Source organism: Lolium perenne, chromosome 7 (assembly GCF_019359855.2).
Source record: "Lolium perenne isolate Kyuss_39 chromosome 7, Kyuss_2.0, whole genome shotgun sequence".
NCBI classification, from domain to species: domain Eukaryota; kingdom Viridiplantae; phylum Streptophyta; class Magnoliopsida; order Poales; family Poaceae; genus Lolium; species Lolium perenne.
Genome location: NC_067250.2, coordinates 32,668,713 through 32,740,801, shown reverse-complemented (window position 1 = coordinate 32,740,801; position 72,089 = coordinate 32,668,713). Strand labels below are relative to the sequence as shown.

The window sequence follows — 72,089 nt, the reverse complement described above, 5'->3', positions numbered from 1 at the left end:
CATCGATGATTGTTTCTAGGGTATATTTCCAACAGTTATATCTTTAGATTATGTTGTAACCATTATGCCACTAATAGTATCCATGTTTCAATGTTGTGAGTAGCCCCCATATTTCTGATGACATAGATGACTTAGCCATGATTTTCTATACAATATGTTCTGGGTATTTGGTGATGTTTTCTACTTTGCTATGATGATGGTATTATGTGAACATCGACTGTCGTTCACATATACAACATCATATGGGTGCACATTAGGGTGAGGGAAAGATAATGAATATATAGTTGGAGATGACACAAATTGTATCCCAATTCTTAGACTTGCAATAGGTTTTTTCTGATCTAGGATCGTAAAATATAAAGCGGTGATTGGACTTTTGTCTTAATAAATCCTATGATTTCTCACAATTTTTACCGTAGAATCAATCACTAGTGGTGTGTTTACTCAAATAGTTGCACCTACTTCAGGTCCCATCCATTAGGAATAAAACTTCACAATGTATTCACAATGTTCCCTCTAGACATATATGTGCTTCAAATCCATGACGGTCGTTTGACTCACATAAGTGCACGCCAACCTTATATATTCTCCTAATGCATAAAGGATTGGATTTTCTCTAAAAATATTTATTTACTTCATTATTTGCATTTTACCTTTCACGTGTTTTACCTTTCAGTAACTTATACACCAAAACTCCAAAACATATGCATTTTTTTAGTGTTTACTATTGTCAAACTAATGAACTAGTTCCTCAGCTCATTTTGGGTTCAACACTCATTACTTATCGAGACTCGAGAGTTACTACGCTAATCCTTACACTTGTGAATTATCAAAACATTTTTCTAATTCTGTTGCTGGAGAGCAGTGCGCTTTTGCTAAGGTTATGCTTTCAGTTTTATTTTATTCGTTTACGTTGATATGCTTCTAGCTCAAACGGAAAAGTAGTCTTCAGAACACAACTTTGATAGTTACGGACTAACACTAGCACTAGTGGAGACAGGGCCTTCGGTCCCGGCCCGTGATAGGCTCTAGTCTCGGTTGACCAACTAGGACTATACATGCGGGACTGCCTGCCCGGATAAATGGCACTGCACGTAGCCGCGATACAGAGTTTGGGCTAGAAAATTCTTATCAAATAATACTAGTACAAATGCCCGTGCGTTGCCACGGGTCCTCAAATTATATTTCTCAATACACATATATAATTCAAATATCATATATAAAATTTTGAAAATAGATTTCTAGGTGGGTACATAGAGTAGCAAAGTATAGACAATAAAAAAGAGGACCGAATGTTGGTTGAACTGTATCATAGAAGAACTTAATACATAGTCACAAAGAGACATGAGCGCAATAACAAAACAAGATTGTTTTGCATCTGCGTCGTTCCAAGTTGTAGGCACTGGTAGAAAAAAGGGCTTCGGTCGCGGTCCGCAACTGCCATTGGTCGCGGTTGCGCAACCGCGACCAATTAAGCGCGACTAAAGGCCCCCCCTTTAGTCGCGGTTCCTTACGAACCGCGACTAAAGGCACGTCCACGTGGCCGCCAGCAGTCCGTCGGGGCGGAGGACCTTTAGTCGCGGTTCTCCTGGCCAACCGCGACTAAAGGCCGCCGCAGGTTTAGGGTTTTACCCCCCCCCCCCCCCCCCTAAACCTGGTTTCTTTTTAATTTGTATTGTTTTATTTCTTTTGGGTTTTAATTTTGAAGGAGTTTCACATATTCTACGGTACTACATACATGCATATGAATGTACAATATATTTCAAACAAATTTGAAATTAGAACAAAAAAGAATTCAAGAGGAATATACAATATATATTCAATATCGGATGACCATATACAATTTTGAACAAGTTTCCATACATAATTTATGGCATATGAAGTTCTACGTCCTCTACATAGTGTTCTCCTCTAGGATCGATGACTTCCCTCGCGAACCATCCAGCTAGTTCCTCTTGAAGTGGTCGGAAGCGAGCTTCTGGACTAAGCGTCTTCCGGAGGTTATTCCTCTTGATGTTGTTCTCAGACGGCTGCCGCTCAGTGGTGTATCTCCGGATCCTCTCACAAACATAGTATCCACATAGATTGGTCCCCAGTAGCTGAATATCCCCAGTCCCAGACACTGCCTTTTTAAATTGTAGCTCTTTTTTGAATTCACCGACCTTTTGATCTACGAACCGTCTCCAAACCCTACGAGGCAAAGAAAATTAAATGAACAAGAGAGTTATTAATTAGTTACTTGATATTAGGAAATGATGAACGAAATAGGCCGATCGATATAGAGCGCAAATGAATGAAAATAATTACTTTTGCATCATTTTTCTCATGTCGGCCCAAAGCGCCGGATCCATATTCATAGAGTCGTGGACGAGAACTGTGGAGGTGTGAAATTGAATTACTAGCAGAATCCAGTGGAACCTGCGGACACGATACATGCACAGTCATGCATAACTCATCGATTAGCCACATACCATGCATGGAGTAAACAAAAGAGAATGTGCTCAAGACAGAAACACTCACCCAAAATGGTAAGGAAATAGAATATCACTTTTGAGTTCCTGTTTTCTAAGAAACCGCCACAGGTCTTCCTCCACGTCGGCGGGGTGGTGTTCTAACACATATGAATTAACGATGTGTGGGTCAATGAACCCAACATCATGGATGCTCCTTATTCGCATTTCCCGCTTCTTCATTCTGCATAATAGCGTACACAGCAAGATAGTTAGGACAATATATATATATAGTGCAGGCAATGAACGAGATGGGGTAGAAATTAATAAATCACTTACAGAACGTAGCAACTGATGATAGATTTGTCGAGCTCGCGCAGATTGAACAGCTGGAACAATTCACTCCGAAGAATTGTTATATAGTAATGTTTGAAGTGATGCTCATGTCTAACTTCCGCATAAACATAGTCTTTGGCGTTTTTAAGTTTTATGTAACCCTTGTACCAATTTAGCAGACCTTTAATTTGTCGAGGTAGATCCTCTTCCTGCGCAGGCTCGACAAGAGGCACATTCTCCACATATGTAAATACTATGTCCTTCATTGGCGCCTCATCAAGGCCTAACAGTGCACGAAGAGTGATACCTAAGTTGGCCGCTTGTTCTCTGGCACTCGTTACAGTCAATCCCTGTGCTGCCGCAGCTGCTATGATATCGGGGGCATCCGGACCGGCGGCTTTCACTATGAGCGGGGCGATCGATTGTTTACTTTGTTCCCCGACATGGGCAACTTGTTTCCCCCCTTTTTTACTTTCTAATTCTTTCTCGGCCTCCTCCTGCTTCTCCGCCAACTCTTGGTTCCTCTTGAACGCGAGTGCTTGCCTACGAAGTTCACGTGCATAGTCGTCAGGCAGATTCTTCGCGGCTTGGGACGGTGTGTTCAAAAATGACTTAGCCCAGCTCTTTTCCTTCTCAGAAAATACTTGCTTGGGCTCGGGCTCTCTTTTCTTCTTGCAGTCCGCCTTCCATTTCTCATGCTGAGCAGCCACGGCCGCTGCATTTTCCTCGACACTAAGTTCCCAAGGCCTCGGGATGAGAGGCTTCAGTGATGGCTCTGGTATCTTTGTGGTTCTAGGTACATAAGGCTCCGGGTTAATAACCCAGGACTGCTTCTGCTTCTTCGCCGGAGGTGGATTGGGGGGCGGCGTCTGATCACCCGCCGGACGAGGACTGGGGGGGCGGCGTCTGCTTACCCGCCGGAGGTGAATTGGGGGGCGGCGTCGGCTGACGTGAAGGAGGTGTAGGTGAACCACCACCACCACCGCCGCCGCCACCACCACCGGAGGGGGGTGGACTTGTTTGCCTTGGCGCCTCGTGTGGAAACTTGATAAACTTCTTTTTCCATAGAATGAACTGGCGCTTGACACCTCCAAGTCTTCTCTCCCCTTCGGGTGTAGCAATGTCAATCTCCAGTTCCTCAAACCCTGGGACTATTTCCTCCACCGTGACACGAGCATAGCCATCTGGAATGGGGTTGTTGTGGTGGAGTGCTCCAGGCTCACATGGTAAAGCACTGCCGATGGCTACCTTCGTGGACATGTTCCCAATTGGATAATGCAGATGACATTCTTTCATCTCCTTTACATCGTCCACGGGGTAGCGAGGAGGCTCCGGTGCAGTAATTTCGACCGCCGTTGCATTATCAGTAGCCGGCGGGTTCTCCGTGGAAGCCACGTTGCTTCTCATCCGCGGCTGGCTTCCGAGATCCGCTGGATGATCTTCATTCGCCCCAGCTGCCGATCTTTCTTGTACTAGTATACTCACGGTTTTCTTCATCGTATCGAATTCCGATACCAACCGCGCCATAACATCTGCATCCCGATCCATCTTTCTCTTACGGCTTCTGTAACCGTACGGGTCATCGTTCTGGGAGAACCCTATTTTCCACGGAATGTTCCCCATGCCTCGTACACGTCCTCCGTGTTCAGGTTTCCTGAGGGCTTTTGTCAGCGCGTCGTTCTCTCTGTTGAACTTGATCTTCCCCAGTTGAGCATCCCTCATTGCGTCAATAAGGGCTTGGGTGGGTTTAAACGTTTTGTCACGGTGAACACACTCCCCTGTCTCCGGGTCTAGCGTTCCCCCATGCCCGTACCACCAGCTTTTGGCCCTTGGGTCCCATCCCTCCGTACCTGGACGGATTCCTCGCGTCCTCAGCTCGTTCTCCATCTTCTCCCACCTAGGCTCCCAAAGGCGATACCCTCTTGGCCCCATAATATGATTGTACTCCTTCTTAGCCGCATTTTCCTTATTATTTTTCGATATTTCAATGAACTTCTTCGATTTCTTCTGCTTCACAAAGTCTGGCCAATCATGTTTCAGTTTCTCATATTGTCCTTTGAAATCCGGAGTCTTGTTCTGGTTGACATAGTCACGGGCTAGATTTTGCTTGAATTTCCGGAATGTTTCGGCCATCTTATGAAGAGCGAACTCTTTGACTAGCCTCCTCCTCTTCTTGTTTTCCTCAATCTTGTTACCCTCCTCATCGAACTTGTGGTATTCCGGAGGTAGGATGAAATGTTCCAGAAGCTTTTTCAAGCAATCTTTTTTTGTTCACTTGTCGACAAAAGTGAAACCAAGACGTGCCTTCTTTGGCTCATTCCACTCCTGGAGGGTGATCGAGACGTTCTCTCTAACAACGGCTCCGCATTGGTTGATAAACTTGGTGGCGTGCTTGCGGGGCTCCAGCGGCCTGCCGGTTGTACCGTCGACAACCTCGATGGTATATGTTTCTCCTTGTTTCAGCGTCTTGGTTGCGCCACGCTTTGACGACGTACTCGATTGTTTCGACGATCCGGCCGAGGGCTAAAATAAGAAAGAGAGTCGCGCGCGTTAGTACACACATATTTATTCAAATCAGTAAGTTTGTATCACCAGAGGCTCAATGTATATATATACCTCGGCGCCGGAGCTGGTTGCTACTTGCAACTGAAGATCGTCGTTTATCGACGTTTCTTCCCCATCATCTTGCTGACGGCCTTCATCTTGACCGTCAAGATTCAGATAAGAAGAAATATCCTCGAGGTCTTCTTCATCTTGTTCGGTCGGCACATAAATAATATCGCCTTTTATGATGCCAAATAAATGTTCTTCAGCTTCTTGATCATAGTTGTCCATAATCGGGTCAGCTCTATCGTCCGCCATATGTCAGTCCTGAAAACATGTAGTAAAAACTAATTAATTGTGTATATGCCAGCATTATCACATCTCTTCTACATATAAAGAGAGAGGGCGACGAGGGAGGTGAGAGGGGGGACGCGTGTATTAGATGTGTATATGCGGACGATCGACCTCGCCTCGCAGTGACAGCGTGACCGAGAGACCGGTGGTGGCGGTGGCGAAAGGGCGGCGGTGGCGAAAGGGCGGTGGTGGCGGTGGCGAAAGGGCGGCGGTGGCGAAAGGGCGGCGGTGGCGAAAGGGCGGCGGTGGCGAAAGGGCGGTGGTGGCGAAAGGACGGTGGTGGCGAAAGGGCGGTGGCGGTGTCGAGAGGACAACACACATAACCCTCGCCGCGCCCTCTCGATCCCAAAAACAACACCGCGCGTATACGGAGGGGGCGACGAGGGGCTCGCTGCCCCCTCCGTATACGCGCGGTGGTTAAGTCAAATTTTGGTTAAGTCATATTTGAGTTCTTTTTTAAGTGAAATTTTAGTTCATTTTTTAGACAAACCTTTAAGTGAAATTTTAGTTTTTTTTTTCCACAATCTTTTTAAGTCAAATTGTAGTTCTTTTTGAGACAAAATTTTTAAGTCAATTTTTAGATTTTTTAAGTCAAATTTAGTTTTTTTTACACAATCTTTTTAAGTCAAATTGTAGTTCTTTTTGAGACAAAATTTTAAGTCTCAATTATTTGTTTTTTTAAGTCAAATTGTAGTTATTTTTTTACACAAACTTTTAACTCAAATTTTAGTTATTTTTAAATTTCAAAATTAACAAGAACAAAATCGAAAAAAGAAAGAAAAAAAAGCAGGGGCAGAGGCCGCCGGCTCCTCTCCCTGCTCTCTCTCTCACGCGCGGCGCGCGGGGCGGCACCGGCGCGGCCGCCCGGCGATCGAAGGGCGCCGGCCCGGCTCTCGTACGGGCGCGCGCGGCGATATACGCGGGGGCCAGCCGGCGGCGGCGATTCTCGGCGATTTGTGCGCGCTGCGGCGCGGCCGGCGTTGTACGTGGTCGGTTGTCGTCGGCGAGGTGTGCGCGCGACTTACGGCGGCGGTGGAGGAGAGCTTCGCGCGCGGTTCGTCGGCGGCGGTTCGTCGGAGCGCGGGCGGTTCGTCGGCGGGTGAGCGCGCGCGCGGCAGCCTGACGGCGTGTCTGCGAGTGGATGAGTCGATCGTCGTCTCTGCGTCTGCGAAGGAGAAGAAGAGAATGGGGGCAGCGCGGCGGTTCGGGCGCGGCATTTATACTGGACGACCTTTGGTCGCGGTTGGGGTCGCCAACCGCGACTAAAGGTCATTTTTCGCCGGGTTTTCGTTTCCCGCGGAAAAATACCCTTTAGTCGCGGTTGGCGAAAGGGTATTTTTCAAATTACTTTTCTTTTTCAAAATGTTAAAAATACATACAATATATCAATAAATTCAGAAAAATAAAACTAATTCATTTCAAAATCTTAAAAATACAAATAATATATCAAAAAATTCAGAAAAATAAAACTAGTTCATTTAAAAATCTTAAAAATACAAATAATATATGAAAAAATTCAGAAAAATAAATCTAATTCATTTCAAAATCTTAAAAATACAAATAATATATCAAAAAATTCAGAAAAATAAAACTATTTCATTTAAAAAACTTAAAAATACAAATAATATATCAAAAAATTCAGAAAAATTAAACTAATTCATTTAAAAATCTTACTACATTTCTTCCTCTTCTTCCCGCCATTTCTTCCCTGTCTTCCCGCCTCTTTCTTCCCGCCACTTTCTTCCCGCCTCTTTCTTCCCGCCACTTTCTTCCCGCCTCCTGTCTTCCCGCTCCCATTTTTCCCGCCATTTCTCACTACATATATTTTTCTCGTGCGACGTGTAGCCACCGCTTCCACGTGCCTCGCCCCGCCGACGCCGGCGTGCGACGTGTGTAGCCGTGGCTTACACGTGCCATGCCCCGCGTGCGCTATATAGAGCGACGAGTGCGGGCGCAACCACACGTTGCCACAGCCTCCGCTCATTCATCTCCGGGATGCCTCCACGTCGTCGAGGGGCGTTCGGTTTCCGTGGCGTTCGAGTGCGTCCGAGCGGTAGGTTCACCGCCGAGATACGCGCCGGTGGCTTCCGCCTCACCCTCGGCACGTACAACACGCCGGAGCTGGCGGCGCGCGCTTACAACGCGGCGGCGTGGCGCTTTCGGCGGCTGATGACCCACAAGTATAGGGGATCGCAACAGTCTTCAAGGGAAGTAAAACCCAATTTATTGATTCGACACAAGGGGAGACAAAGAATACTTGAAAGCCTTAACAGCGGAGTTGTCAATTCAGCTGCACCTGGAAACAGACTAGCTCGCAAGAGTTTATCAGTAGTAACAGTTTTATAGCAGTAGCAGTAGTGAAATAACAGCAGCAGAGTAACAAAGACAGCAGTAGTGATTTTAGTAAACAGCAGGATTAAAATACTGTAGGCACGGGGACGGATGAACGGGCGTTGCATGGATGAGAGAAACTCATGTAACAGTCAAGCAGGGGCATTTGCAGATAATAATAAAACGGTATCCAAGTACTAATCAATCAATAGGCATGTGTTCCATATATAGTCGTACGTGCTCGCAATGAGAAACTTGCACAACATCTTTTGTCCTACCAGCCGGTGGCAGCCGGGCCTCAAGGGAATCTACTGGATATTAAGGTACTCCTTTTAATAGAGTACCGGAGCAAAGCATTAACACTCCGTGAACACATGTGATCCTCACATCACTACCATCCCCTCCGGTTGTCCCGATTTCTGTCACTTCGGGGCCATTGGTTCCGGACAGCGACATGTGTATACAACTTGCAGGTAAGATCATAAACAACGAATATCTTCATGAATCAATAACATGTTCAGATCTGAGATCATGGCACTCGGGCCCTAGTGACAAGCATTAAGCATAACAAGTTGCAACAATATCATAAAAGTAACATCTACGGATACTAGGCACTATGCCCTAACAATCTTATGACTATTACATGACCAATCTCATCCAATCCCTACCATCCCCTTCAGCCTACAGCGGGGGAATTACTCACACATGGATGGGGGAAGCATGGCTGGTTGATGGAGAGGCGTTGGCGGTGATGATGGCGATGATCTCCTCTAATTCCCCGTCCCGGCGGAGTGCCAGAACGGAGACTTCTGGCTCCCGCGACGGAGTTTCGCGATGTGGCGGCGTTCTGGAGGCTTTCTGGCGACTTCGACTTCTCTCCATGCGTTTTTAGGTCGAGGCCGATAAGTAGTCCGAAGGAGGGCGTCGGAGGCCGGCCGAGGGGGCCACACCATAGGGCCGCGCGGCCCCCCCTAGGCCGCGCCGCCTTATGGTGTGGGGCCCTCGGGCCTCCACCTGATTTGTCCTTCTGGCTCCGTCAGTATTCTGGGAAAATAGGGCCTTCTGCATAAATTCCGAGAATTTTCCTGAAAGTTGGATTTCTGCACAAAAACGAGACACCAGAGCAATTCTGCTGAAAACAGCGTTAGTCCGTGTTAGTTGCATCCAAAATACACAAATTAGAGGCAAAACAATAGCAAAAGTGTTCGGGAAAGTAGATACGTTTTGGACGTATCAACTCCCCCCAAGCTTAGCTTATTGCTTGTCCTCAAGCAATTCAGTTAACAACTGAGCGATAAAAGAACTTTCACGAACACATTTGCTCATATGATGTATATATTCTCATGCTATGGCTAATACTTAAGCAGTTCATAATGAGATATATGCAAATAGGATCATCTAACAGCTATGTCAATCATGGAAAGGTACCAACAATTAATAATAAGCATCATGAACCATGTATATAAGCAGGATTGCAATGTTCATAAAAGAATATGATAGAGTGGTATCTCGCTTGCCCATATTTGATCAGCAAAACATAAATGCTCAGGCACCTCTGAAGTTCATAGAAAGACTAGAAATAGTGATTGTCAAAGATAAAAGCATCAAAGTTATACCACAATCAATCATATTTTGAGACAAGCATATTATACTAAGAATGACAGTTGTGCTCTCAAGATAGTGCTCAAAGAAATAATGGAGACACAACATAAAAGTAAAAGATTGACCCTTCGCAGAGGGAAGCAGGGATTAACATGCGCTAGAGCTTTTCATTTTTGAAATCAGGAGTAAAATTATTTTGAGAGGTGTTTGTCGTTGTCAACGAATGGTAATGGGTACACTAACTACCTCGCCAACCGGACTCCCAAGAGCGGCTCCCATGAATTATTTGCATGTTTATGTGGCACTCCTTCCAACCTTTCTTACACAAACCATGGCTAACCGAATCCTCGGGTGCCTGCCAACAATCTCATACCATGAAGGAGTGCCTTTTTATTTTAGTTTTATTATGATGATGACACTCCCCCCAACCTTTGCTTACACAAGCCATGGCTAACCGAATCCTTCGGGTGCCGTCCAACAATCACAAACCATGGAGGAGTGTCTATTTAAGTTAATTAATTTGGGACTGGGAATCCCATTGCCAGCTCTTTTTGCAGAGTTATTGGATAAGCGGATGTGCCACTAGTCCATATGAGAGTCCGCCAAAAGTAAATGACAAGGTTGAAAGCTAAACACCACATACTTCCTCATGAGCTATGAAACATAAACACAAATTGAGAAGCATTTTGAAGGTTTTTAAAGGTAGCGCATGAGAATTTACTTGGAATGGTTTGAAATGCCATGCATAGGTATTTATGGTGGACACTCTGGAATAACTTGGTTTTCATGTGTTTGGAGGCACGAGCAGCGTTCCCGCTCAGTACAAGTGAAGGCTAGCAAAAGACTAGGGAGCGACAAATCAAGAGAGCAATAACTGTCATAATCATGCTTGCGGCAAAATAAATTAACTGAGGCATAAAAGTGATACAAGAACTCTGAAGCAATTTAAATCATTGAGGCTTAATTGACTCTTGTTCAGTCATATGCATGTGTGAGCATGTGCCAAGTTAATTCAAATGAATTATTCAGAGGAGGATACCACAATATCATACCTATCTATGAATAAAACAATGCAAGCAAACATCCATGACATGCTACTCATATTAATAAATTGGAGCTAAACATGAGAGATCATGAACTACTAGACTTTCTTAAATGACATATACCTCACATGAACCAACTAAGTATGCTCACATGGATGAGTATATGTACAAAAATGAAAACAAATAGAATTCATACCAGCCTCTCACCACAATCAGATTGTCGTAGATCGTCATTATTGCCTTTTCACTTGTATAGCTTGGATAATATGAAATGAAAACCACGCTCCAGCCACCGAAGACCATTGAACTCATAATGAACCAAAGAAGAACAGCAAATATTTTTGGTGTTTTCAAATTTGAGAACAAGAACAAAAGGAAACAAGCAAACAAAGCAAAATCTTTTTGGGTTTTCTTATAGCAAACTGGCAATAGCAAATAAAGCGAAACAAATGCAAGAAACCAAAGCAAACAAATGGTGAAGAGAAACAACAGAAATATTTTTGGTCTTTTTGTGTTTTGGGAAAGAAACAAAACAAAAACAAGAAATGGCAAACTAAAAGAAACACAGAAAAGCGAGATGGCAGAAATCTGCCAAAACCTGACAGCAGTACAGAAATCGATTTTTACAAAAATCTTACGTTGCTCAGATCGAAAAGTGTTCAACTAATGAAAGTTAGATAACAACCTGGGGAACCTGCACAAAAATTGGCAGCTCAAAATAACGTTCTGGCTGTGCGCATGAATGTTTCTAGTAACAGTCCAGAATCTGTTTTCAGGCAGCACTTCCCCAAATATCATCTCCCTCTCATTAGAAAACCACTCAAAGAGACTAAACAAGTATGTACAAGTATCCAGCGATCATAATATGCAATGAATGAGTGATGCCGGTATACCTTCCCCCAAGCTTAGGCTTTTGGCCTAAGTGGAGTTCAATCCCATCGAGGATCGCTGTTCCTCGCCGGTGGATAATACATGGAGTAGTCATAATAAGGTACCGATGCAGAAGAAAAGCGTGGAGGCTCCATATGCCCAACATGTTGATGCGAGGAACTTGCTGCGTCGGATGATGAGTCGAGGTGTTCCTCGACCTCTGTGTCGTCTCTTGCATGATGGCCTCCTCCCTCTATGTGTGCATTCAGCGCACTTTCTGCGACCGACCAATCCTCCCTGGAATCAAGGTTAAACAGAACAGGCGCAGGCAACCTTACTAATTTCTCAGTTTTCTTAGTTATTCTCCAGACTTTCTTATAAAATGTCACCTTATAATACAGGTTACCCAAGTTGGAGGACTCAGAAACAAATTCATGTTTAATCATAGAGGCTATGTCAAGTTTTTCTATGGAAAGTGGAACATCAAGATGATGAGGTTCTATATTATGAAAAGCTAGTAAACGAGAGGCAATGAGACCTCCACAAATTCCACCTTTCTCACGGTTAGTAGCAAGTCTATAAGCTATTAATGCCCCCAAATTATAAGTCCTACTGCCTTGTAGTGCCGCAGCTAGAAAAGCTAAATCCGGGATAGAAAGTCTACCACCAATCTTTCTAGCAAGAACGCATTTAGTAACGAAATAAGCAAAGTAGCGGATAGCTGGGAACTGAATACTAGTGATTTTACCACTATCCTCTGAGAAACTCCTTCCACAGCAAATCATCTTGAAGAGGCTTAAGAGTTCTTGAGGCGATCCCCTTATCTTCTCGCATGATCCCCATTGCGGTACTCTAATTGCTACACAAAAATCACTGAATGGCAAGTTGACAGCTTTATTATAAATCTTATACTGAACCGTGGGGTTAGATAGCGACCAATTGAACCTAAAGTCCTGCGCAACAGACATAGTTAATTTTGCGTATTGGCTTGGTTCTCCCTCAACAAAATTACTCAGCCCTGCACGAGAAATTAGACTTTGAACATCTTCAAATATTCCCGCGCTTCTCATGAAATCTGCGCATGGGTAGTAGGAGGGGTATACTCCCTCTTCACGGTTCACTCTCATAACTTGTTGGACCTCCAATTCTTGTTGGTTCAATTGATATCTATTCCACTCCATTTTCTGAAATTTTCAACAAACAATATAAAAATTTGATTTGGTGACATATAATCAAGGGGAACTACTATAGGAACTTGCTAGAGTACTAATCATGCATCAAAACTAGTTTATACAACTTAGAACAAGCATGCAAGCTCACTAAACATGTTACCTACAGCAGCACAATATTCAAGATGTACTCAACCAAACAAAATTCTACTTGGATAGGCGGAGGAGTCACATACCGGAGAACAAATGTGCCAAATTTCAGACAGAAATCTGGGCTGAGCAAAGAGATCGAAAAATCCTGAGCTCTTGAGCAAAAACGCGAGTGAGAGAAAGCTGGTTCGAGTTTTTTCGGGAGAGAGAAGATGCTGGGAGAAAGAGATGAGATAGTGGGGCAAGGAGGGGCCCACACCACAGGGTGGCGCGCCCCCCTCCTTGGCCGCGCCGGCCTGTGGTGTGGCACCCTGGGGTGCCCCACAGGTCATCCTCTGGTGCTCCCAGGTGCCTCGTCGAAAAATAGGACCAACGGTATAATTTTTGTGAATTTTTGAAAACTTTGAAAAATGCACATTTCTGGGTATTAAATTTATTATTACTGGCCAGGAAAAATTTTGAAATCTCCAATTAACTAAGGAACTTTGCAAATTAAAAGTGCTACAGCAACTAGAGCAAGTGGAGGAAGAAAGAGATGTTGTTTACCGCCTCTATGCATATAAAAAGTATTTGTTAACAAGGTTGATCAAGTCTTGCCACCAAGTAAATTTTACATAGCATAAGAAGAAATAAACCTCAAATCAATCATGTTACCTTGAATTGTATTGATATGGATCCAATCACGAGAGTTTGATATTCTTCTTTAGGCTCATATATAGGACAATCAATAGTTCCCACTTTGATAGTTCTCACATTAGAAATAGTATTAACTCCACACGCTTTCTCAATCCTCTTGGGAAAATAAGCGGTATGCTCCCTATCATCAACATTGAAAGTAACCTTTCCTTTATTGCAATCAATAACAGCCCCTGCGGTGTTAAGAAAAGGTCTCCCAAGAATAATAGACATATTATCATCTTCAGGCATTTCCAACACAACAAAATCGCTAATATCAAGCGTTATTAGTAACTTGAACAGGAACATCCTCACATATACCAACAGGAATAGCAGTAGATTTATCAGCCATTTGCAAAGATATATCAGTAGGTATCAACTTATCTAAGTAAAGTCTCTTATAAAGAGAAAAAGGCATAACACTAACACCGGCTCCCAAATCACATAGAGCAGTTTTGACATAATTATTCTTGATAGAACAAGGAATAGTAGGTATACCTGGGTCGCCCAACTTCTTTGGAACTTTGCCATTGAAAGAGTAATTAGCAAGCATAGTGGAAATTTCCTCATTGGGGATTTTCCTCTTGTTAGTAACAATATCTTTCATATACTTTGAATAAGGAGGCAATTTAATAGCATCAGTCAAAGGGATTTGCAAGAATAAAGGTTTCATCCAATCACAAAATTTATTATAGTGTTCTTCTTCCTTTGATTTTAGTTTCTTAGCAGGAAAGGGCATTTGCTTTTGCACCCAAGGTTCTCTTTCATTACCATGTTTCTCAGCAATAAAATCTTCTTTAGTATACTTTTTATTTTTAGCATGCTTTTCAGGTTCTTCTTCAACCTCTTCTTTATCAGGAGTATCATTCTTATCATTATCTTTATCATGTTCATTACCACTTTCAGTTTCAGCATCAGAAATAGAAATACTATTAGGATCATTAACAGGTTCAGAGGATTCTACAACATTCTTATGTTTCTTTTTCTTTTTCTTAGATGGAGCACTAGTTTTAGTTCGTTGAGAATCTTGTTCAACTCTTTTGGGATGTCCCTCAGGATATAAAGGATCCTGAGTAGAAACACCGCCTCTAGTTGTTACTTCATAAGCATGTTTTTCTTTAGAATTATTTCCCAACAAGTCATTTTGCACTTTAGTGAGTTGATCAATTTGAGTTTGAACCATATGAAAATGTTTAACAAGCATCTTAACATCATTGGAGGTTCTCTCCACAATATCATGCAATTCACTAATAGCTTGAGAATTTTCCATTAGATGATTCTCTACTCTCATATTAAAATTTTCTTGCTTAACAATATAATTATCAAACTCATCTAAGCATTGCGCAGGAGGTTTTGAATACGGAATATCTTCCCTAGTAAAACGCTGAAGGGAATTTACCTCAATCATGGATGAAGGGGGAATTATCTCACATATATCTTCTATGGGAGGAAGATTCTTCACATCTTCAGATTTAATACCTTTCTCCTTGAGAGACTTCTTGGCTTCCCTCATATCTTCATCATTTAATTTAATCATACCCCTCTTCTTCAATATTGGCGTTGGAGTTGGTTCAGGCGTAGTCCAATCATCATGATTCCGGTCTATTTTAGCCAATAATTCTTCAAATATTGCCCTGAGTTCTTTTCCCGAAAACACAACCAGCACAACTATCCAGGTATGCCCTAGACTCAATGGTTAGTCCACTATAAAATATATCAAGTAAATCATGCTTTTCCAAATCATGATCAAGCCGAGCTCTAATAAGAGAGAAAATCTCGCCCAAGCCTCGTGCAATTTCTCTCCATCTCCCTGGTCAAAATTATAGATTCTCTGCAAAGAAATATGTTGAGCACTAGCAGGAAAGTATTTACGGAAGAAAACATCAAGCAATTCTTTTGGACTTTTAATAGAATTAGGTGGCAAACTATTATACCAAGTTTTAGCGTCATCCTTTAATGAGAATGGAAAGATTTTAGCAACAAAGTAAGTACGCTTCTTAACATCATCGAGAAAACAAGCTACTCAGAGTAGATAGCTCAATCATGTGTTCAACAGCACTTTCTTTTTCAGTACCACAAAAGGGTGTTTTCTCAACAATAGCTATATGAGATAAATCAAGAGAAAAATCATAATCTTTATCCTTAATGTTTATAGGAGATGTGGCAAACTTAGGATCAGGAGATAGTTTATATCTAACAAAGATGTTCTCAAGCAACTTTTTAATTTTTCTTGCATCGTAGTAGCATTGCATTTTTCAATAAAATCATCATTAAGCTCCACATAATCTTCATCAGGATCATCACTAGAATAATCAAGTTCAGGTGAATTAACAGTGTAGTAGCATTAGGAGTTTCAAGATTTTCGCTTTGTCTAGACCTAGCAATCGTAGCATCTAGAAAGGATCCCAATGAACCACTATCATCAAGCACAGCAGAAATATTATCAATATTATGAGAGTTTTCAGATTCAGCAGAAGTACCCGCATGTGAAGCATGTGGCGGTGAAACAAGTTTATCAATCACAGATGGTGAATCAAGAGCAGCAGAGGTACTCAGAGTTGTACCTTTTCTTGTAGTGGATGGTAATATGGCGACCTTAGTATCGCGAGGTTTACCCATGATGGAGAATTTGCAGCGAACAATATCAATCCAAGTGAACTTCCAAATAAAGCTATGCTCCCCGGCAACGGCGCCAGAAAATAGTCTTGATGACCCACAAGTATAGGGGATCGCAACAGTCTTCGAGGGAAGTAAAACCCAATTTATTGATTCGACACAAGGGGAGACAAAGAATACTTGAAAGCCTTAACAGCGGAGTTGTCAATTCAGCTGCACCTGGAAACAGACTAGCTCGCAAGAGTTTATCAGTAGTAATAGTTTTATAGCAGTAGCAGTAGTGAAATAACAGCAGCAGAGTAACAAAGACAGCAGTAGTAATTTTAGTAAACAGCAGGATTAAAATACTGTAGGCACGGGGATAGATGAACGGGCGTTGCATGGATGAGAGAAACTCATGTAACAGTCAAGCAGGGGCATTTGCAGATAATAATAAAACGGTATCCAAGTACTAATCAATCAATAGGCATGTGTTCCATATATAGTCGTACGTGCTCGCAATGAGAAACTTGCACAACATCTTTTGTCCTACCAGCCGGTGGCAGCCGGGCCTCAAGGGAATCTACTGGATATTAAGGTACTCCTTTTAATAGAGTACCGGAGCAAAGCATTAACACTCCGTGAACACATGTGATCCTCACATCACTACCATCCCCTCCGGTTGTCCCGATTTCTGTCACTTCGGGGCCATTGGTTCCGGACAGCGACATGTGTATACAACTTGCAGGTAAGATCATAAACAACGAATATCTTCATGAATCAATAACATGTTCAGATCTGAGATCATGGCACTCGGGCCCTAGTGACAAGCATTAAGCATAACAAGTTGCAACAATATCATAAAAGTAACATCTACGGATACTAGGCACTATGCCCTAACAATCTTATGACTATTACATGACCAATCTCATCCAATCCCTACCATCCCCTTCAGCCTACAGCGGGGGAATTACTCACACATGGATGGGGGAAGCATGGCTGGTTGATGGAGAGGCGTTGGCGGTGATGATGGCGATGATCTCCTCCAATTCCCCGTCCCGGCGGAGTGCCAGAACGGAGACTTCTGGCTCCCGCGACGGAGTTTCGCGATGTGGCGGCGTTCTGGAGGCTTTCTGGCGACTTCGACTTCTCTCCGTGCATTTTTAGGTCGAGGCCGATAAGTAGTCCGAAGGAGGGCGTCGGAGGCCGGCCGAGGGGGCCACACCATAGGGCCGCGCGGGCCCCCCCTAGGCCGCGCCGCCTTATGGTGTGGGGCCCTCGGGCCTCCACCTGATTTGTCCTTCTGGCTCCGTTAGTATTCTGGGAAAATAGGGCCTTCTGCATAAATTCCGAGGATTTTCCTGAAAGTTGGATTTCTGCACAAAAACGAGACACCAGAGCAATTCTGCTGAAAACAGCGTTAGTCCGTGTTAGTTGCATCCAAAATACACAAATTAGAGGCAAAACAATAGCAAAAGTGTTCGGGAAAGTAGATACGTTTTGGACGTATCAGCGGCCAGGGCGCGACATGAACTTCCCGGATGTTGAATCGCTAGAGGAGGCGGAGTTCCTCGCGCCACCGCCGTGCCTCATCGACGACGAGGACCATCGCCGGCACCGCCAGTTGCAGCGCAGGATCGCCATCGCCGAGCGCGACGAGCAGTTGATGCGCCAGTGGAGGGCGCAGTTCCCCAACGATGTCGACAACATCGACGCGTTCTTTGCTAACCTTAGGGCACAACGCAGGTCCAACAGGCGCCACCGTCAGGCCGTCGCCGCCTTCGAGCTCGAGAACCCGAATACAACTTGGACCGAAAACGACCCTCGGTGGGATGACATTTGTACGGAGACAACCTCCGACGACGAGTAGAGACTAGACTAGTAATTTATCTATTTTATTGTAATTTCAATAAAGTCGTTGTCGGTTTTATTAGTTTAAATTTAGTTTATAAAGTCGTTGTCGGTTGTTTTTGTTCAATAAAGTGATTGACACGAAATTTATTACGATTGAACTAAAATTAAAGTACAGAGCTCAACTGAAAATTAAGATACATGGCCAGATTCGAAGGAGGCGGCTCTGTCTTTCCGGCGCCGGCCCCCTCTTCCCGCCTCTGTCTTTCCGTCGGCCCCTCTTCCCGCCTCTGTCTTTCAGCCGGCCCCCTCTTCCCGCCTCTGTCTTTCCGCCGACCCCCTCTTCCCGCCTCTTTCTTCCCGCCACTTTCTTCCCGCCTCCTGTCTTCCCGCTCCCATTTTTCCCGCCACTTTCTTCCCGCCTCCTGTCTTCCCGCCTCTTTCTACCCGCCACTTTCTTCCCGCCTCCTATCTTCCCGCTCCCATTTTTCCCACCATTTCTCACTACATATATGTAGCCCGGCTTGGCCAGCATTATCACATCTCTACAATCTCTCATCACTCTCTCATGGCTTCCACCGCACCCACTCTAACCTACCAGCAGGTGGAGGAGCTTTGCGCCTCGAACTACCCTTGCCCACCGGGCTACCGCGTCCCCGCCGGCTGGAGCCTAAGCGTCGGCGGCGTGCCGGTCCCTCCCCTCCCTCAGGGTACTGCGCGCCTGATGACCCACAAGTATAGGGGGTGTATCGTAGTATCTTCGATAAGTAAGAATGTCGATCCCAACGAGGAGCAGAAGGTGTTGACAAGCAGTTTCGATGAAGGATTCACTGTAAATGCTCACAGACAAGTATTCAGGGGGTTTTGATGTAACAGTTGAATAAAGTACGAGTAAGTAAAGTGCGAGAGTAATAATTGCAGCGAGTGGCCCAATCCTTTTTAGCACAAAGGACAAGCCGGTTTGTTTACTTATAATGACCAAACGTTCTCGAGGACACACGGGATTTTAGTCTAGTGCTTTCGCTACATACGGCTAAATAATCTTCATTGTTATGATAAGTGTTGTGTGGGTGAACCTATGCTAATGTACCGCCCTTCCTAGGACTAATACATACTTGTGATTATACCCCTTGCAAGCATCCGCAACTACAAGAAAGTAATTAAGAATAAATCTAACCACAGCCTTAAACTCTGAGATCCTGCGATCCCTCCTGCATCGATATACCAACGGGGGTTTAGGTTTCTGTCACTCCGGCAACCCCGCAATTAGCAAACGAATACAAGATGCATTCCCCTAGGCCCATAAATGGTGAAGTGTCATGTAGTCGACGTTCACATGACACCACTAGAAGAATAACACCACAACTTAAATATCATACCATTGAATATTACTCAACCATAGTTCACTACTAGCATTTAGTCTTCACCCATGTCCTCAAGAACTAAACGAACTACTCACGAGACATCATATGGAACATGATCAGAGGTGATATGATGATGAATAACAATCTGAACATAAACTTGGTTCAATGGTTTCACTCAATAGCATCAACAACAAGTAGAGATCGAGCACGGAGAGTTTCCCCTATCAAACAATCAAGATCAAACCCAAATTGCTACGGCGGTGACGGTGTCCAGCGGTGGAGACGGCGGTGATGATGGTGGAGATGATGATGATGGTGATGGAGATGATGTCCAGCTCGATGACGGTGACGATGGCGTCGATTTCCCCCTCCGGGAGGGAATTTCCCCGGCGGATTCCTGCCCGCCGGAGAGCTCTTTTCTCTCTGGTGTTCTCCGCCCCGCAGAGGCGGCTGTAACTCTTCGCGAGGTACCCTCTGTGGCTTAGGTTTTCGGGACGAAGGATTTCGCGAAGAAAAGGAGGCGAAAGGGGTCGTGGGCCCCCCAAACCACATGGCGGCGCGGCCAGGGCATGGGCCGCGCCGCCCTAGGGTGTGGGCCCACCCTGGCTCCTCCTGGCTCCTCCTTCTGGCTTCCTTCGTCATCTTGAAAAATAGGATTTTTGGTATAATTTCCTTCCACAGTTGATCTTCCGAAATATTGCGTTCTGACGGTGCTTTTTCCAGCAGAATCCTGGCTCCGGTGCTTGATCCTCCAATAATGATGAAACATGCAAAATAGATGAAATAACATAAGTATTGTGTCCCAATATGAAATATATCAATGAATAACAGCAAATTATGATATAAAATAGTGATGCAAATTGGACGTATCAACTCCCCCCAAGCTTAGACTTCGCTTGTCCCCAAGCGAAACTGAGCTCGATAGACAGGACCACATGTTTATGGAGTGAAGAGTCGATAAATAAAATACGGACAAGAAGCATCATATTCATTCACACAAGATATTATAGTAAACAACCTCTTATAACTCAACTTGAAACAAGTATAAGGTAATCACAAGTAAAGGTGCATAAGAAATCATAATTGGTGATGGCAAACTTCATTCTTGGTCAGAGAACAATTAATGATTATATTTATCTCATTGAGCAGCTCTCATGTTAAAGTTTATAGGGCACAACTTGCATACTCAATCATAATGGTCTCTTCATAATCATTGATAACGTGCAAAGCTATATTCATTCAGATAAAACTTGTACTAAACAAGGAAGAATAAAAGACATGATGAAGCAAATCACAATATAATGGTTTGATCACAACTACTCAAATGCTTGCTTGAGATGGAGGGAAATAGGTTTACTGACTCAACATAAAGTAAAAGACAGGCCCTTCGCAGAGGGAAGCAGGGATTAAATCATGTGCTAGAGCTTTTTCAGTTTTGCAATCATACAAAGAGAATAAAAGTAACATTTTGAGAGGTGTTTGTTGTTGTCAACGACTGGTAGCGGGTACTCTAACCCCCTTGCCAGACAACCTCCTAAGAGCGGCTCCCATATTATTTTCATTTTGTGTGGCACTCCTTCCAACCTTTCTTTCACAAACCATGGCTAACCGAATCCTCGGGTGCCTGCCAACAATCTCATACCATGAAGGAGTGCCTTTTTATTTTAGCTTTATTATGATGATGACACTCCCCCCAACCTTTGCTTACACAAGCCATGGCTAACCGAATCCTTCGGGTGCCGTCCATCAATCACATACCATGGAGGAGTGTCTATTTAGTTTAATTAATTTGGGACTGGGAATCCCATTGCCAGCTCTTTTTGCAAAATTATTGGATAAGCGGATGAAGCCACTAGTCCATTGGTGGAAGTTGCCCAACAAGATTGAAAGATAAAACACCACATACTTCCTCATGAGCTATGAAACATTGACACAAATAAGAGATACTAAGTTTTGAATTGTTTAAAGGTAGCACATGAAGTATTTACTTGGAATGGCAGAAAATACCATGTAGTGGGTAGGTATGGTGGACACAAATGACATAGGTTTGGGTTAAGGTTTGGATGCACGAGAAGTATTCCCTCTCAGTACAGGTCTTTGGCTAGCAAGGTTAATTAGCAAGCATAAGAGTCGAGGGAAGCAAACAAATATACATATGATAGAAACAATCATGCATCTTCCTTGTAAGCACAAACAATCTTAACTTCAGAATAATAAGCTATGAGCTAACAAGAAAGACAATGAAACATCTACATGTATTTCTCTTTTCTACTTAAACCTCAAAGTGTTGTTGCTATTGACCAATGCTAAGTTTGCCAAAACCAAATAGATTTATTCAATGCTCCCAAAGTGATACCAATACTAACAACAAGGTAAATCATATAATAGAGATTGCAAACTAGAATAAGATGTGCAATATGTAAATGATAAGACTTCTCATTAATATTCCATAACGATAACTCACACCAAGGGATACATAGATAACCAACTAAAGGAGAGACACTTCCAACTGCAACCCACCTTATATGATAACTTCCCTACTCATGATATGACACTACTTGACAAATAAAAGTAAAAGGTAGTGATAATGTGATACCGCGGCACTCCCCCAAGCTTGGAACAAACCAAGGGGATGCCAATACCGATGATGAATTACTCCTGCGGCGATGGTGGTGATGAATTCCTGACAAGCTTCTCAATAAGCTCCTGAAGCTCATCAATCCTGTATGTGAGATTGCGAATCATCTCTGAATTGTGCTCGACGCGATTAAGGAGTCTGTCCGACGGCGAGTCCCAGCTCTTGGAGTTATTTCCCCACTCTTCAGCCTCAGGCTCCTTCCCTCCTGCAGTGTTAGAATGATCTATATCCCACTGGCTAGGCAATGCTGCCTTTGGAGTCCCTTCAATTTGATTATTGAAAATTAGATTGTGGAAGGGATGGTGAGTGCCTGATAGAGATGTTTTCGGAGCTAGGTAATGACGTGGAACCGCTCCTCCAGTGCGAATTCTTGCGCTCTTGTTTGCACTAAAAGGGTTGTCCACCACCTTGATGCTTGCGATGGTAGCACGCGGGTGTGCGCGCGAATCTTCCTCCACCTCTTCTTCATCCTCTTCCTTGACGTCCTTGTCTTCCTCTTTCCACCCAAGATCTCGATCATCTTCATCCGGAAACTCCTTGCCCTTGTTCTTGGAGACCATGGTGCTTCTAAACTGAAAACAGATCCTGGCAGAAACAGCTCGAAACAAAACACGTCGAAAAAACGATATACGGACCTCCAGGGGTCCGGGGGATTATATAGCAAATATTTTCACGACAAACGGAAAGTACCAGATCGAACCAGAGTCGGAAAGGGGCGACGGGGCGGCCAGACCATAGGTCGGCGCGGGCCCAGGCTTGGCCGCGCCGGCCTATGGTGGCGCCCCCTCGTGCGTCCTTTCCACTCCGTTTCGAACTCGTAATTTTTCATATTTTCCAAAAACAGCAAAAATATTGTTCGGAAAGTAAATTGCGTACTTTTCATTACCAGTACTGTTACCTATTCAAAGTCGAGTTCTGGCGGACTGTCAATTTGCCCTTTGATGTAAGCTTCCGGTGTTTCCACTTGAATAATATCAACATCAACATTATAAGAATCACCTGAGATATAATGCTTGAGTCTTTGTCCATTCACCACTTGCGTAGCACTGCCTTGGAGAGAGCTAATTTTGATTGCTCCTGAACGATACACCTCCTCGACAACATATGGTCCTTCCCATTTCGAGAGTAATTTCCATGCAAAGAATCTGAGACGAGACCGATACAATAGGACTTTATCCCCAATATTAAATTCTCTTTTGATAATCCTCCTATCATGCCATTTTTTAACTTTCTCCTTAAAGAGTTTAGCATTTTCATAAGCTTCACTTCTCCATTCATCTAGAGAACTCAATTGCAACAACCTCTTATCACCGGCAAGTTTAGGATCTTTATTTAATTCTCTAACAGCCCAATAAGCTTTGTGCTCTAGTTCTAAAGGTAAATGACAAGCTTTCCCATAAACCATTTTATAAGGTGACATTCCCATGGGATTTTTATAAGCAGTTCTATAAGCCCATAGTGCATCCTTCAATTTACTAGCCCAATTCTTTCTAGTTTTATTAACAGTCTTTCCCAAAATAGATTTAATCTCTCTATTTGATAATTCTACTTGACCACTAGTTTGAGGATGATAAGCGGAAGCAATTCTATGATTAATACCATACTTAGCAAGAGTTTTTCTAAAACCTCCATGAATAAAATGAGAACCTCCATCAGTCATAATATATCTAGGTACTCCAAATCTAGGAAAAATAATATCTAAAAGCATTCTTAAAGAGGTCTCACCATCAGCACTTTTTGTAGGTATAGCTTCCACCCATTTAGTAACATAATCAACGGCAACAAGTATGTGAGTGTTACCTTCCGAAGAAGGAAAAGGTCCCATGAAGTCAAATCCCCAACAATCAAACGGTTCAATAACAAGAGTATAATTCATAGGCATTTCATTGCGTCTGGAGATATTACCAACCCTTTGGCATTCATCACAAGATAAAATAAACTTTCTCGCATCCTTGAAGAGAGTTGGCCAATAAAAACCTGATTGTAGAACCTTTTGCGCGGTTCTTTCTCCGGCATGATGTCCTCCATAAGCACTACCATGACATTTACTCAATATCTCTTGTTGTTCATATTCGGGAACACATCTTCGCATAATACCATCCACTCCTTCTTTATATAAGTGTGGGTCATCCCAGAAATAATGCCTCAAGTCATAAAAGAATTTCCTCCTTTGCTGAGCTGAAAAGGTTGGAGGCAAGTACTTGGAAACAATAAAGTTAGCATAATCAGCATACCAAGGACTGTCTCGCGAGCTCACCTTTATTACAGCCAATTGTTCATTTGGAAAACTATCATTAACAGGAACAGGATCATAAACAATATTTTCCAATCTAGACAAATTATCAGCAACAGGATTATCAGCACCTTTCCTATCTATAATATGTAAATCAAATTCTTGCAAAAGAAGTACCCATCTAATAAGCCTCGGCTTAGCATCTTTCTTTGTCATAAGGTATCTAATTGCAGCATGATCAGTATGAATAGTAACTTTTGAATCAACAATATAAGATCTAAATTTATCGCAAGCAAAGACTACAGCTAATAATTCTTTTTCAGTTGTAGCATAATTTCTTTGAGCAGCATCAAGAGTTTTACTAGCATAATGAATAACATTCAGCTTTTTATCTACTCGCTGTCCAAGAACAGCACCTACAGCAAAATCACTAGCATCACACATAATCTCAAAGGGTAAGTTCCAATCAGGAGGTTCAACTATAGGAGCAGTTGTTAAGGCTTTCTTAAGAGTTTCAAAAGCTTCCTTACAATCATCATCAAAAACAAATGGTACATCTTTTTGAAGAAGATTAGTAAGAGGCTTTGAAATCTTGGAGAAATCTTTAATAAATCTCCTATAAAACCCAGCATGACCAAGAACACTACGAATACCTTTAACATCCCTAGGATAGGGCATCTTCTCAATTGCTTCAACTTTAGCTCTATCAACTTCAATACCTCTCTCGGAAATTTTATGTCCCAATACAATTCCTTCATTAACCATAAAGTGGCATTTCTCCCAATTAAGAACAAGGTTAGTTTCTTCACATCTCTGCAAAAATTTATCAAGGTTTCGCAAGCAACTATCAAAAGAATTCCCATAGACGGAAAAATCATCCATGAATACCTCTACAATACTTTCACAAAAACCATGAAAAATAGCAGACATGCATCTTTGAAAAGTAGCAGGAGCATTACATAAACCAAAAGGCATGCGTCTATAAGCATAAGTTCCATAGGGACAAGTAAAAGTCGTTTTCTCTTGATCTTTAGCTTTAACAGCAATTTGTGAAAACCCAGAATAACCATCAAGAAAACAAAAATGAGTGTTTTTAGACAATCTTTCTAGCATTTGATCAATAAATGGTAAAGGGTAATGATCTTTCTTAGTAACTTTATTAACTTTTTGAAAATCAATGCACATTCTATACCCTACAACTACTCTTTGAGGGATAAGCTCATCATTATCATTAGGCACAACAGTCATTCCTCCTTTCTTGGGAACGCAATGCACATGACTAACCCATCTACTATCAGCAATAGGATATATAATACCAGCTTCAAGAAGTCGTAATACCTCATTCCTTACCACTTCCTTCATCTTCGGAATTAGACGACGCTGATGTTCAACAACAGGCTTTGCATCATCTTCCATATTAATAGCATGTTGGCAAATAGAAGGAGAAATCCCTTTCAAATCATCAAGAGTATAGCCAATAGCTCCTCGGTGTTTCTTCAATATTTCCAATAACCTCTCTTCCTCAATCCCTGAAAGCTTAGAACTAATAATAACAGGATATATTTTCTTATCATCAATATGAGCATATTTAAGATTATCAGGCAAAGGCTTTAAATAAAAAAACAGGATCTTCCTTTGGTGGAGGTGTTGTACCCAAATCTTCCACCGGTAAATCATGCTTGAGAATAGGTTGGCGAAGAAAAATTTCCTCAAGCTCATCTCTTTCTTTCCTAAAAACTTCACTCTCGCTATCCTCCAAATGTTGCTGCAAAGGATTGTTAGGAACAAGAACGATAGATGCACACTGTTCCATTTTAAAATCATTACTAGGCAAATCAGCTTTATAAGGAGTTTTAGTAAATTTAGAGAAGTTAAACTCATAAGATTCACCAGCAAATTTAGTCAAAATTTTCTCTTTCTTGCAATCTATAATAGCTCCACAAGTATTTAGAAAAGGTCTACCAAAAATAATAGGACAATAATCACTAGCGTGAGAACCAAGTACCAAAAAGTCAGCGGGATATTTAATCTTACCGCATAAAACTTCCACATCTCGAACAATACCAATCGGAGAAATAGTTTCTCTATTAGCCAGCTGAATAACCACATCAATATCTTCAAGTTCACAAGAATCAATTTCGTGCATAATCTCCGTGTAAAGCTCATACGGAATAGCACTAACACTTGCACCAATATCACATAATCCATAATAGCAATGATCACCAATTCTAACAGATAGCATAGGAACACTAGCTTGTTTGGGTTTATTAGGATGTGAAACAATATTAGAAGCATCTTCACAGAAAATAATATGACCATCCTCCACATTTTCAGTCACAAGATCTTTAATTATTGCAACAATAGGTTCAACTTTTATTTGTTCTTCGTGTTCTACAGGTTTCTTTTCACTTTTATGAACCGCACTATTTATAACAGAGTACTCCTTCATTTTAGCAGGGAAAGGAGTTTTTTCAATATAAGCTTCAGGAATAATATGATCAGCAGTTTCAACTACAACACATTTATTAATAGACGAATCAATTTTATCTTTATACGGTTCATGATACTTATCAAAATTCTTCTTTGGCAATTCATAATGAGAGGCAAAAGCTTTATAAAGATTTGCAGCAACTTGAGAATCAAGACCATATGTAGCACTCATATTACGAAATTTATCAATATCCATAAAAGCTTCAATGCATTTATAATCATAAATTATACCTGATTCTCTATCCTTGTCGTTCTCCCAACCTTCAGTATTTTCTTGGATCCGATCAAGAAGGTCCCTTTTAAACTCTTCTTTGTTGCGTGTAAATGATCCAGAACAAGAAGTATCCAGCAAGGTCTTGTCTTGAAAAGAAAGTCTTGCATAGAAATTATCAATAATAACATTACCAGGAAGCTCATGAATGGGGCATTTGAGCATTAAAGACTTCAATCTCCCCCAAGCTTGGGCAATACTCTCTCCATCATGAGGCCAAAAATTATATATGCGATTCCGATCCTTATGAATTTCACTTGGAGGATAGAACTTAGAATAAAACCGGGGCACAATATCATTCCATTCAAGAGAATCCCCATTATCCAGTAATTTATACCAATGCGCCGCCTTACCAGACAGCGATAAAGAGAATAGTTTCTTCCTCACTTCATCCATAGCAATACCTGCACATTTGAATAACCCGCATAATTCATGCAAAAACAGTAAATGATCACCAGGATGGACAGTTCCATCCCCTTCATAGCGGTTATCCATAACACGTTCAATAATTTTCATAGGTATTTTATATGGTATTACTTCCTCACCTGGCGCCTCATCCACTACCGTTGCAGTAGTAGTAGATTTCCCAAATAAAAATTGAAGAGAAGATCTCTCCATAATGACTTATAGCAGCAGGCAGAAATAAAATCAGCACAACAGTAAAGGTTTTCCTTACCAATTCCACTTACCAATAGCGCTTCACTCCCCGGCAACGGCGCCAGAAAATACTTGATGCTGTCCAGGACTGGCGCGTGGTTGACGAGGGAGGAAATCCCTGTTGTGTAGCTTTCTGGTCCCCGGCAACGGCGCTAGAAAATAGTCTTGATGACCCACAAGTATAGGGGGTGTATCGTAGTATCTTCGATAAGTAAGAATGTCGATCCCAACGAGGAGCAGAAGGTGTTGACAAGCAGTTTCGATGAAGGATTCACTGTAAATGCTCACAGACAAGTATTCATGGTGTTTTGATGTAACAGTTGAATAAAGTACGAGTAAGTAAAGTGCGAGAGTAATAATTGCAGCGAGTGGCCCAATCCTTTTTAGCACAAAGGACAAGCCGGTTTGTTTACTTATAATGACCAAACGTTCTCGAGGACACACGGGATTTTAGTCTAGTGCTTTCGCTACATACGGCTAAATAATCTTCATTGTTATGATAAGTGTTGTGTGGGTGAACCTATGCTAATGTACCGCCCTTCCTAGGACTAATACATACTTGTGATTATACCCCTTGCAAGCATCCGCAACTACAAGAAAGTAATTAAGAATAAATCTAACCACAGCCTTAAACTCTGAGATCCTGCGATCCCTCCTGCATCGATATACCAACGGGGGTTTAGGTTTCTGTCACTCCGGCAACCCCGCAATTAGCAAACGAATACAAGATGCATTCCCCTAGGCCCATAAATGGTGAAGTGTCATGTAGTCGACGTTCACATGACACCACTAGAAGAATAACACCACAACTTAAATATCATACCATTGAATATTACTCAACCATAGTTCACTACTAGCATTTAGTCTTCACCCATGTCCTCAAGAACTAAACGAACTACTCACGAGACATCATATGGAACATGATCAGAGGTGATATGATGATGAATAACAATCTGAACATAAACTTGGTTCAATGGTTTCACTCAATAGCATCAACAACAAGTAGAGATCGATACCGGGAGAGTTTCCCCTATCAAACAATCAAGATCAAACCCAAATTGCTATGGCGGTGACGGTGTCCAGCGGTGGAGACGGCGGTGATGATGGTGGAGATGATGATGATGGTGATGGAGATGATGTCCAGCTCGATGACGGTGACGATGGCGTCGATTTCCCCCTCCGGGAGGGAATTTCCCCGGCGGATTCCTGCCCGCCGGAGAGCTCTTTTCTCTCTGGTGTTCTCCGCCCCGCAGAGGCGGCTGTAACTCTTCGCGAGGTACCCTCTGTGGCTTAGGTTTTTGGGACGAAGGATTTCGCGAAGAAAAGGAGGCGAAAGGGGTCGTGGGCCCCCCAAACCACATGGCGGCGCGGCCAGGGCATGGGCCGCGCCGCCCTAGGGTGTGGGCCCACCCTGGCTCCTCCTGGCTCCTCCTTCTGGCTTCCTTCGTCATCTTGAAAAATAGGATTTTTGGTATAATTTCCTTCCACAGTTGATCTTCCGAAATATTGCGTTCTGACGGTGCTTTTTCCAGCAGAATCCTGGCTCCGGTGCTTGATCCTCCAATAATGATGAAACATGCAAAATAGATGAAATAACATAAGTATTGTGTCCCAATATGAAATATATCAATGAATAACAGCAAATTATGATATAAAATAGTGATGCAAATTGGACGTATCAGCGCCGGGCGGCCATCACGAACCACTACTACCTCGACCTCACGCCGGAGCAGCGGATGAATCCCCGCTGGCATCCCGATAACCAGCATACTTGGGATGCCTTCTTCATCAATCGGCGTGAGAGGGCGCTCGCCAGGTATGAGGAGGACGGTCTGCCTCCTGGGAACTTCCACGAGGACGGCCGTCGGCTATGGTGGTACGGCCGGACTCTGCAGAGCGTCATGGACTATATCACGGCCGGCGATATCCCCCGCCTGCGCTGGCCTCAGTTCGAGCCACGAGCGCCGACGACAGCCGGCGACAGCAGCGACGACGACGGCGGCAACTTAGAAGGCGACGACTACCAGTACAACGGCGGCGACTATGAAGACTACGAGTATGCATATTATACGCCTAGGCAGGAGTATGACTAAATCACTCCAAATTTCATGTATCATCAGTGCTATCTCGAATCAATCGAATCATTCGAAAATGGACACCAGAACACATCACGGATAATATAATTCACATGATCCATTCAACAAAGTTTGGTACAATAAATTATTACACATCATTTCTTCCCTTGTGTCCCTGCTTGCTTACGATTGGGCCGTATCCATGGAGCATCCTCATCATTTAACTTAATGCTTGGGTCGGTGTTCACTTTGAAGGGCGGAATTTCACCAAACATATTATAATCTTCTGACATGTCTGTCTTGTCCTCCACTCCCACGATGTTTCTTTTCCCTGAAAGAACAATGTGGCGCTTTGGATCATCGCATGATGTACTGATCGTTTTCTTATCTTTCCGTTTCCTCGGTTTGCTACTCATGTCCTTGACATAGAAAACCTGAGCGACATCTTTCGCTAGGACGAATGGTTCGTCAAGGTAACCAAGATTGTTGAAATCCACCATTGTCATTCCGTATTGCTGGTCCACCTTTACCCCACCTCCTGTTAGCTTGAACCATTTGCACCGGAACAAAGGGACCTTAAAGGAGGGTCCATAGTCAAGTTCCCATATCTCCTCTATGTAACCATAATATGTGACCTTTTGCACATTCTCGGTTGCTGCATCAAAGCGGACACCACTGTTTTGGTTGATGCTCTTTTTATCTTGGGCGATCGTGTAAAATGTATTCCCATTTATCTCGTACCCTTGGAAAGTCGTTATAGTCGAAGATGGTGTCTTGGCCAACATGTACAGCTGATCTACAACCTTATTGTCATGCATTAAATGTTTTCTCAACCAACTGCCGAAAGTCTCCGTGTGGGCCTTCCTAATTCAGGATTCAGGCTTCCCCGGGTTGTCCGAGCGTAAAATATTCTTGTGTTTCTCAAAGTACGGAGCCACCAAGCTGGAATTGGTCAGAACTGTGTGGTGTGCTTCAGTCAGAGAATGGCCGTCCATACATATCGTTGATTTCCTTCCGATCGTGCCTTTTCCACTTAGTCTCCCCTCGTGCCGCGATCGAGGAAGACCAATCGTCTTAAGGTCAGGAACAAAGTCAACACAAAACTCAATTACCTCCTCATTTCCATAGCCCTTGGCGATGCTACCTTCTGGCCTAGCACGGTTACGAACATATTTCTTTAATACTCCCATGAACCTCTCGAAGGGGAACATATTGTGTAGAAATACATGACCAAGAATGGAAATCTCTTCGACTAGGTGAACCAGGAGGTGCGTCATAATATTGAAGAAGGATGGCGGGAACACCAACTCGAAACTGACAAGACATTGGACCACATCGTTCTGTAACCGTGGTAGAACTTCTGGATTGATTACCTTCTGAGAGATTGCATTGAGGAATGCACATAGCTTTACAATGGGTACTCGAACATTTTTCGGCAGGAGCCCCCTCAAAGCAATCGGAAGCAATTGCATCATAATCACGTGGCAGTCGTGAGACTTCAGGTTTTGGAACTTTTTCTCCGCCATGTTTATTATTCCCTTTATATTGGACGAGAATCCAGACGGGACCTTCATACTGCTCAGGCATTCAAAAAAGATGGCCTTCTCTTCTTTGGTCAGAGCGTAGCTGGCACGACCTTGAAACCATTCCGGATGCCGGTTATCAGGGTCTTTCAAACGTTGCTGGTCCTGCCGTGCTTCCTTTGTATCATTTGTCTTCCCATACACGCCCAAGAAGCTTAGGAGGTTCACGCAAATATTCTTCGTAACATGCATCACGTCGATTGCAGAGCGGACATCTAGGACTTTCCAATATTCTAGCTCCCAGAATATAGATTTCTTCTTCCACATGGGTGCGTGCCCGTCAGCTCCCTTCGGAATTGATTGTCCGCCAGGACCCTTTCCAAAGATGACTTTCAAATCCTTGACCATATCAAATACCTCAGCACCAGTGCGTTCCGCAGGCTTTGGCCGGTGATCTGCCTTGCCGTTGTAATGCTTGCCTCTCTTTCTTACTGGATGAATTTTCGGAAGAAATCGACGATGCCCAAGGTACACGTTCTTCTTACAATTTGGCAAATGTACACTTTCAGTCTCATGTAAGCAGTGCGTGCATGCATTGTATCCCTTATTTGATAGTCCCGAAAGGTTACTAAGAGCAGGCCAATCGTTGATGGTTACGAAAAGTAACGCTCGTAGGTCAAATTCCTCTTCTTTGTGCTCATCCCACACACGGACACCAGGTCTGCCCCACAACTGTAAAAGTTCATCAACTAATGGCCTTAGGTACACATCGATGTCGTTGTCGGGTTGCTTCGGACCTTGGATGAGCACTGGCATCATAATGAACTTCCGCTTCATGCACAACCAAGGAGGAAGGTTGTAGATGCATAGAGTCACGGGCCAGGTGCTATGGCTGGAGCTCTGCTCACCAAAAGGATTCATGCCATCTGTACTTAGACCAAATCTTATGTTCCTTGCGTCAGCTGCAAAATCTTTAAACTCTCTGTCGATCTTTCTCCATTGCGTTCCATCTGCGGGGTGTCTCAACTCCCCGTCCGACTTACGGTCCTCTTTGTGCCATCGCAACAACTTGGCATGCCATTTGTTCCTGAACAGACGTTTCAACCGTGGTATTATAGGAGCATACCACATCACCTTGGCGGGAACCTTCTTCCTGGGTTTCTCGCCCTCAACATCGTCACCAGGGTCATCGCCTCTGATCTTATAACGCAATGCAGTGCATACCGGGCATTCATTCAAATTCTCGTATTCACCGTGGTAGAGGATGCAGTCGTTGATGCATGCATGTATCTTCAGAACCTCTAAACCTAGAGGGCAGACAACCTTCTTTGCTTCGTACGTACTGGAGGGCAACTCGTTATTCTTTGGAAACATATTCTTCAACATTTTCAGCAAGTTTTCAAATCCCGAGTCAGCTACACCTTCCTGTGCCTTCCATCTCAGCAAATCCAGTGTGCAGCCCAGCTTTTTCAGACCATTATCGCATCCTGGGTACATCGACTTTTTATGATCCTCTAACATGCGATCCAAATTCTCCCTCTCCTTTTCAGTTTCGCAGCGTCTTCGTGCATCAGCAATGGTCCGACCAAGATCATCAGCGGGCTCATCACGTGCCTCTTCTTGATCACCTTCCCCTTCACCTTCCCCTTCACCTTCAGCATCCTCCATGAAAGTATCACCGAAATGATCAAGATAGTTTTCATCGATGAAATCATCCCCTTCTTCATCTTCTTCCATTATAACCCCTCTTTCTCCATGCTTGGTCCAACAATTATAGCTTGGCATGAAACCGTGCCAAAGCAGGTGCAGGTGAACTTCTCTTGAGGAAGAGTAACCCTTCTGATTCTTACAGTCAACACATGGATAGATAACAAAACCCTTCTGCTTGTTCGCATTAGCCACTACGAGGAAATCTTTCAAACCCGTAGTGAACTCGCCGGAGAGTCGGTTACCGTACATCCATTGCCGATTCATCTGCATTATTATAATATAAAATATATAATTAACCATCATGCATTTGTTAAACTAAATAGAAATTAAACAATGAACTACACACATGCATATTTTATCAATGACACATGAAAGGTTCAAGTTGCTAACCGCGATCGAGGAGGAAAAAATAAATGAGGAAGCTCGATCAAATGTGGCTCCGACACTTCATATCATGTTGGTTTCATGCTCTTGGGGCATTTCATCAAACACCTTGTGTGCATAAGAGGAGCCAAAAGCAAACCTACACCCCCTTGTGAAGTTTGTGAAGAGAAGTGGCACCAAATGGCTAAGTGTTGTGGGCTGAACGGTATATATAGGGGAGGGGCTTTAGTCGCGGTTGTCCTGGCCAACCGCGACTAAAGGCCTTTGGGCCAGGCCTGAGGACATTTAGTCGCGGTTGGCCTGGCCAACCGCGACTAAAGCCCCTCCCGTCCACCAGCTGGCCACCGAGCGCGCTGGGCCCAGGCCTTTGGTCGCGGTTCGCCTCCCGAACCACGACTAAAGAGCCCATTGGTCGCGGTTCCTGTAGTTTCGCGACTAATGGGGCTGGACGGAAGCCCTTTTTTCTACCAGTGAGGTCATCTTATTAATCTTCTGCGGTAAGTCCCACACCTGTGTTCTGGGCCGTCAGAACTGTCAACTCAACAACCTCTCCTTTTGGATGATTTGTTGTCTCACAAAACGTGGGTGCTGCAAACGTATGTATAATTGAAGGAATACTTCTTTTCTGATTAGTCCAAACAACACTGTGATATTCATAAATATCCGGAGATGACCCTGTATCGTAGTCTTCTGTGTCAAACATACAGAAAGGGCTTAGCAAATCTTCGATAATGGCTGGGGTAAAAAACTCCGTCGGCAGGGCGGTGGTGTGGATGCTTATTTTTCTAGGCAGCGATTCCTTGACCGCTCCAAAAGAGGATGACCACAGAGACCAAGAAAAAGGGTTTGAACAAAAGATGATATTGTTGTCAACTCCTAAAGTTTCCTGCAACAGTTGAGGCAGTGGAGGGCCTGTGGATCATGCTATGAAGCCCTGAACACCAATAGATTGCACGTTTAGTTTACCACTGATACACGGTGCCACTAACTGTAACCCTGCAACAATTTCTTGTACCGTCATATCAAGACCTAATTGCATGGGCCTTAGCAAGATAGATTCCTGTAGTTCTGCAATTCGAGCCCCACAGACATCAACATCTCGTAGGAAGCAACATCCAACCCGATCGCCTTGGGCGGCTCTAGAAAAAAAGAATGTGTCATCGTATAGTTGATACTTTGGAGTGGGGTGAGGACATCCATGTTTTTTGACTGTGATAGCAACACAGTATGTCTGAACATGTTTCTATACCATGCTTGAGAGCATTGCTGAATCCTGTGAGAATATGCTAGTAACTCTAATAACGATAAATTGAGGGAACATGGTTCCTCTCTGAACCCAGCAGGCACAACTGACATAGTCGAGCCTCTTTGAAGAAAGGCAATCATCATCGACAGTATGAACAACACAATAATGTAGCAAGATGCGCTCAATGGCCTTGATGGTCCGAAGATGAAGCGGCAAAGCATGTATCTGTACCTCAGTGTAGATGTCCGCAACTTCATCATTATGGTCATATTCCTCGAAGGGTGTACCGAAGTATCCTTCTGCATATTCATCTGTAGAGTAACAAATTACGTCTGAACCAGCAAGGCGAAGCATCTTGCTCTCATCTAGTACAGCACATGCATAATCAGTTGGTATATGAGTATCCAATGTGAGAATGAATCTGTTGCTGGCAACTTTAATTAGCTGAAATTCATAGTCGAGATGGAGGTATGCTGAGAGCAAAGCTCTGAACTGATCATCCGCGAAATCAACTCCATTCTCTGTCACGAACATGTAATTCTCAAAATTCTTCTTTACTCTTCTAGTTTTACGGCCCTGTTTACTGAGAAAACAGTCAGGTTTCACTGTATGTTTAGCATCACAGTTATCCGCCTCCAACCATTCAGCAAAAAAAGCATCTGCAAATAGGAAGATGGAATCGATAGATTAGAACGAGATGTAGCACGTAATAATATTTCGAAAATAGGAGAAGTGGCAATCTAGCAGGTGAACATAAAATGTCGTACCAGACGGTATGCTGAACTCCAGATCCATGACACGGTGAAGATCTAGGTGAGCACAACAGAAACCAAAGATTCGTATACCTAGAACGTGTCACCGGCGAAATAATTCAGGGCATGTGTAAACAATTGTAGAAAAGTTACAGAACTTAACCATTGATTTTAAAAGTGTTTCTTCAGATTATGTTGAATGGTTTGGCATGGATTTGGGCACATATGGGATCACGATTGAGGCTGTAATATTAAGTCTGGATTCATCTTTAACCAAGATCTCCAAAATTTAAAGACTGAAATCCCTAAATTTAAGATGGGAAATGATGAGAAGTAGAAAGCTTACAGGGTGCCGAAAGTTGACAATGGAAGGGGGGTTCGACGATGGAGGGGGAGCACCACGTCGATGTCAAGATCGTTGCGTCGCTGGCACCGTCTTCATATCTGATCCCTCATATATGATCTCTTCGTAGGTATCTCGCATCGCTGGCTTTTCTTCTTATCGTTTTATTTAAAAGGCAGCGGTATTAAGATAAAAAAATTACTCTATTTAGAGTATTATACCTCACAAGAAAGGAATGTAATAAAAATAAATCAAAGCAATTAACAGGAAAGTAATCTTCTGGAAAAAAAAGAAACGAACCGAGCCAGGCCGAAAGCCGACCCAGCTCGGCACCTTCCGCCCACGAGCCCATATACCAAACTGTCGTCCCAGTCTCTTCCTCTCCGACCTATGCTAAAAAAAAACTATGCTAAAAAAAACCACTGCAGACCGTTCCACTCTCTCAGTCTCTTCCACTCTCAATTCCCCATTCGGCCATTCCCCACCGCGTCCCCACCAACCACCAGGGGCGGCGAGGGCAAGCTCCGAAGAGGGCGAGCTCGGCCATGGCACGGAGCGGGCGAGCCAGCTAGGGGCGGCACGGGAGAGATCCTCCAGGGATGGCACGGGTGAGGTACGCCATAGCCGGCGTGGGAGACCACGGCGAGATGCCGGCGCCGACGAGCTCCGCGATGGGGCGGCGCGGGCGAGCTCCTCGAGGGGCGGCGAAGGCGAGCTCGGCCATGGCGCGGCTGGGCAAGCTCTAGCCAGGGGCGGCCGCGGGCTGATGCGTGTAGTTGACACGTCCGTTGGGAACCCCAAGAGGAAGGTGTGATGCGCACAGTAGCAAGTTTCCCTCAGTAAGAAACCAAGGTTTAATCGAACCAGTAGGAGTCAAGAAGCACGTTGAAGGTTGATGGCGGCGAAGTGTAGTGCGGCGCAACACCAGGGATTCCGGTGCCAACGTGGAACCTGCACAACACAACCAAAGTACTTTGCCCCAACGTAACAGTGAGGTTGTCAATCTCACCGGCTTGCTGTAAACATTGTTTGCGAAGAACAGTAAAGAACAATTGCAGTAGATTGTATTTCAGATGTAAGGAATAGGACCGGGGTCCACAGTTCACTAGTGGTGTCTCTCCCATAAGATAGCAGATGTTGGGTGAACAAATTACAGTTGGGTAATTGACAAATAAAGAAGGCATAACAATGCACATACATATATCATGATGAGTACTATGAGATTTAATCAGGGCATTACGACAAAGTACATAGACCGCCATCCAGCATGCATCTATGCCTAAAAAGTCCACTTTCAGGTTATCATCCGAACCCCCTCCAGTATTAAGTTGTAAACAACAGATAATTGCATTAAGTATGGTGCGTAATGTAATCAACACAAATATCCTTAGACAAAGCATCGATGTTTTATCCCTAGTGGCAACAGCACATCCACAACCTTAGAACTTTCTGTCACTGTCCCAGATTTAATGGAGGCATGAACCCACTATCGAGCATAAATACTCCCTCTTGGAGTCACAAGTATCAACTTGGCCAGAGCCTCTACTAGCAACGGAGAGCATGCAAGAACATAAATAACATATATGATAGATTGATAATCAACTTGACATAGTATTCAATATCCATCGGATCCCAACAAACACAACATGAAGGATTACAAATAGACGATCTTGATCATGATATGCAGCTCACAAGATCGAACATGATAGCACAATGAGGAGAAGACGACCATCTAGCTACTGCTATGGACCCATAGTCCAGGGGTGAACTACTCACACATCGATCCGGAGGCGATCATGGCGATGAAGAGACCTCCGGGAGATGATTCCCCTCTCCGGCAGGGTGCAGGAGGCGATCTCCTGAATCCCCCGAGATGGGATTGGTGGTGGCGGCGTCTCTGGAAGGTTTTCCGTATCGTGGCTCTCAGTACTGGGGGTTTCGCGACGGAGGCTTTAAGTAGGCGGAAGGGCGGAGTCGGGAGAGTCACGGGGGCCCCACACGCTAGGGCCGCGTGGGCCCCCTCTAGGCCGCGCCGCCCTAGTGTGGCGGCGCCCCGTGGCCCCACTTCGTCTCCCCTCCGGTCTTCTGGAAGCTTCGTGGAAAAATAGGCCCATGGGCGTTGATTTCGTCCAATTCCGAGAATATTTCCTTACTAGGATTTCTGAAACCAAAAACAGCAGAAAACAGCAACTGGCTCTTCGGCATCTTGTCAATAGGTTAGTGCCGGAAAATGCATAAATATGACATATAATGTGTATAAAACATGTGAGTATCATCATAAAAGTAGCATGGAACATAAGAAATTATAGATACGTTTTTTCACGGGCGTGCGCAGGTACGGACATTTCGCGTCTCCAACCGTGTCCTCTGTACCTCTGGCAGCCTAGAAACCAGCGGTAATCTATTTGGAATTGCCCCTTCAGCACCTCCTGCTGGCAAGCTGTCGGTGTTCAGCTAGACATCAGCAATCACATGATCAGCATGGCCTAAAGCCTTTCTTCATGGGACATTTGGAAAAAAAAGGAACATGGCTCTTGCTATTTTTTAGTGATATATGAGTGATATCATCGACTTTTAATGGTAGAAAAAGTAAGAAACCTGAAGCCCTCCACCTTCTCACAGGTCAAACCTCTCTCTATAATTCTAGGAGTGTGCAAAACTGAAAATTCAATACATATATGTACTGTGATTTTTGTGGGTTTCTAATATCCCATGCATGATATTTATGCCACAGATGCTCATTATGTACTTAGTGGGATCATGCACTACTGTACTATTATTTAAGGGATAATAGTACAGTAGTTTCAACTTTTGATGTAATGGTAATGACTTTGTACATACCTTGAACTCGCTGAATTTATCTGCAGATCTGACTTGTGACGTCCCTTGAAAATTGTTTTGGAGACAGGCAGGTTGAAATCTGGATTCACGAGACCTCTCGCCCCAGCCATGCTTGAGGTATCTTTTATATGGCTGCTTCCTTGTCGCAATTATGGGTAATGTATTAATTACATTACCATAGCGTGATGTCCGTGTCAAGTAATATGAGCATGCCGAGATACTATCTGAGGCGAGTTGATTTCATCATTGAATTGATTGCTATTATTTAGGGTTTTATTAAATAAGATGATTTGATTCACGTAATTTAGGGGTTCATTAAATGTGATGATTTGATTCAGGTAATTTAGGGATTTATTAAATGAGATGCTTTGTTAAAAATGCAGGTGATTGATCCTTTTTGCTGACTGAATATTTTTGTCATTAAACTGATGAATGTAAATTTAGAGTTTCAATTAATGAGATGCATTTTATTATCTCAAAATAATGCTCGTTCTATTGACGTCATATTTTCATGGCAGGTCCATACTTAATATGGAACAAAATAGCTGACGTGTGTCTACTTTGCATAAGCATTGTATTGATGGTTCATGCACCAAAGATTAATTAAATTGGCTGAAATCATTTACGGAGTGAGAAAAACAGGTATGTACTGAAATGTATTTTTCCATCTTTTTTTTATCTGTAGTAGAGATTCCTGAATTGCAGATTGTCTCAGTTGTATGCCAAGTGTGTTCTCATTTATGTAATTCACATATCTTTTATGAATATGTAGTTGTATTGTCTATGGGCAATGGAAATCTAAAAGTAGCTTGCATAATATTATTTTTTATGTCAAGATAATCAAGAGGGCAAATAAATAAAGATGGAAACATAATAGCCCATCATGTGAAAACTGGACACATTGAGATCGCCTTTGATATGTGCGAGGGCATTATGAGATGGAGAACAGAGAGTTCACTTAGTAGACAACTTTGAAAGGGCAACATATTACATCTTCATATTATGTCCTTCAAAGGGCCCCCAAAGACATGTTCGAGTCCACCAGAGCAAGCCGCCCGGATTTGAAGCCCTTCCATATTCGGAGGTTCACATACAAACCCATTTTGAGCCTTTGTCGCACAAAGGCCCTGACACGTTTTAGAGTGGACACATTATAAGCTGGGCGAAGTGTTTGACGAAAAGATGCAAGATCATAATAAGCTAGGAGAGTGTCCGGATCAAAAACAAGTTGGCTGTTGTTGTCTGTTGATTTCAAAGCCCCTACGAAATTTGTGAAAACAACATATGAGTAAATATAGTCATGTATGTAAGTTTATTATAATGTCAAATGGTACATCCCAACTTACATTGTGCCGTGCTGACTTCAAAAAGGATGGCAGATAAGATAGACATATCCTGCTCGGCACGTCGCCATTTCATCATGTGGCGCGACACGTGCTTGTCCCATATGCGCAGACATATGAACTCCCACCTTGTAAAGAAACAGTAATTTAGATAACAGATAATCAGAAGATAAAAAAACTCAAGTTTATTTTATCATACCTATTGTTCATCAGCACGACTTCTCGGCATGGCGTGTTACGATTGGTTGACGGGAGGAATCGGACGGGGCTAACATAGACGACTATCCCAATTACATCTGAAAATGCTTAAAAATATCAATTCAATAGCCTGAAAAGTAAAAAAGTGTGAACCAAATTTTTTACTAAAAATTTCTATGCACCTGCAAGTTGTCTGTTTGTCAGTGTTGCGACACAACTGAAAGTCATGAACCGGTCTGGCAGCATAGGTATGGAAATGGTAGGCCCAGCTAAATCAATTTGGGTCCAAGAGTGCATGGTGGTGTAATAATCATTGTGTAACAATCGTTTTAACAGTGTTTCAGCCGGCTGGAACCCAATACCTCTGATGTAGTATACATGGCCCGTTCACAACTCGTTGTTCACACGCAATGCTGTTTGTCCAGATGCTATCGCTTCCATCTTATCACCCTATGAAAATTCCAATGTTCAAACGGATAGAAATAATAGCAATGTTCAAACGATATGAAAGAATACCCTTGTTTTCCATACTGTCTTGTAAGAAAGAATGGTTTGCCAAAATAATGTTTTTGAAAAATAATGATCAGAAGCACAATTTGTTAAGAATCGTCCAATAAGATTTTGTTCCATAGTTATCGTCCAATAAGAATGGCTTAAGATTTTGTTTCAAATTTAACACTGTTCCTTACTGATACCTGCAAATATTCCAGTGTGTTCTTGCTGTCAGGGTAGCTCTTTTGGAAAAACCTTTTCCACCTCACATTGTTTCATCTTATTTCAAGGTTGTGGTGGCTGCATTCGTTACATAGCTTGGCTGGTTCATAAATGGGCAACTTCACCTCTACCCTCAGCAATGGATTCTGGAGGCAATGGATAGTTTTGAGCTTGCTCTGCAGAAGACTACTCCAACTGCTGTTATGGTTGCCACCGGAAAAGGTGCTTCTCTAGGTGTTCTTAACAAAGGTGGCAATGCACTTCAGAAAGCTCACAAGGTAAATATGGCAGGTCTGTGATCATAGTAGTGTTGGTCACTGTGTTCAAGCCGTCTGTTGCTTATGCTCGTAAGCCATTGAACTGATTGTATTCACACATGTAGTTTCTTTTCATGAATGCCATGCTGTAAGCTGCTGGCATCTGTGTTAAGCTGATTTGAACTTGTGCTATTATTAAATATACTGTTGGAGCAAGAATAGCACTGTTTTTTTCATGACGAAGTTGAATTAATGGATGTGAGTTAAACTTTACAGCATCTCTTTATCTTCTCTTACATTTATCTTTATCTGATTTCTAGGACCCAGAGCTTGAGAGATTGCTGCTATGAAGGTACTGATCTGAATCTCACACTTGTGAAGCTTGTGTAAGTGTCGTATCATGTACTAAGCATTTCAGTTTTCTCTACGCAACAGAGAGAGGTTGAGAAGCGTGAAGTGCTTAAGAGGCAAGGTCATGGTGAATACAGGGAAATAATTGAAGGAGACTTCCTAGCGGAGGTCACTCGCTGCAAGTAAGCCATAACTCCTGTTTACGGAATTGCTTAACTCTTGCCCATGATGATTCAGTGAAGGATGTCTAATTTTTTGGTAGGATCATGGATAAGCATTTGAAGGCACTTGCGCCGGTCTATTTGGGGACTAAATTCATCAAGCTTGATGCCGAGGTCCGTATGACTTCTTCTTCTACTGCATCGATGATGCTAATTTGTTGATGATTATTTCAGAATGCTCCCTTCTTTGTGACAAAACTGGCAATTAAAATGTTGCCATGTGTTATATTGTTCAAGTAAGTGCATAAACTGTTCACGGTTTCTACCTATTTCAAATTCCAATGTCATAAGGCATTATACTAATATACTGTGTTCACGGTACTTTTCTACATCAGGAAGGGTATTGTTGTTGATCGGTTAGTTGGATTTGAAGACCTTGGAGGTAAAGATGATTTTTCTACCAGGGCATTGGAAAATATTCTGAAGAGGAAAGGTAGAGACAGCTGTTACTTTTTTGTGTGTGCACATGTGCATGCCCATGTAATACAGAGTTAGAGACTCGGGTGGGGAAGTATTTCTTTTCTTGATTAATTCTAATGTGGTAGCTTTGCATACTGAACTACCCTTTTGAATATTCGTTTGCAGATTAAGACTATCATATTTGATAAAACTGGGACCCTGACTATCGGCAAACCTTCTGTTGTTCAAACAAAGATCTTCTCGAAGATACCACTTTTTGAGTTGTGTGATTTAACTGCCAGTGCCGAGGTTTGTGATTTAACTCCCACATTTGTGTTGCAAGGCATTTGATGCAAGATGTTCGTTTGCATTTCTGTGAATAAGGAATACTTACATTTTCGTCGGCGAGGATAGCATGGTAGATTAGATCACCTACTCTGTTGTTTTTTATTCGACCAGAAATAAGTTTCAAAGTTGCCTCCCAGGATCTGTTGTAGATATGCAATTGTTCCACATTGCAGAATGTAACATGACTGCATTATAAATGGAGAAACATGAGTAAAACGTGATGCTAAGAACATGAGTAAAACGTGATGCTGGAACTTACCTTGGTGCCATTACCCTCTTGGAGGCGTGGCGACTGAGAAAGTATTGACTCAGCATGGTGGTAGATTGAAGATGGATCAGCTGGACTGAGATGAAGATGAATGAACTGGACTGAGATGAAGATGACCTTAGCCTGGAGTTTTGTAGACGTTTCGGAAAAGAACTGAGCTATGGTAAGATGGTTCATTCCTTGTAATTTAATGTAATTAATATCGTTCAGGTTTCATTCCTTTTTATACATGCGTCCTTTTTCGTGATTACTGGGAAGGATTACTGGGGAGATTACATACCATGCGTCATGGGTGAATCATGGTCATTTAATTTCCTGATTTATTTCCATGCGTGCACGAATAGATTCCATCCATGCGTGATTTATTTCCATGCGTGATAACAGGCGCACGATTTCCTGGCGTGATTCCTGTTATTTCCTGTTATTTCCTGGCGAGGCGATGGACTGCGGTCGGCCCATGTTAACGCCTGGCCCTGGCGGGTGGGCAACGAAGGACGACGACGACCAAAACGACCAAACGTATTGGCAGAATAAGGAACCAATTGAGTCTTTTTAAGTAGTAGAGATAATATATGCATTATTCATATAATATAGCAAAATAATTAGTATCTTTAAATCTGTAAACAACAATTAGACAAATAATATATGCTATATTATTAGAAAAATGTGAGGAATTTGAATATGAAATAATTATGTTTTTATTCATTTAGTATTATTATCAAATAATTATATGCATTATTCATATAATATGGCCAAACAATTAATATCTTTAAATCTGTAAACCGCAATTGGACAAATAATATATGATTTATTATTAGAAAAATGTGAGAAATTTGAATATGAAATAATTATGTTTTATTCGTTTTATATTATTATTATAAAATAATATATGCATTATTCATATAATATGACCAAATAATTAATATATTTAAATCTCTAAACCGCAATTGGAAAAATAATATATGCTTTATTATTAGATAAATGTGAGGAATTTGAATAAACATAATTATGTTTTTTTATTAATATCAAATAATATATGCATTATCATACAATACGGTCAAATAATTAATATCTATAAATTTGTAAAGCGCAATTGGACAAATAATATATGCTTTCTTATTAGAAAAATATGAATATGAATATGAAATAATTATGTTTTTATTCATTTATTATTATTATTATCAAATAATATATGCATTATTCATATAATATGGCCAAATAATTAATATCTTGAAATCTGTAAATCGCAATTGGACAAATAATATATGCTTTATTATTAGAAAAAATTGAGGAATTTGAATATGAAATAGTTATGTTTTTATTCATTTTTATTATTATTATCAAATAATATATGCATTATTCATATAATATGGCCTAATAATTAATATCTTAGAATCAGTAAATTGCAATTGGACAAATAATATATGCTTTATTATTAGAAAAATGTGAGGAATTTGAATATGTAATTATTTTTATTCATTTATATTATTATTATCACATAATATATGCATTATTCATATAATATGGCCAAATAATTAATATCTTTAAATCTGTAAACCGCAATTGAACAAGTAACATATGCTTTATTATTAGAAAAATGTGAGGAATTTGAATATGAAATAATTATGTTTTTATTCATTTTTATTATTAATATCAAATAATATATGCATTATTCATATAATATGGTTAAATAATTAATATCTTTAAATCTATAAACCGTAATTGGAAAAATAATATAGGCTTTATTATTAGAAAAATATGAGGAATTTAATTATGTTTTTTATTTAAATTTTATTAGTATATTATAAAATAATATATGCATTATTCATATAATAGGCCAAATAATTGATATCTTTAAATTTGTAAACCGGAATTGGACAAATAATATATGCTTTATTATTAGAAAAATGTGAGGAATTTGCATATGACATAATCATGTTTGATTCATTTATTATTATTCTAAAATAATATATGCATTATTCATATAATATGGCCAAATAATTAATATCTTTAATTCTATAAACCGTAATTGGACAAATAATATATGATTTATTATTAGAAAAATGTGAGGAATTTGAATATGAAATAATTATGTTTTTATTCATTTATATTATTATTATCAAATAATATATTGATACGTCCAAAACGTATCTACTTTCCCGAACACTTTTTCTATTGTTTGCCCTCTAATTCGTGTGTTTTGAATACAACTAACACAGACTAACTCTGTTTTCAAAAGAATTCTGGTGTCTCATTTTGTGCACAAATCCAACTTTCAGGAAAATTCCCGGAAAATATCGCAAAGTTCATATTTCACTCGAATACTCACGGAGCCAAAAGACAAGACGGAGAAGGGCCACGATGGGCCCACACCTGGCCTAGGCGCGGGCCAGCCCTGGTCGCACCTAAGCTTGGTGTGGCCGCCTCGGCCACCCCCTCGACCTCTCCTCCGGACAATACTAATCCTTTGACCCTAAAAATAGAGGGGGGTTCGACGTTTTTCCAGAAAGAGTTACGCTGCACCGCCACCAGAAACCCCAATCCGGGAACTAAAAACTCCGTTCTGGCACCCTGCCGGGACGGTGAATTGGAGGAGATCATTACCATCGCCATCACCGATGCCTCTCCATCAACCATCCATGATTCCTCTATTCATGTGTGAGTAATTCCCCCGATGTAAGCTGTAGGGGATGGTAGGGATTGAATGAGATTGTTCATGTAATAGCTATAAGATTGTTATGGGCATAGTGCCTAGTATCCGTTGTTATTATTTTTAACATTGTTGCAACTTGTTATGCTTAATGCTTCTCAGCTAGACCCCCGAGTGCCATGATGTTAGATATTAACATGTTATTGATTCATGAGGATAATTATTGTTTTTTATCATACCCGCAAGTTGTATACACATATCGTTGTCCGGAACCCGAGGCCCCAAAGTGACAATAATTGGGATAAACGGATGGGATGGCTATGATGTGAGGATCACGTGTGTTCATGGAGTGTTAATGCTTTGCTCCGATACTCTTTTAAAAGGAGTACCTTAATTACCAGTAGATTCCCTTGAGGTCCCTTGGTTCATATGTTTGATCTAAGACCGGTCTTAAAAATGGGGAGAATTGCACAATTCCTGACCTCTGCACCAACTCATACAACCATTGAGCATGAGTACTAGGATTTTAAAATCTTGGTTAACATTAGATCTTTTTTTAGGCAAGTTAACATTAGAGCTTAGTCCTCCAGATAAATTGCACAAGTAGCAGGACCTGCCTAGGTGTGTGTGGATATGGGCAGGGGCGGAGACAGGGGCTAGACCCCCCCCCCCCCCCCCAATGCATCGCCCCCCTCAACGTTTTGCCGTAGGTTCTGTTACTAGTACCCCGCGCGGTGCTGCGGAATTAAATGCATAATATGAAATAATATTAAATAAACTTTTTTTAAACAACAATAGTTGTTGTAGAGAAGGCGGTCGGCAATATGTCAAGTACAATTGTACTTGTAATAGACTGCTACACAAATCATAGTGTCTTGGATACTTGGATAAACCATCCAATTGTATAGATGATGTATGACATGATAGCATAAATGATTAAGCAAGTTAGAACAATTTACATCATACTATAGTAAATCATACATACAAAATGCAGTCCCGATTTGATTGATACGATACAATCACATGAACAACCCTATATGGTTCACCTTCCAACAATTCATATGGCACAACAAAATATTTGAATGTTATGAGATACAAAAGACAATAGATGGATTAAATGTGACCGGATCATGCATCTAAAGGTATAATTGTTGCACCCCCATGGGGCTCTCACAGCGATCCTCGCTTCGTGGCCGTTGGATCACCCCATCAGCGCATCTGGTTCGTTTATTCTGGGCACAAGAGACAGAGCATCCTCTCACTAGCTGTCCCCATGCAATGGCCGGTTGTTACCCACCTCCGGCTGCATCTGGGCCCCACCTTCGCCGGCCCCACACGTCAGCCACTGCGGCTGGAATATCTTTCGGTTCGCATTGGCGTCAGCCGGTGGAGGTCTCCACCCGCAGGGGTACTTTCGGTATTTTAATGCGTACCGTATAAAATCGAGATCAACGGAGCGGAACCCTAGCCGCCTTTGCCAAATCGCTGCGCACATCCTCCTATGCCCGTCCTCCTCCCAGTCCCCGCACGCCTCTCCCCCAATCCCTCACCTCGCAGCCTCTCCACCCCTCTGCCTCTACCGTGGTCCTCTCTGGAACAGCCGGCATGGGCGACGGACGGCGTGGCCGACCTCCGGCAGGGGCCGCTGGCGAGGGCAAGGGGCGGCGCGGCCGGTCGGGCGGCCTCCACAAGGGCCATCGCGGCAGGGCGGCGCAGGCGACCTTCACCAGGGGCCATGCGAGAGAGCCCCGGCAGGGCGTCGCGAGGACCTCCATTACCCCGGAGAGGAAGCTGCGGTCGCGGAGGAGCGTCCCAATCCCCTCGTCCAACCTTCTTCAACCTCCTCTCTCAAGGATACCGGCTAGAAGCACAGCACCATATCGTCCCGTCCTCTTCTTCGTTGGTTGGAAACCTACAGGTTCCTCGTTGGAGACCTACAGGTTTCTCCTCCTCCTCCTTGTCCTCTCTCTCTCTCTCTCTCTCTCTCTCTCTCTCTCATCTGCAATATCCATGAATTTATTCCCGTCAGATCTAGATCCATTTTATTGAAGCAAGGCATGAACTGCCCAGGTATGGATGCATCCAGATCTGAAGAAGCACCTCGGTTTTTCTTGTGTTTTGTTCATGTAAAGGAACACTTCTTGGTGCTGATTGTTTGGATTTTTTCATTGTAAAGGAAATAAGTAAAGGTATTTGTATTTGGAAACAGAAGCAATTTTTTCTCCATTATTTTTGTACTTAGCCTGAATTAATCTACAGAAGGAGCATGTGTAGGTGGACTGACCATCCCTTATTTTAAAATATTACTCCTGATATTGTTTCCATAGATTTATATACTAAAGCAGCAAATCTGGTATATTTCTATTTCATGCCCGATGTGATTTTTAACCATTCATGTATGTCGTTCATGTATGTCATGACAAGTTCTTTTATCTATGAATTCATGGATTTATTGCCAAATCACTTCTCTTTACCTTTTGTAGTCACTTCATGTTGCTTTTAGATCGGAAGTTGCAATGTAAATATGTTGGCGTGTTGAAATCACTCAACTATCTGCTGTAGGCAAAGATATATTTTTTCATTCATTTCTTACTTTAAAGCATGCCATTAAATTGCCATTTGCTTCACATGGTTTAGTAGGTCATGGATTTATACAGCTACCTAGCATACAAATAATACTGTGAGCCAGTTGAAAAAATAGTTTTGTACCATTTTAGTTCTAATTTGTTACTGTTTTTCTGATCCACGTACTTACTACCTCTATTTTGTGTTTGTATTTTCTCTCACAGGTTATCAGAACTGACTATTGCAATTATTGAGCCACTCTCATGTGAGCTATTTTTACTTATAATCTGATTTCTTTATTAGATTATTGCTCTCAGCTGACTAATACTGGGTGATTCTCCAAACTTATATTTCCCAATGTTACCTGAAGCAGGTAATGACACAGTTCTGCTTATGGTGGCTAGGAGATGGCTCAAGGGAACAAGATCGATGCCGTCGTCCTCAGCGCGGTGGAGCGTGGCGCCCCCATTGTCCTCGTCTCTCCATGAGCAGCCCCAAGGATCTTCTCTCTTTTGTCATCTCTTTTTCTTTCCCTCTATTAATCCCCACAATCCTAAAAATTATCTTAGCAGAATATATTTTATCTATGCTCAGAAGGTATTTGACATAATTCATGCATGGGAAGATTTATCTGTTCCATATCTTTCTCCACTGATTACTCAACAATTTCGTTCTTCCCTGAATAATTAGCCTATGCTATGACTGTTTGTACCTACTTATGGAGCGTATCAGCTGTTTTCTTGGTTTATATAGTTTATATTTGGCCAATTTAATTGTGTTTCATCTATTACTTAATGTTTGCATAAATCATTATGATTTCAGGTTCGATTTAACGGCCGTTTTTCCATGGGAGTAAATGGGTAAATCAAGCCCGGGTCGCACAACAAGCAGATTCCTTTACGGAGGTAATCTACTAGGGCCTTTGTCCCCAGTTTTAAAGTTGAAGCATTGCAGCCATCTGCATCGTAAAATAGTATTTTACTTGAGAATTTGTAGGTCTGCGAAGTCAAATCAAATGTAGCCATGGCCTGTCAGATTGTAGAATTTTATTTGAGAATTTGTGGTTTCAATTTTTGGCCCTGCAGTGTTAGCTGTTCATGATCTATACAGAAAACGGGCCCTGTAGTGTAGTGTTAGATATTCATATCTTAAATAACCACATTTAGCTTGATGGCGCCCACAGACGAGAAGGACGGTCACAGCATGCCATGCGCATATGGCACTGGAGTTATTTGCTTCCATTCCTATGGGCCATGCTTTCTCCATCTATGCAATATCAGCTGGTGTTCCAGTATGGATTCAAGAGGTGGTCAATTCTTATGCTGTGGATAACAAGGCTCAAGCTCTGCTTCAAGAGTTAGCTGTGACAGGCACTAACAGTGATGGTTATGAGCTACAACATGGGTTAATTAAACTTCATGGGAAGATTTGGATTGGGGCTAACACAGGATTACAAACCAAGTTAATCCAGGCTTTTCATGCAAGTGCTATTGGAGGCCATTCTGGCATCCAGGCAACTTACCAGAGGGTACACAAACTGTTTGCATGGACTGGCATGAAAGCTGCAGTGCAGGAATTTGTGCAGCAATGCACTATCTGTCAACAGGCAAAACATGAACACTACAAACCTCCAGGTCTCTTACAGCCGCTGAGGATTCCACAGGGATCTTGGCAAGAAATATCTATGGATTTTGTCGAAGGGCTCCCAAAGTCGGCTGGGTACGATGTCATATTGGTCATTGTCGACAGGTACACGAAATATGCTCATTTTGTACCTCTGAAACATCCATACTCTGCTCACTCTGTGGCAAAGGCTGTCTTCAACAATGTTGTGAACCTGCACATTATGCCCATCTCTATTGTCTCAGACAGAGATCCTGTGTTCACAAGTCACTTCTGGAAAGACCTCTTTGCCATGTTCGACACCAAGCTACAGATGAGCAGTGCATATCATCCTCAGTTAGATGGACAGACTGAGCGGGTGAACCAATCTTTGGAAATGTACCTCCGATGCGCTGCGAATGAGCAGCCCAACAAATGGTTCAAATTTGGTTGCCTCTGGCAGTAGTTTTGGTACAACACCTCTCACCACACAGCGATTGGTTGCTCGCCTTTCAAAGCATTGTACAAGGAAGAACCACACTATGGGATCTTGCCAGGACACAGAACACCACTGCCAACATAGAAGTAAAAGATTTTCTGGCAGAACGACAATCAGTGTCGGCAATGTTGAAATACCAGCTGGAAAGAGCACAGAAGCGAATGAAGCATTATGCCGACCAGAATCGTTCTCACAGGGAGTTTCAGGTTGGCGACTCTGTCTTCCTCAAGCTGCAGCCTTATGTGCAACAATCAGTGGTTCAGAGGACAGTGCCAAAGCTATCATACAAGTACTTCGGTCCATATGAAATTGTGGCAAAGATTGGACAAGTGGCCTACAAGCTGGCGCTTCCGGCAACTACCAAGATACACAACGTCTTTCATGTCTCGCAGCTGAAGCCGTTCGTGCCGGACAATACAGCGGTGTCCACCGATTTTCCTGTGCACATACAGATGGACACACAAGAACTGGAACCTGAAGAAATTCTGGAGCGACGCTTATGCAAGAAAGGTAATGCGGCTCATGTCCAGATCAAGGTCAAGTGGACATCTCTACCACTGAGTCAAGCTACATGGGAGGACTATGATGTGCTGCGAGCTCGTTTTCCCAATGCTCCAGCTTGGGGGCAAGCTGGTCCTTCAGGGGGCGGTGGTGTTACGACTGCTGAAGCATTAGGTGCAAGTGACTGAGAGGAGAGCGGTTCAGTTATCGGACGGCGCAGGAGAAGGGTAGCTGTGGCTAGGATAGAGCCACGTGTCGCTGGGTGTGTGTGCGTTGGGCCAGGCGGGTTATAAGCCTGTGTGCTGTAAGGATCAGATCATCGAGGAATTAAATGATTGAACTGTGTCTTTCTTCTTCTCCAAGCTCTCTCTTCCCCAGATCTCCTTTCTCCCCACCGGAACCCTACCGGCGGCCATCTCACCGCCGGGCAGGACATAACAATAGCTGCGCCTGCACTTGTTTCTTCCCTCTACTGCCTATCCCCTCGCCGGCGTCCGTCCTTCCCCATCTCCCAAGATCTGCTCCGCTGCAATTCTCATGTCCCCTCCGGCGACGGCGACGGCCGGCTGTCGGGATTGACGAAGGTTAACCCCTACTCCTTCTCCCGTCCTTGGTTTGCTTCTCCATTCTGCACTCTCCTGCCCTGGATCTGTACATCTTTGTGCTGCTCCAGATCTAGAAATCTAGGAACGTGAGCACCACCTCCTGCACTGATGTTTGGTTTTATATCAATCTAGTGGTTGTCAGTCCTGCTGGTAGTAACTGAACAGCACATAGCACTCCAGAAATATGTGGTCAACTTTGGCCATGATCTGTTATGATAGATTAATAGTTGGGCTCTTCTCGATACAAGTATCTTCTTCAAGATTTCCTAGTAAATGCATGAAAAAAGTGAACTGAACTACTACTTGATAGTGTGATTGTCTGATTGTACTTCTTGCTGACCCTATCTGGCGAAATAAAAAGAAGTGTGAATTATTGTTGTAATGTTGCTCTTTGTTAAGATCAGGTAGGAATAATATATTCAGTCATTCTTGCTTTGTTTTGTACAGATCAAAGTCATTTGTTGCACTGGCATTATACTTTATGTAAGCTCAACATATAAATGTTATATATCAATTTGGTTCAAGTTGGCTGAGTAAAGTTATTGTCAAGGAAGGAATATAACGATTGTCATCTCACTTGGTTAAAGTTAGCTGGATGTGTTTATTTGTGAAGATCCATTTTATTAGTTCATGCCTTACCTGTCCCCCGCGCTGATGAGCCGTGGGTCCTGATCTTGCAGGCTGTCAACTGGGCTTGGAGGAAAAAGCTCGATGATCTTGCAGGTATTGCATATCTTCTTCTTTATTTTTGGTTACTACTCCCGGAGTACTATATTTTTACCTTTTTCACCTTTTTACCAGTATTACATGGTAAATTAGTTACAGCAGTAGTTTATGTAGAGCATGTAGAGGGAGTAAGAGCTTGAAGCTCTGGCACTGTTGCATGTACAGACTGCTAATAAATATCATAAACACTCAATGGAATTTAAAAGCCAATTTGAACAATGATGCAACCATATTAGTTTAGTTCTTGACCATCATTTCCCTGTTTTGCTGCTGCTTATGCAGATGATGAGCATGGCAAGCTGTTGTGTCTGTGCCGAGGTGCTGCTGCGTTATGATGCCTGATAATTGAGCTCCTCTTCTACAGCCTGTGAATCGCGGAGTTGTTGCTGGAGACCGAGATGACGAGCACGACAAACTGCTGTGTCGACGGCGACGAGCGCATTGAGCTGGTGATGCTGTTGTGGCTGCAGATGATGATGACGAGCGGCTTCGGCGGCGATGAGCACAACGAGTTGGTGAGCTGCAGATCAAGAAGGCGATGGTGATATTCAAAAGAAGCTGATGGTACAAGTTCTAGCAGAGTGACTCTTCCTCGTTTGGTTATGTTTTGAATGGGTGTAATGGATCCAGTTTTGAATGTTGGTATCAATTTTCCTAAGAAAGCATGTCAGAAATTTATGCTTCTTGAAAGAGTTCAATTGGTGCTACCATGATTGCTGAAATTTAGATAATCATGACGCTACAAATGTTGATGTGCGCATTTGTCTAGATTCTTGTTTAAATTATTTGTATAATGTTGTGTCTCGGACTTCCAGTTTTGTAGAATTGCTATTATTTTGATTTTCTCAATGAATGAACGATTGTCTATTTGTTTTATGTCTGAAACTGTAGAAAAAAAATCGGAATTGTTTGCTACATTATTTCAATTTATCACCCTTCGTTCCAGATTTGCTGATACTTTTGTGTCTGGGAGGCTGGAGATACTACCCCTCCCCTTGCTACCAAACGTACACAGGGAACGGACGCGTTTTCCCCCGGATCCCGAGCGGCCAGGGATATATCGGGTGGGGCTTTGGTTCCCTGGGTTTATGGGCCCTTGCAACCAAATGAGCCCTAAGGGGCACACAGCTTCATGACATGCAACCGTAGCTGCGGGCGTACACACGAAAGGCAAAACATTCGTGGAGCTGGCCTCATCGCTAGGATCACCGTAGATGGATCAATCCAGCTAGTAGATCCAATGGACATAAGAACTCAGGTGACGTGGCTCGCTGTGAGACCAGCAAAATGGGGTCATCTACTAAGAAAGAGAACATATGCTGGTATATACGTCCTAATTGCCGGAGAATTAGCCCATGCGAGGTAAATTGATTATGATCTTCTCTAGCGAACCAAGCCCCAATAATAGCCTATCTATGTGTGGCCTTGTTTCCCGGATCAAAAGAGGCTCCGTGCTCGCCAAATCGATACAGTCGATTGGAATTACTAGGCAGAACAGATCAATCGATCGTGGATTGATGTCGAACCGTATGTCCCTTCTTTTTCCTGCGGCTCGGTGGGCGCTGCCTGCCGCCGCCGGCCACTCCCCGCTCGCCGCCCGTCGTCTACATACGCCAGCGGCGCCATCGCAACTGGAGATCAAAGCAAGATACGGCCTGTCCGTTGCTCCGGCGCCTCGTGCAAGTGCTGACGAACCTATTTCTGTGATACTCCCTCAAACGACTGTAACTCATACATGATATCTATGCCTAAGGTATGTCACTCTATTTGTATTGCAATTCTATCCATATACATATCACTGGCCGGTTAGTTTTTTATAAAATCAGATAGAAATTTTGTATCACTTTGTGTACTTTTGTAGGACTATAGAATGAGGACTGAAGGTAAAATTTGTTTCTTTTAAATAGTTTAAAAATGATGAAAAAGGCAGGAATGGTTTTTCAAAGTTCATAGTATTAATGATGCAATATTTAGATAATATCTTGTATGCCGTTCGTCCTATAAAAAAATCTTCTATGGCATTAAGTGGTTATCGGCTTTCTCGCCCCCCCCCCCCCCCCCCTATGGTCAAATCCTGGCTCCGCCCCTGGATATGGGCGCCTAAGACAAATTAAGTAGGGTGTACGGTGCCACTTCTGGGTGCCATGGTGGGTGAGTGGGTTTGGGAGGAAGTGTAACAATCTCCGTAATCCTTTTCAAGTTTAATGAATTGTGATGGGCGGCATGTTTTTTCAAAAAAATAAATCTTTTGTAAGTGTGAGTGAACCTTATAGAAATTTTAAGCATTTCTAAGTATTTTATTTTACATGAAACTTTCATTGAATCTTTTATGTTCAATACTCTCTCGTTCACAAGATGACATCTCAACTTTATCTAAATTTACATGTATCTCACACTAAAACATATATAGATACATGCTTATTTTGACAAAGTTAAGACATCCTTTTGTGAACTAATGAAGTACTGATGAAGTTCAATTGAACAAGCATCGGTGCAAATTCGATCATACACTCCAGTAGGCATTACCCAACTTGTGTTCTCTTATTTTTGTTATGAGAATCCGGTGGATCAAACAAGGTTGTTTACCTTTCCAGCAAATGAAAAATATTTTCCAGGTCCAAGTCCAAGAGTCAAACTTCAAACTTCAAAGTCAAATAAGAGATTTTCCAAGAAATGAGGTGATGAGTTGAGCAGAAGAGACGGTCTATTTTAGTGATGACAGCAACAGAGAGCCTGACTCGACGAGATCGTCCCCTCGAGGCTTTCCACGGGCGTATACAATAATTCCGCGCCGGAGAGAATTCCGCTTAGCTTTCCGGCCGCGGCCGCAACTCTCCATGATGGGTCGCTCGACGATCGCCCTTGCTTCCTTCGTGGCGGTCTTCCCTGTACTCGTTCTTTCGAACGCCGGTGGCTCGCGGCTGTCTGCGCAAGTGACCGTGGGCGTGCTGCTAGACCTGACGAGCGACGTGGGGAGGCGGAGCCTCACCTGCATATCCATGGCGCTGGACGACTTCTACGCGGCGCATGCTGACTCCGGCATCACGCGGGTCGAGCTGCGCGTCCGGGACTCGCGGGGAGAGGTCGTCGCGGCGGCGCAAGCCGGTAAGGCCGGTTATGACTTATGACACACAAGCGTCTTAATTTTTTTTCGCGGCCATCAACCAAATCTGCATACTGCCGTAATAAAGCGTACTACATATGAAGTTAAAATTAGGCTTTGCGTTACGGTTTAAGAATGGAGCAGTTAAGGTTTCCGATACTATATCATCAAACATGCACACTATAGAAATTTTATTTTCATTGCCTGTTTGGACTTATATTATTCCAGTGAAGAAAGATATGGCGTACGAATATAGTCATCAGGTATATAACTATATGAAGATCTAGAATGTCAATTCGATATCAGTAGATCCAATGGATATGTTTTCACGGTTTTTGCTATGAGTTGACTGAGACTTAAGAAAAATCTCAGTCAACTGAGACATAGGCACACCCATGTTTTCATCATGTAGTTATTCAATATTATACTTACTTATTGATGTTTCCTTCTATATATTTGACCAAACTCAGTAAACTTCAGATTTTGACTAAATTACTGCACTGTGTACTTTGGGACAGATGGAAGCACAAATTCAACATTATAAGATGGTATACATCACTTCATTCAGCCAAAAATTTCAGCATATAAGTGGACACTTTCAACAACAGAGAACACAACTTCAGTACATATTAGAATTCATAACAAGCTAGCACACTTGCAGATGTAAAAATACAAAATGGAGTTTACAGCAAAAGCGGAGTTCACAGCAAAAGCCATAACAGATCCATCCTTAGTACAACACCTTGTTCATACTAATAACACCCTAAGATACCTAATTTATCTACTCAATGATGATCCTACCACTGATTCCTCCTGGTGAGATTGCAGCCATCCTTCTAGTACCTACACCTGGGCTAGTTGGAGAAAGAGAAGCCATCCTTCTAGTTGTTACACCTGGGCTTGAATGAGGCATTGCAGAGGGTTCAACAACTGTTGTGGAGGCTTCAACATCTTCTGATTTAGTTTTCCTACGAGGCAGTGGGTTAGGGAAGGAAAATTGCAGCACAAGTAAGAAAAAAGAATAGTAGAGTACCTTGACTTTTTCACTTTCTTTGGACGAGGAGATGGAAGCTCTTGTTCTAATTCAGCTTGAGTAGCATTGCACCCTTCTCTATATGTCCAAACTAATAGCACCTTTTGCATTGATATGGTCCTCTTTTTTCCAGGCTCTCCACTAGCCTTAATTCTTTGTTTCCTTGGCCTAGCAGCAGCCCTTTGTAGAGGTGGAGGAATCATCTCAAAACCAACATCAACCTTTGGCCATTTAGACCTATCATTCATTGGATTGATCTGAAATTCATAAGCCATCTTGAACCTCTCAACCGAATAGTAGTCATGCACAAAGTCCTCAGTTTTTAGTTGTCTAACTTTGCCAATTAGGTATATAGCATGAGGGCATGGTTTTCCGGAAACCTCCCATTTTGCATCAATTTCCATAAGAAAAAAATTAGAGGATTCCTTGAGATCCCTAAAGGCAGCCATCTGCGGTTCCGCTCTTGGAGTAGAAGAGAAGTGTTCAAAACTCCACATGCATTCATTAAAATCACCGAAAACTAGCCATGGTAGATCATGTCGAAGATGAAGATCACTTAGAGATGACCACATCAAATGTCGTTGTTCAACCCTAGGCTCCCCGTAAACACATGTAAATCGCCATTGTGGTAAATCAACAGAATTCCTCACCAGAGCGTCGATGTACCTAGCGGTAACCTCAATCACCTCAATATTCAATGACTCATGTTAGTACAACGCCAAACCACCAGACATTCCCTCACTATCAATACCATCAAAACCACGCAAACCAAAACAGGTTCTGAGACACCTCATTTTATCCTTCTTCTGCCTAGTTTCACACAGGAAGACTAGGTTGGGGAATGCGACAGTATAAGAGTCGCCATATCACGAACTGTCCGAGGGTTCCCACCCCCTCGGCAGTTCAATCCTAGTAGATTCATTGATCCTGGAGGTTCCCCTCCATGGAGCCCGCCAAATTCAGGTTGATTTTTCCATTCGTCTCTTGTCCTTCCATCACCTCATCACCATCAGTAGTGCGCACCCTCTTTGGTTCTCTCTTTGGAGGAGGGCTAGGTGGCACATTGCCTACTGGCGATCCTGACTGAAACTGGTTCACTAGAGCATTGACAACATTTGCTACAGGGCCTTCCTCACTCTTTTCTAACCCAACCTGAGCTTCTATATCACGTTTACGAGAATGATCAGTAATCACCAACATATTCCTTTCAGTTCCATCATGAGTATTATGTTCCGGAATTGACAAATCTTCTTGGTAAACCTCACGGTCACCTCTGCCCCTTCCTCGTCCAGCTCCACGGCCGCGAGTCCTACCCGAGCCAGTCATCCTCATACTCCAGGTTGCCTTCAGATCCTTAAAAACAAGAGCTTCTGGGGAATGAACTCCGTCACCGTGCTCATAGATGCCCAAGCATACCACACAAGGCACACCAATCAGGCAGACGTTCATACTTCACCAGAAAGATTTGGCGCTTATTGGCCTTGACCATGGAAGGAAAAAAATAGTGCGCTATAACAAAATAGCGTCGGCCGAAAAATACGATATTAGCGTGCTATAGCGCGCTAATAGCGCACTATAGCACACTATAGCGCCGGAATGATGTAGCGTGGGTTGTCTAGAAACGCTATAGCGTGCTATTAGCGTTGAAATAGCGCGCTATTTTTTTCCATGCCATGGACACTGTGTTTTTTAGTGGTCTCCTGACATCACACTTAATTCTAACTCTGAAAAAATTGCCAGAGAAATCATTGGATCTGTTCTCTGCAACTATCACCTCTCCCAACTTCGGTGCCATAAAGGGAAGTCTGTGAACTTATAGTATATGATTGGGTTGTGTAGACCAGAATGCTCATAGGACAGCTAAAGCCATCGTATGTAGTAAAGACTAGTAATGCACTCAACCAGAATACTATGTGACTTACTTACTGCAGATACTACATACTAGGCATGCTTCATGATGGCAACTTTTGGTGCATCTCTGATTCAGTCAATATTGGCTCAACTAATTTGTGTGATATGCATTTGCTTGCAGCTGATGAGCTGATCAGAAAACATAGAATACAAGCCATCATTGGGCCTCAAACTTCAGCTGAATCCGAGTTTGTCGCCTACCTTGGGAATCACACGCATATTCCTATACTCTCCCTGTCACCAATCCCTGCATCATCGATGCCCTTCTTTCTGCACACTGCACCTGATGAGTCCTTTCAGGTTGCGGCAATTGCTGCAATCCTTGATATGTTCACATGGCGCACTGCTACCGTGCTGTATGAAGACTCACCATATGGAGCTCACATCCTCCCGGCACTTTTTTTCGCTCTTCAGGGTTACAATTTACATCTCATGGATAGTATAGCTTTGCCGGTTGGTATGACTGGGGACTACCTCAATCAAATACTCTACAATATCAAGGAGACGCCCACTAGAGTGTTCATTGTGCATATGCTCCCGGATTTAGCTGCTCGCGTTTTCTACCAGGCGACTGTCGCTGGCATGATGTCTGATGGGTATATCTGGATAGCCACTTCCAGTATTGGCACTGTCGTGGATAGCCTCAGTCCTGACAAGATTGATCATATGCAGGGGGTCGTCACCCTCCGGCCTTATGTGGAGGCAACAGCTCATGTCATGAACTTCACTGCAAGGTTGAATGCAAGGTTTAGATTGGAAAATCCAGGCATTAACGATGTACACAACCCAAGCACGCAGCTGCTCTGGGCTTACGACACGGCATGGGCTCTTGCCAAAGCAGTACATATAGCCAGAGTATCCAGCTCAACACCTGGGAGAACACTTCTGGGCGCTATGCTCAACACAACATTTGATGGCATGGCTGGGAGGTTCATGCTGGTAAATGGGCACCTTCAGCTATCGTCGTATGAGATTATTAACATTGTTGATAAAGGTGCAAGGACGGTCGGTTTCTGGACACCTGAGTCTAGGATCATCAAGAACTTGAAAACCAGCGGGGCGAAAGGGCTGAACCAAATACTCTGGCCAGGTCATCTAGCCACTACTCCAAAAGGGTGGGATGTGTCATCGAATGGATCGCCTCTTCGTATAATCGTGCCTGAAAAGCAGGGTTTTAACCAGCTTGTTGAGGTCTCCTACAGTCGTGCAGCCAACAATTTTACTGTCAGAGGCTACTGTATTGATATTTTTGACATGCTCATGAAGAACTTGCCCTATCCAGTGGCCTACCATTATGTGCCAGTTATTGATAGCTCAAGCAGTTATGACAGTCTTCTTACCCTCGTCCGTGAAAAGGTCAGTATGGATTTGATAATTGTAGATATGAGGGACATACTAAGCGATATATGAAAAAATAACTCGTGGTTACAATTGCAGAAAGCTGATGGCATGGTCGGTGATACGACCATCACAATGAGCAGGATGAATAAGGTGTCCTTCACGATGCCCTTCACTGACACGGGATTATCAATGGTAGTGGTAATGAAGAAAGAAACGGATGTGGGCATGTGGATATTCCTGCAGCCACTGACAACTACCCTCTGGATCGCCAGCCTTGGCTTCTTCTGCTTTACTGGTTTTGTTGTGTGGGTTATTGAGCACCGAATCAACCCTGAATTCCATGGCACACCTTCGCAGCAGTTTGGCACTGTCTTCTACTTTGCTTTCTCAACTCTCGTCTTCTCCCAAAGTATGCATCTTATCATTGTTCACTACAGTTTCATTTTCCTTTTGTAGTATTGAAGGTTCACAAAAAGGATTGGTCAATGGTAACCTAAAGTAAATCATGTTAATTTCAGAGGAGAAGCTACAGAGCAACCTGTCAAGGTTCATGGTTATCATATGGGTATTTGTCGTGCTTATTCTAACATCAAGCTACACGGCGAACTTAACGTCCGTGTTGACAGTCCAGCGGCTCCAGCCGACAGTGAATAGTGTGCAAGATCTCCTAAGAAGTGGTGATTACGTGGGGTATCACAAGGGCTCCACTGTAGCATACTGGCTTGAGGGAATGGGCTTCCGCCAGGAAATTTTACTGGGCTATAACACCGTGGAGGAGTATGCTGACGCCCTACAGAGGGGATCTGGCAATGGAGGGGTATCTGCAATATTTGATGAAATCCCTTACCTAAAGGTCTTCCTTTCAAAGTACTGTGAAGGTTACACCATGGTTGGCCCGACCTACAAGTTGGGAGGCTTTGGGTTTGTAAGTTCCTTTCCCAGGTTAAAGATTTATTCTTTTTTTTTACGGTGAACGACAGAAGCTCAGCTTTTGCATTGTGGAAGAGGGAAATTGGTCCAGTTAATAGGAAAATCGGACCCACAAACCGTACATTGCACGGTTAATTCATGGAAACCAACAAAAACCACACAGACAACTCACGGCACATCATCTGTGCCGGATACAAGAGCCCCTAGACCTAAGAATAGAGGCCCCACCTTATATCCAACACAGACAAACACCGGAAACACACAAGTACTCTCGCCACTACCCACTAGCAGCGCACCGATGTGCACCCTCGCAACAAAGTGGTCAAGCATTGACCTGTATTGAGGCGCGCACCGCCTCTATCGACGTGTGTTGCTTCTTGTACATTTGCAGATAATGTTGCATCTTATCATTCGTGACTTCTTCATTGGCTTTCCCTTTGCCCTTGATTTTTGGAACCTCTCCAAAAGCCTCTGTCTGCCTATACTTTGCGCGCTTGGTTACAGGAATGTCACAATCTCTGTTTTTGTTGTCCAAACGGCCGCTGCGTCGCGTTATAGATTTATTCTACGTAGTAATATAGAATGATCATGCTTTGACTTTTGTTACATGTAATTACAGGCTTTCCCTATAGGGTCACCAATGGTGCACGACGTATCGCAGGCTATCTTTTTTCCTGAAGTACAGGAGGAGATGGAACGAATAGAGAAGAAATGGTTCGGTGACCCGGGAGCTTCTCAGAGCAAGATCCGCAACATCGACTCGTCCAGCCTTGGCTTCAACAGCTTCGGTGGGTTGTTCCTCATCAGTGGCACTGTGTCAGGCCTTGTGCTCCTTATCCACCTCTTAAGTTTCATCTACCATGATGGTGGCAAGCTTTGGGCCACGTCATTGCATAAATGGCTGGATTTCATTGCCGTCGCCAAGGACTGGAGGTTGCGGATCTTCAAGGGGCAATATATCGGTTCTTCGAGGAATGGTGTCGATGTGAACCAGCATCATGGAGCTACAACAGAGACTGCTGACATGCATGACTCACACTTTTGACTCCACTCCACAACAGAGGCTACAACAGAGGCTGCTTCAATGTATCAGTTCTTCGAGGAAAGGCTGACCCTTGGGTTTTATAGCATTTTGCAGCACTATCGGATAGACTTTTGTTTGCAGTTCTCTTTTTTACAATCTGTGCTGGTGTTGCGAGAAAACCAGTTTAAAGTTGTGAAATTTTCAGATCATGTAGAAATTAGTCAAAGATTAAAATGTGATGCATATGTTTGATAGGTTCCATCTTGGACAGTTAGATGTGCAGAGATTGAACTATGGAGTGTTGCCTAAGTTGAATGATGCTAATAAAATCCAACAATTTTGCTCCATTTGTCTCCATGTATCTACAAGCTGATTACTAAATCGATTAGAGTATATCCTTATGCTGATAAGCTTTTCAGCATTCTACAAAATGCTTCTATTAAGAAAAAAATATTATTGATGGTATTATGTTTCTTCATGAATTAACTCATCATACTCTCATGTTAAGAAGAAGACTAAAGTCTGAACTTACGAATCAGTGGAAATACATTCTAGAAGGAGCTAGAAAGTTTCCTATTTCTGTGCATAAAGATATTATTTCTTGGTCACTTAATAGAAAAGGGGTGTTTACAACAAAATCCATGTATCAACATTTGGAGAGAAGTTTATATGATCCAAACAATAAATTTATTTGGAAATCCAAAATTCTTCTTAATATAATTTTTTTTCTTATGGAAATTGATGCAAAATGCACTGTTGAGTAGGAATAACTTGAAGAAAAGAAATTGATCTGGGAATCCTCTATGTTATTTCTATGATCAGACTAAGGATACGAAACATCTACAAGGAAAAAAAAAACTTTTGAGTAATATTTCTTGAGATCACATGTGTTGATTATCTTTATTTTGTGTGCTTTTCTGAAACATTGGGCAGGGCTTTATAGAGAAGGGGAGAAGAATGTGATTATTTAGTGGAAGTTTATTTCTAATTTGATTAACTTGAACCAAATATCATGAACAAATGCAAATATAAGTGACTGAAATCTGGTTTTTTTTCAGGCAATTGCACGATAACCAATAAATAAATGCAGCTGCAAACTAAAATTAGTGATATTTTGTTTAAACAAAATCTAGCTGCTCACTAATATGTTTCCAAACAAGACTTCGGTACAAAAAATCTTGTTTACTGGTACCTATGTATAACATATGCAGAAAACAAGGTTCTGTCGGCCCAGTTTTCTTCTCCTATCTAACATAACACATGCAGTTATCCTGCATGGCTTAAAAAAGATCCAGCATTATATATTTTTTAAAATTCAACTTTGATGCGGTAGAACCTAAAATCGGAGTTCTCTCACATTAGTTTTGACCATACCTCTTTATAGAATTGGTTGTCAAAAAGTACCGCATGTGATGTTCAGATATTTTCTACTAACCGAAGCGAAACCGCAAGATATCACATAAATTCAACGGACATGGCTCACTTTAGAAGTTAACTAGTGGTTGGGGCGCACCATGGGGCGCCTCCTTGCTGGCGCTCTGCGCCCCATTCCATCTGAATTGCTAGGTAGGCTTCTAATACAAGTGCCCAGTCCGCTCAATACAACACAAGAAGTAAAACAAAGGTCAAAGGCATTTCCACTCATTTGCCATTCTGTTTTCTCAGAAACAAGCTGTTCAAAAATCCCAAACTAGTGAACATAAAACACCCAAAAATCCAGGAGATAACAGATACAACACCCAAAATTTCTTATTCCACAAATAGATCTGAAATGAGAAAATGCCAAAAAGATAACAAGAAGAAACACACAGATACTATAAAATCACATTGTCATGCGAACCTGACATCTTTAAGTAGCTGTGAGGAGAAAATAATAGACCAGGAACTAAGAGCATCTCCAGTCGCGTCCCCCAAAGCGTCCCCCAAAGGGATTTGGGGGACGCCGGCCAAAAAAACGTCCCAGTCGCGTGCCCCAAAGGCCGCTTCGGTCCGGACGTGCTCCAAATGTTGTCCGGCGTCCCCAGCCCATCCCCTGTGTATAGAGTCTCTACCGGGGACGCCGGACACGACTTTTACACTTACTTTTTGTTTGGAGGTCGCGTTTGGGGGACGTGGCTAGAAAAGGGACCTTCTCCAAACGAAAATTTTATCCGGACGTCCCCCAAACGACTAATCCGGCGCTTTGCCCGGACATCATTTGGGGGACGCGACTGGAGATGCTCTAACATGGCTGAACATTTGTTCAAGGACATCATGACTGTAATTTCGTCTATATCTCGTCCCTTATTCTTTCCAATAATTTCACACACAATCCTAGAAAAGTCAAAGGAAACCAAAGTTTTATTTTATGCCTCAATCGCCTACAAAGAGAAAAATTACACACTAGCATGTCGTCATGTGCGACGAATCCTGCTGCAGGTCGCGGCACGAGGCGCTGCCATCAATCAACACGGTGCCGAAGTGACGGCCCAAGAGGGCTGTTGGAAGGGGAAAGGGGCTAGGGGATGGCAGTGGTGAGAAAATGCGGACGGGGGGCAGCAAGGCACTTTGCCAACAGGGATTGGATGGCGTTGGGAGGGGATAAGACTAGCCACAATGGGAGTATCATAGGTAGTATCATGCATGCCATGTTGGCAAAAATCTGATGTGGCACACCATTTAATGAGGTGAGAGATGAGAGTAGTATCATAATATGATACTGTATCATAGCACGTAAAACTAGAAAAGTTAATGGCAAACACATCTTGTACACATATTTGCATTGAGATTCTACAAAACATTAAATATAATGATACTATGATACTATCTTATGATACTATGCATTGTGGGGGTAGTATCATAAACTAGTATCATGTGCATGATACTAGTGTATGATACTTCCCATTGTGACTAGTCTAAGAGGGCGTGTGCGTCAGCACGGCGATGCAGGAGTGCGACAGCCGCCTCCATAGCGCGCCGGATGGAGCGGCAACGCAAGGATTGTGAAGTCAGACGGGGGATAGCATCTAGATGTAAGATTACGTAACTACCCTTCTATTAAATTAAAATAAATGTATAATTTCAGTATTTTCTAGTGTTAAATTTCCAACATTTTTCAGTACTACTGCTTTATCCATCGTTGGATTATAACTTGCTGAAAAGGCGACGCGCACGTTTGGAACCTGGCAACGGGCGAGGTCGATATCACGCCCATCCATGGCTGCGCTACGATTAGCATCTAATATAGCAATTAGTTTATACCTACTTTCCTTTGATTAGATACGCATGATTATACATGGACGGCAATAAATGTGTTTGCATGTATATTGGATCATTGTCTTTAATATCTGTTGCTGAAAGCTTCAGTCTCTCCCTCTCGTAAACAACCGACGCCGATACCCTCTCCCTCTCGCGAACCCAAAGGCTCCTAAATTCCATGAGCATAGTAAAAGGGGAGAATTGGTTATTTACCCAAAATTTCATTGGCCTTAGATTATGTACCCAAAGTTGATGGTCCATTGGCAAAATACCCATTAAAAGGATTAAGTCTATCACTACAGGAAAACGTCAAGGTGCCGAATAGGTCAGGCCGCAAAGAAGGCCGTCGGCACAAGAAAGCCATTGGCACAGAAAAGCTTGTGTCGACGTCCACCAACGGCACATAAAAGCTTGTGCCAACGGCTACTGTCGGCACAGCAAAGCATGTCGCCATAGGCATGGGCTGGTCGTCGGCACAGGTCCTCTGCCATGACGGCGAGCAAAACGGTGTTAGGGGTAGGCTCTGTGCCAACAGCTTTTTTTTCTCCACGCACCCCACCCCCGTCCGTGGATCGATATCGTCTTTTCAGTTTTGGGAAAAATAAAAGAAAATTGAAAAAATTAAATCCACTGAGATAGCCATGTTTTATGTACTATACTTTTAAGTAAAATTAACAAATTTTAATTTTGACTTTTTTTTGCAAAAAAGTTTATTTCTCGGTAAAATAGCATTATCTTTCGCATACGACGTCGGAAAAAATGTACAATATATCAAAATGATCATCTCAAAAAGTTACATCCGAATTCACCATTAATCTTTACCTGGTTGCCATTTTTTAGATTCTCAAAATTCCAAAGGCAAATATGAAAGCAGTAAGATTTTAGTTTTTGCCAGAAATTCCGGATTTTTTTTCAAACAAATTAGATTAATAATTGCATTCTGCATAAAGATTATTATTACTTAATCATTAATGTTTATTTAAATAATTATTTAAAATTCAAAATAATAAAGAGTTGTGATATCACGGTCGAAGGGTTAATAGGATTGATATGGTAGTATTATCAACAATATTTCGTTTCTTTCATGAAAGCTCAATCGGAAGGAACGAAGATGTTAAGCGTGCTAGAGCCAGAGTAGTGTGAGGATGGGTGACCAAATTAGAAAGTCTAACCATGAGTTCAGTTTTACCTTAGTTAGTTTAAAATGATCCGTGTGAGAGATTTAAAAATTTGAAAAAAAGTTTGACTTAAGGGCCGATGGCATGGCAGCTGTCGGCACCTTCACTGGTACTCCTAGTGTATTTATGATTTACCCAAAAAGCTCCTAGTCTATCTTAATCGATCTGGGAAATTGGTCGTTCTTTTTCTTTCTTTCCTAGGTCGAATCGCTCCCATCGATCTCTCCTTTCACCTGTTTAATGTATTTATTCACGATGAATGCAAAAAATACTAACGCACTAGTGGAAAATATGCCTAATGTCGCGGGTCGTAAGACCCTTTTGTCGCGGGCGGCCAGCCGCGACAACGGAGGCACGACAAAAGGTCCACCCTTTTGTCGCGGATCGCTTACCACCCGCGACATATGGTCCACCACGTGGCAGGCGCAGGGCGCGTATGGGACAATCCCTTTTGTCGCGGGTGAAATAAAAGGGGGGGTTGCTTTAGGGTTTGAGGGGTGCAGCACCCCCAACCCCTCCCCCCGCCACCGCCCCCCCTTTTATTTCATTTTCTTATTTTAAAATAAAAGTTGCATATATTTGTACGCTACTACAAGTTGTACACGTTCATTCATTATATATAGATCGAGCAAACAAATATTGGAAGCAAAAATCTATTCGTAGATTCCCCTTACACATATACATGGAGCTCACGACTACCGAGACTAAAGCTCGTCGTCTATTCAAACTTTTACATGGGGATCATTTGTTGCGCCTATTTGGACTAAACAAGCCGTTGTCGTCTATTACTTCTCTCATCAGAAGTCCCGCCACTTCCTCCGTAATTCCTAGTAGGTGTTCCTATGGTTTGAGCTTCTCCCGGATGAAGTCGACCTATATAGGAAAATGAGATGAATATAACTATATCAATCTTGATAACGAAATATTGATGATAATAAATTAAAGTTGTGAATGTTATTGCTTACATTGAATCTATTATTGTTGTGCTTCGTCTCATGTGGCTGCTGGGCGCATGGTACAGGAGTAAATGTTAGCTTCTCTGCGAATTTTCCCTTATTCTTGATCTTGAAAACTCTTCAAACCCTGTCAGGCAAAATAATGATTGAATGAGTGGATAATTAATTGATATCTCACGAAAGATATAGCGCGGCAATTAATGATTGAAATTACCTCTGGAGCAAGTGTTGCAAGTCGCGGAACCCTTCCAGGCCTCTACTAAATGGGTCCCTTACTTCAACTATTCCCTTATCAACTTGAATGTCTAGCAGAATCTAGTGGAAATTGCACATGTTTATATATATATATATATATATATATATATATATATATATATATATATATATATATATATATATATATATATATATATATATATATATATATATATATATATATATATATATATATATATATATATATATATATATATATATATATATATATATATACGTCATGAATTACACTTAACATCGAGTAAGAAAATTTAAATGTGCACAACAGATCAGTAAGACTCTCACATGTAGTTGTAAGGAAACAGTATCGAATCACAGAAATGTTCCTCCATTATAAACCTTAGTAGGTTTCCCCCCGTTTCTTCGACTTTATCCCTTACCGTGGCATGATGTATTTTATCTGGGTCAAAAAACCCAATATTGAACATCTTATTACTTTTGCATTCACTGATCTTCAGTCTGCATCAGAGAACACATAAGATATAATGAGTATATGCAATGAACAGGAACAACTGAATGAACATGAACTTATATGTAGTTAACAACTTACAAGCAATAGCAACTCATGAGAGATTTGTCGAGGGCGTCTAAATTGAATAACTGTCAGCGGTCATTCATCTTAATATGGATCTCCTCCTTTCGGAAGTAATATTCTTCTGGGATATTCGCCACGATGTAACTTGTGTTCTCCTTGCACGCATCAAGGTACCACTGATGCAAATTCCGCATATGCGTTGGTAGTTGATGCAGCCACTCTTTGCTGACCAAGTCGGCCCCGTAGACAAATTTAGGAGCTATATCAGCAGTGGGTACTGCAGCATCTGCAGCACCCAGCAAATCCTCCACGGTACAGCCAACTTCAGCCGCTAGCTTTGCAGCTTCTTCCATATCGAAACCACCATGTCCCTAGTACACCGAGGGAACATCTAACACTTTGAGTGGTGGGATCGAATGTTTGGCCTATTCTCCGAGCTGGGGAACTTCCTTTCTTTTTTTGCCTGCTCTCGCTTGCTTGGCCTTGAGGGGTGCACTTGTTGAACTTGTTTTGTTCCCGGCTTCTAGTTGATGATTTGCTCGTGCTAGCACAATCCTTCTTCTCAATTACCCTAGGACCATCCTTGTTCTCAATTACCCTCGCAAGTGTGCGTGTATAGTCATCCTTCTTCTCGTGTAAGTCATATTGCGATGGTGTGTTAAGAAAATCAATCACATATGCTTTTTGCTTCTCGGTGTATGAAGCTGGCGCTGGGGGTTTTCCTTATGAAGTTGTTCATGCAGTTGCTTATTTGCAACGGCGTCACTTTCCTCGTTAGTAAGATCGTAAGCACGGGGGGGAGGAACCTTTGGTACCGTTGGGAGGGCGACCGCTTGCGGACAGGACTCTTGAAATGCTTCCGCTTGGGTGCATGCCTAGTCTTAGTGGGCGCAGGCGGCGGCACTGGAAATGGAGATGGACTAGGGATGTGGTGGTCGTACCCATGGGGTGATGGTGGCGACATGTGACTAGTCGGAGGAGGTGAGGGTGCCCTGCGATCACTTCGAGGTGGTGATGGTGACCTGGGACGACTAGGAGGGGGTACCCAGCATGGAAGCTTGATGTTTTTCTTTTCCCAAAGAATGATTTCACCCAGTACGTCTCCGAGTGTATCCCGACCATCACCTCTAGGGATTACGAGCTGCAATGACTCCCACGACGGTACAACTGAATCCACCCCGACACGAGCATAGCCAACTAGAATCTCATTGCCATGCCATGTTGCCAGCTCACCTTCAGCTGCTAATGTAGGTAAGACATAGCCGACCGCCACCTTAAGAGATACGTTCCTGATCACCTCATGGAGATCACAAGGTGTTTGCTCCTTGATTCCATCCACGGGGTCGCCAGGACCGCCATCTATCATCCGTGTAGGCGGGGCCTCCGAGTCGGCCACGCTGCTGCCTCGCCGATGAGATATGCCGGTGGTATTATCTGGCTCGCGTTGTCCTTTAAGTTCATTAATCTCCCGCTGCTGAATCTCCCGCTGCTGCTGGTCTAGTCGGCGTTGGAACTCGGCCATCCGGTTATTCTGCACCTCCAGCTCACGTTTTTTGCTCTCGCTCGGCTTCTATAAGTCTTCGCGTCGTCCGGAAACCCAAGTGACTGCGGAATACTAGGGTCGAAGCCTCTTGTTTGTCCTCCCTTTTCAGGATTACCGAGGACAAGCGTCAGCAAGTCTTTCTCTCTATCGGGAGCAAACTTCAATTTTCCCGCTTTAATATTTGCCGTCACTTCAAGCCATTTTTCCTGGGTATCTTTACCTTGTTGTCACTTTCAACAAGGTCCCCTGTCTTCATGTCATACTCACAGCCATGCGCAAGGAACCAATATTGAGCCCTTATGTCCCCCTTTTCTCGGATGGGTTCTGAAATGATCCCATTCCGCTGCATCTCAGCCTCTTGTGCATCCCACTTAGGCATGGCTACTCTGTAGCCCCCTCGCCCCGTATGATGGTGATATACCTTGTGGCTTGCATTCTTCTTGTTTTTCTTTGACAATGCCACAGCATCCTCTGAGCTCTTGTACTTCACAAATTCTTTCCAGTTATACTCCTGCTTCGATAGATAGCCTTCGAATTTTGGAGGCTTCTTCTCGTCCTTATAAGTTGCCCATAACCGGTTCTTCCACGCCTGGAAAAGTTCCCCCATCTTCTGAAGAGTCCACTTCTTCACTAGCTCCCTTTGTTTGTCCTTCTCAGTCTGCGATCCCAATTCTGGCAAAGTGAAATGTGCCATGAGGTCATCAAAAAGCGAGCATTTGTACCTATCGGCAACCTCACTTTCGGGCACCTTCTTGCTCTTGTTCCATTCTCTAACAGTGATCGGGATGCGATCCCTAACCATAACTCCGCACATATTTTTAAATATCGTTGCGGCATTTGAGGGTGTCATCGGTTGGCCTTTAGGTGATATAGATGTAATTATCCAGTGGTCATTTTTGTCCAACTTCTTTGCCGGGTCTCGTTTCTCCAACTTATCTTGGGGGGCCTAAGAGAATAAAAATTACTTAATTTATATACATATGTACATATAGAATTCCATTAATGCCTCTAGTGATCGTATACCTCGCCATCACCGGAGCACTCGGCTTCTCCATCACCGGAGCCGCGGTCTTCTCCATCACCGGAGCCGCGGTCTTCTCGGTCGACTTCTACACCATCGCGGATTATGTCCTCGACTATGTCTTCATGTTCCAAGTCTCGATTGAAATCGAATGGATCCATTGTTTCTGCAAAAAATTAAATCGATAAGTACATGTTCTAACCCTAACCAAATCCTAACCCTAACCAAACACTAACCAAACCCTAACCCTAACCACGGATTGGGTAGGCTCAAGGAGGGGAAGGCGGCGTGGAGCAGGGAGAAGAGGGCGCGTGAGGTAGAGGATCTCGACAATGCTCACATGAGGAAGAGGGTGTTCGCGAGAGGGAGAGGGTATCGGCGTCGGTTGTTTACGAGAGGGAGAGGGTATCGGCGTCGGTTGTTTGCGAGAGGGAGAGGGAGTCGGCGACGGGTGTTTGCGAGAGGGAGAGGGTCGGTGTCGGCGTCGGGTTCGTCGGTGGAGGAGTCGTCTGCTAGGGTTTGGCGTCAGATTTAAAACTTAAACTAAAACTTGAACTAATTAAAATTTAAACTAAATTACTAAATACATATAATAATTAACTATAAACTAACTAACTAAATACATGAACTAATTAACTATAAAAAAACTATACTAAATACATATACTAATTAACTATAAACTAACAAACTAACTAAATACATATACTAAATTACTAACTAAATACATATACTAAAAAACTATACTAAATACATATACTAATTAACTATAAACTAAATAACTAACTAAATACATATACTAAATTACTAAATACATATACTAATCAACTATAAACTAACTAACTAAATACATAAAACTAATTAACTAAAAAAACTAAATAATAAATAAATAAATAAATAAAGGCCGAGCGCGCGGCCGGCGCTGGTACTGCCTGTTGGTGGCGCTACCTGTGCGGCGCGGCGGCCAAGGTGGCGGCTCCAGGCGCGACGCGGCGGCCGAGGTGGCGGCTCCAGGCATGGCGCGGCAGCCGAGATGGCGGCTCCAGGCGCGGCGGTGGCGCCGCCGGAGGAGGTCGAGGCGGCGCGGCGGCCCCCGAGCGAAGTAGAGAGGAGGCGGCCGGCGCGCGCGGTAGAGGAGGCTCAAGGCGGCGCGGCGGTAGAGGATGCTCGAGCGGCGCGGCGGCGTCGGCGAAATCCGGCAGCCTGGCGGCACTTGAGCTAGGGTTTGGCCTCCGAGTCGCGGGTCGTGCCTCGCCCCACGACGCGCGGCCTCCTTTTATACCTAGACCCCTTTTATCGCTGGTCGTGGCACAGCCCGCGACAAAAGGCCACCCTTTTTGTCGCGGGTGGTGGCACGACCCGCGACAAAAGGGGGGCCTTTTGTCGCGGGTGGTGGCTGATCCGTGGGACTTAGCATCCGACGGCTCCGGCCGTTTTAATCCAACGGCCACGGATCAGCCCCGTTTCTGTTTTTTTTCGACTGTGCACCGCCGCCGTACCACACGTGTCGCTTCCCCGAGCCACGTCTCGTTGCCGCTTCCACGTGCCTCGCCCCGCCGCCGGCGGCGTGCGACGTGTAGCCGCAGCTTACACGTGACATGCCCCGCGTGCGTTATATAAAGCGTTTCGTGTGCGCGCAACAACACGTCAGCTCATTCATCTCTGGGATGCTGCCACGTCGTCGCGGGTCGTCCGGTTTCTGTGGCGTCCGAGCGTGTTCGAGCGGTAGGTTCTACGTTGAAATACGCGCTGGTGGCTTCCACCTCACCCTCGGCACGTACAACGCGCCGGAGCTGGCGGCGCGCTTACGACGCGGCCGCGTGGCGATTTCGGCGGCCACGGCGCGACATGAACTTCCCGGATGTCGAATCGCTAGAGGAGGCGGAGTTCCTCGCGCCAGCGCCATGCCTCGTTGACGACGAGGACCGTGGCCAGCACCGCCAGGTGCAGCGCCGGATCGCCATCGCCGAGCACGACGAGGAGTTGATGCACCAGTGGAGGGCGCAGTTCCCCATCGACGTCGACAACACCGACGCGTTTTTCGCTGACCTCAGGGCACAGCGCAGGTCCAACAGGCGCCACCGTCGGGCCGTCGCCGAGTTCGATCTCGACAACCCGAATACAACTTGGGCCGAAAACGATCCTCGGTGGGACAACATATGGACGGAGACAACCTCCGACGACGAGTAGACACTAGACTAGTCGTTTATCTATTTTAATTGTATTTTCAATAAAGTCGTTGTCGGTTGTTTTAGTTTAA

General features: G+C 43.1%; 4 protein-coding genes and 1 long non-coding RNA gene across 14 annotated transcripts; 4 read left to right on the top strand and 1 right to left on the bottom strand.

Moving 5' to 3' along the window:
* The first annotated feature begins 38,151 nt into the window (after positions 1–38,151).
* On the top strand, positions 38,152–43,158 carry LOC127317895 (thioredoxin domain-containing protein PLP3B). Of its 10 annotated transcripts, XR_011748550.1 has the most exons (12): positions 38,152–38,278; positions 38,391–38,478; positions 38,565–38,726; positions 39,016–39,139; positions 40,821–41,030; positions 41,330–41,361; positions 41,445–41,542; positions 41,623–41,695; positions 41,756–41,817; positions 41,917–42,014; positions 42,167–42,759; positions 42,981–43,158. XR_011748550.1 is itself a non-coding variant. In XM_051348499.2 (9 exons), the coding sequence occupies exons 4-9, from the start codon at positions 41,356–41,358 to the stop codon at positions 42,169–42,171; spliced, it is 342 nt and encodes a 113-aa protein (XP_051204459.1). In that variant the 5' UTR covers positions 38,489–38,614; positions 39,016–39,139; positions 40,821–41,030; positions 41,330–41,355; the 3' UTR covers positions 42,172–42,972. The 10 variants fall into 10 exon arrangements, 2 of the variants coding, with proteins under 2 accessions (XP_051204459.1, XP_071679510.1); XR_007861510.2 differs by having other exon boundaries at positions 38,156–38,478; positions 38,565–38,614; XR_011748549.1 differs by having other exon boundaries at positions 38,156–38,478.
* On the bottom strand, positions 39,153–40,557 carry LOC127317894 (uncharacterized). The gene is made up of 4 exons (XM_051348497.1): positions 40,221–40,557; positions 40,040–40,136; positions 39,844–39,968; positions 39,153–39,757 (listed from the first exon to the last, which is right to left on the bottom strand). The coding sequence occupies exons 1-4, from the start codon at positions 40,333–40,335 to the stop codon at positions 39,507–39,509; spliced, it is 588 nt and encodes a 195-aa protein (XP_051204457.1). The 5' UTR covers positions 40,336–40,557; the 3' UTR covers positions 39,153–39,506.
* Positions 43,159–50,037: 6,879 nt separating the features above from the next.
* Positions 50,038–50,601, top strand: LOC139833553 (uncharacterized). Its single transcript, XM_071823855.1, has one exon. It carries the CDS (start codon positions 50,038–50,040, stop codon positions 50,599–50,601), a length of 564 nt encoding a protein of 187 aa, XP_071679956.1.
* Positions 50,602–50,737: 136 nt separating this feature from the next.
* LOC127317897 (uncharacterized) lies at positions 50,738–52,620 on the top strand. The gene is made up of 3 exons (XR_007861512.2): positions 50,738–50,997; positions 51,699–51,741; positions 52,027–52,620. It is a non-coding gene; the product is annotated as an uncharacterized lncRNA (long non-coding RNA).
* Positions 52,621–54,482: 1,862 nt separating this feature from the next.
* LOC127317896 (glutamate receptor 2.8-like) lies at positions 54,483–61,415 on the top strand. Its single transcript, XM_051348500.2, has 5 exons — positions 54,483–54,849; positions 57,913–59,147; positions 59,229–59,541; positions 59,651–60,057; positions 60,682–61,415. The coding sequence occupies exons 1-5, from the start codon at positions 54,582–54,584 to the stop codon at positions 61,105–61,107; spliced, it is 2,649 nt and encodes an 882-aa protein (XP_051204460.1). The 5' UTR covers positions 54,483–54,581; the 3' UTR covers positions 61,108–61,415.
* Positions 61,416–72,089: the final 10,674 nt, after the last annotated feature.

Bases quoted from the DNA above. Each gene is read 5' to 3' on its own strand.
- LOC139833553 (XM_071823855.1), top strand. From the start codon at position 50,038: ATGTTGAAATACCAGCTGGAAAGAGCACAGAAGCGAATGAAGCATTAT.
- LOC127317895 (XM_051348499.2), top strand. The intron at 41,543-41,622 runs GTAAGCCATAAC...ATTTTTTGGTAG, and splicing joins GCGGAGGTCACTCGCTGCAA to GATCATGGATAAGCATTTGA. The intron at 41,818-41,916 runs GTAAGTGCATAA...TTTCTACATCAG, and splicing joins CCATGTGTTATATTGTTCAA to GAAGGGTATTGTTGTTGATC.
- LOC127317896 (XM_051348500.2), top strand. From the start codon at position 54,582: ATGATGGGTCGCTCGACGATCGCCCTTGCTTCCTTCGTGGCGGTCTTC. The intron at 59,148-59,228 runs GTCAGTATGGAT...TTACAATTGCAG, and splicing joins TTACCCTCGTCCGTGAAAAG to AAAGCTGATGGCATGGTCGG. The intron at 59,542-59,650 runs GTATGCATCTTA...TGTTAATTTCAG, and splicing joins AACTCTCGTCTTCTCCCAAA to AGGAGAAGCTACAGAGCAAC.
- LOC127317894 (XM_051348497.1), bottom strand. From the start codon at position 40,335: ATGCACTCTTGGACCCAAATTGATTTAGCTGGGCCTACCATTTCCATA. The intron at 40,137-40,220 runs GTGCATAGAAAT...AAGCATTTTCAG, and splicing joins GACAAACAGACAACTTGCAG to ATGTAATTGGGATAGTCGTC. The intron at 39,758-39,843 runs GTAAGTTGGGAT...CAAATTTCGTAG, and splicing joins TGAAGTCAGCACGGCACAAT to GGGCTTTGAAATCAACAGAC.